Raw genomic sequence first — 71,772 nt, 5'->3', positions numbered from 1 at the left:
GCAACCGACCAAGGGCAGCAATCGGAATGTTTTTTGGGCCTGAGGTTTGCGTGTGTGTGTTTTTATGTCTGTGTTTTCGGAAGTGTAACCGTCGACGCCATTTGTCTTTGCGACTGCTTGGCACCTCTTGCGTGAACTGAGGGAAGACTTCGGGAGAGAGTGTAAATCGCAGATGTGAGTGTTTGCGGGCCCAACCACTCGCTGCTGAGTTCGTGCGTTGTGTGTGTTTTACTTGACATTCGTAAGAGAGGGGCACAATGATTGGCCAGCCCATTTTGAAACACTGCATGTTATTAACCACATAATGACTAGTCGTTGATTGACCAACCGACTAAACTCGAATTTGGTAACGCTAAGGAAGCGATGGTTGAGACGGTTGGGCTCGGAGGAGAGTTGGGCTCAGACGAGAGTCGAGGGCAGACGGGTTGTTCAAGGAGGGAGGATAGGATGACGGAGGTCTCAAGGGACTCCGGCCTAAAGTGTAGCAGAAGGCCAAGGCCTGATTCTGCTAGCCTCTGCCCTCTGGTCTTTCACCCATTTGCAGTTAGCCCTCCATGTTTTATGTCGCATCTGACGACGTTATTGTATATAAGTTGAAAAAGGGTGTAAATAAATGTGTAGTCTGAGAAGGGAAGTTCTCATCTCCGCACCGCAATGTGTCGCTGAGCCACGGACGCAGCGGTGGTCACCAACACCCCTCTGTACGAGCGAAGGCAGAAGGAGAAACGGCAAGAAATACCTGCTGTATAGGGAAGCTCATCCTTTCCCCACGCCTTCGTCACGTTTTGAAAATAACTGTGGGTACATATATTTTGGTGAGAAAGTGTAAACACAAAGAAAGATGACTGGTAACATTATTGGCAAAGTTGGATGAGCACTTGATGGCTGCGATGTAGTGAGGTAGGTCGTTCCAATCTGCTGCAGTACGGGAAACACCATTTTATATCAGCAGAAACATACCATCGTAGTCCTTTATGAGTATTAAAGCATGTGTTCATGCAGGATGTATATGTTGTAAGATGGCTGATGCCATGTCAGCAGGTTTGACCGCATTTTAATTAGCCATAAAAGACAAAGCCCTCTCACGAAAATGCCTTTCCGCACGCAGCGTCGTGCTTCCACTTGAGCGTGTCTCCGTGCGACTACGAATCCTTCCGGGAGCGGGCCTTTTATGTGGCCGAGTCTTCGTACGGCGGCTTCTTCTGCGCCGAGTGGGTGCAGCACACACACTGCCCAGTCAACCGGGACCGCTTCAGCGTCTACAGCCACTGCGACGCCAAGTGCAAGGGTAACGAACGTAGCTGGTGTCCTTGTAGCCTCGTAGCCTACTGCGCGCAAACACCGCTACAAGGAAGCTATTTCCGCGTGCCCCCTTGCCGCCTGAGCCCCCCTCGCCACTAATCCCTCTCCGTTAGTCTCATGTTCTGAGTGAATTAAAGCCCCACGTCGCGGAGTAAGGGGCATTCAACTGCTCAACGAAAGGACGCGAGTTGAATTCCATTACGCAGCTGAATATCGGCTTGTAGGAAAGGAAAGGCCCAGTAACTGTCCTTATCGGTGGACATCTGAACCGCACCGTACGGAAAAGGAGGAAAGTGGGATTGAAGAAATAGAAACCAGGCGGAAATCAATATGTCCGCGTACTGTGCGATGTCAGTTTGCACAGTAAAGAAACCCAGGTGATCAAATGATGTCCGGAGCCATTCACTACATCGTCCATCATAGCCTGGATATTTTCGGTACTTTACAACACCACAAACCAAACTAAACCAAGCCTAAACGAAATGAAGTCAATCCAATCACTGCAGTAAAGATGAATTGCTACTCAGCCTGCGAATACCTTAGCTATATCATAGCGACATGGAATAGTTCTGAACAGTATAGAGACATTGAGAGAGGCACGCAGTCTTGAAGCGACCTTTGGAAGATTCAAGACTTCCGGCGAAGGGGAGGGTTGGGAAGAAAGTGTAGGAAAATGCATAGGGGCGGCTTTTAATCATGCCTCCCCTCGTGTAAGTATTTCAGGAATGGTGAAGCGGCTCATTAGGTCGGTCATGCTCGCAAATGCAGACCCTTCTGGAGGCCAGTGCGACACGCCCACGTTCCGGCTGTGCACCACGGAGGACAAGGTGTACCAGTACTATTATAGCGAGGGTCAGTGCCAGCCGCTGGACGTCGACGAGCCTGGATGCCTAGTGGGCGGGAACCGCTTCGAGGACAAGAAGTCCTGCAATCAATCCTGCGGCGGTGAGTTCAGGCTTTGTGGATACGCGTGGACCAAGAAGCCCACCCGGTTTTCGCGCGCAGTTGCGCCGAAACAGCGAGGTAACAGAGCTGTTAACGTATACAATGACGCAGATGGTACTGCTCTGCTGGCCCTCCGCATCTGTTGGAAATATTGTGACTCTGCAAAAAAGCCTCCCTCCCACGCGCTGCATATTCTTGCCTACCGTGGCAACAGCCATAAGAGAATGGCTCTTACTATCAGGCTGGCATTTTGCGGACCTTATACGCATCTTACTAAACTGCTGCAGAATCTCCTATTAATTTTAACTAGCACAAAAATTTCTTTGCTAATATAATCTTACACAACTTGTTCCCTATGCAACATTCGCTGTACGAAATAGGGAGCACCTTTGTGTTGCCATAACCGTATTTTAACAAGTATTGAGACAGCCGCTATTGAAATTAAACTGACTCTTGTTGAGGGGATCCTAGCGCATTAAAGATCAAGTGTTTCAAAGTACACTACAGCGTTGTGTAAGCACACCTCCACGTTTGTAAAAACCATGAATCGCTAATTGGGTCTCTACTTTTGTGGAAGTACTTTGAGTTGTCCCCATAATCCTGCAGAATGCTGACACAGTCTCTTCTTGGTCTTGCACAATCTCTTTATTCACGGGACCAGTATTAGGTCGACAGTTTTGTACAGGACACATTTGAGTTGAAATGAGCTTAGGGTATTTGCTCCCAGTCAACAGGGCTGGGCTTTGAGGATGCTATCCTGGTGCGGGGAAGAGCTCGACAATGCGCCCTGTGCACCTACAATGCGCAATGCTCATTGTACTAGCTCATCAATAAGTGCGCCCCGTGTAGGCAAGGGCGACTGTTGGCCATTTTCCCTTCCCTTCTCTCGTCTTTTTACGATTGTCTTAAGCCCAGCAATGGCGAAAGCACAGCACCTTTAAAGGGCAACTCTGGCGATTTTTCGATCGTACTGAGCTAATGAATGATTTATACTGCTAAAAGGCTTGATCATCACAGTACGCGATTCCATTTTTTAAAATACGCGAGCAATAATTTTAAATAAGCAAAAAACTTGAATTAAAATGGAAACTCCAGTGCGGGGCCCGGAGAGAACTACCTTGCGTGACGTCACATGATGACGACACAGGTGTGCAGCCGCACCGCACACACCTGTTGCCGTTCAGCCGAGATGTGCGCACGTCAATGGCTGTCGCGTACGGCACCATGTGAAACATACTTGTGATGTCGGTAAGTCGCCCTCGATGCCATCGGACAGGGACAGCTAAAGACTATAGTCATTCAAATGCAATTAAAAAAAAACATAAGCATTATTTGGCATGCATGGCCAATGAGGGCATAACGAGCGAGCGATCTTCAATGCGGCTAAACTATGAAGCCGCATGATTCCCTTGAATATTTAAGCCATTTATGCACTCACAAAGCTCGCAAGAGGCCGGCATATATGAGGGCCACTGATCTTTACTACAAATTCAATTTTCTTTTCTCTCCATACCGACACTAAATCAGCCTTGCTGCGAATGAGATCATTGTCCACACAGCAATACCCCTTCCACAGGAAAAATTTAATGTCATTCCCACCCATTGGAATTTTTTTATTATCTTTTCTACGCGCTGCTACACGACCAAAACTAATGCCTTTTTCAAACGAAGGCAATTGCGATTAATAAAAATTGGAGCGTACACAAAATTTTACAGGTCTTCGGTATGTCACGAAAATGATTGCGCTCTGAGCGAAATCAGCTTTCAAATTATTGTTGACTCCTTTGCCTTACATGCCATACGTAACCTGCTCATCCCGACTATCCATTACGAAGCTCAGTGGCGGTATCGGCGTTTGTTTACGAAAGGTGCACCGAGCCCGGTGCAAAATTTTAAAGCGCACGGGCTGACCATGTAGTTTCAGCTACATGCGCTTCGCACAACAAAACAAGTTTCAAAAGCAACAAGTCATATGGGTAATGCCTATAGTGTGGCGACCGACGAATACAACCTTCGAGCGTACGAACCCGACACAGAGCGTTTGCTCGGCGTAATAAATGTTAAGCGTTACATTAAAATATGACCGACTCCAGTTGCATGAAGAAAGTAGACGACGAATTCACAACACCGCAGCACTTACCCACTGAATGCAGCGAGTTTACCGCAAAGATGCTGCCCGCGAGAGCGGCGGACGACGGAACTCTGGCCATGCGCTGCCCCCCTAGTCGTCGTTAGGCCTAAACTGTTTCACGACAAAGCCGCAGCGGACGGCGCTCGGAATTTCGGAATTGACCAGCGCTAATGTAAATGGAATGTTCGTGGGTCAACTTTACAGGCAACCTAACTGTCTCAGAGTAAATCTCGGCGACGCTTTAGCAGCGGAGCGACTACGAGATCGGAATTCGCTTGTATCGCAGTTATCCCTAGAATCTCGTTGCAAACCAGCGATCCTCAATAAGGTTTTTTTTTTTACATTAATTTGTCCGATTGCGTATTAATTAGGAGATCAACGAATTTTAGTGTGCTTCTTTTTCTTATGGTGGCATCGGAAACAATTCGCCGTGCCGGCACCGGCGGACTGCAGCAGGCGGTTTAGGCCTATGTCATGTACGGAATTAAAGATCGTCGACACAGCATCCGATTTCAATCGTCGCCAGTACTCGCGAGGCCAAACTCTTCTTTGAGATTCGTCTTGTGTTGGTAGCAGGCCAGCGTAAAATGTTCCGAGCATGTGTTCTCAGGTGCAAAGGGGGCTCCGGATCGAACGATTCAATTTGACCCGAAGCTTTTTCTCGAGAAATAGGTGGTAAATCCCAGTGCTGCTTTTCGTAGAACAACTAGCTGCCGCCTATTGCTGCAAAGGAAAGTGAAACAGAGGGAGTGATTCCAATATCTGTGCTGTTTGCAAGCAAGCAGGTGGCCGTGCCTGCGTCGTTAGCGTCTCCGGCCCCATGCCAGCAGCACCTCATAGGATCGTACAGGCGACGCTACATCGTACAAGCCGCGCCCAGTAGGGCTGTTGCATTGTCGCCCTCGTCTGTTCATCTGCACCACTGTGACATCATCGAGAACAGTGTTGGCCGTAAACATTTCCCGTCTGGCACGCGAGTAGCGGGTCCCGGAGCGCTATCTTTAAAATTTGCGGGAAAACTAAAGTGTCCTCAAGTGTGCTTTTTGGAACACGTAATCTTGACGTTGATAAGAACGTCTGATGCAAATTTCGTTGATATCTGTGAGCATCGAAAAATCACTGGATTAAGCATTATCACTAAGCCGTAATAAAGAGAGGAGGAATGCTAGTTCTTGCTTCCTTTGCATGCGTATAAGAGCTCTACTTATACACATACCGGCTATTTTACGGTGGATATGGGGTGTCGGATCAGTACGTACTGACCGATATTTTTTCTACCCTGAGCTTGACCTGCATGGTAGACTCCAAGGGACGTAAGTGGGCCACTGTCCTGCTGGATATACTGGGCACCCTCATAGATGATAAGGGGCTACGGGAGCACAGTACGATACAGTCAAGTATGAATACAAGAGTGACACATAAGGTCTCAGTTTTGATTGCGATGTCTTTTAACCATCCTTTATGCTTGATTCACTTGCGCAGACCAGGACACGCTGGACAGCCGCTGCCGCGACGACTGGGAAGTAGCCACGTGCGCGTTCGACCACTTGCGCTATCTCTACTACTACAATCCGGAATCGCGCGTTTGCGAGATGTACAACTTCTGTGCTCGCAGCGCCTTCCGCACCGTGCACGACTGCGAGCGGGCGTGCCTACAGCGGCCACCGCAGCCGCACGACTCTCCCTTTTCGGCCAGAGCAGCCGGCGGCCCCCGTGGCGACCGCCATGTGCACGCACCGCACCACCTGCGCTGAAAGAGGGTGTCGTAGGGCGCCCTATACTACCACGGCACCGTATTTTTTACCTCGCTTGGACTGTATATGCTTCCATGCGTGCACTTACGGCTGCATAATTTTTTTTTTGCATAAATCTTTGTTTTGTACCTTTAGTGTCTGGTTATAATTGGTTAGAAATAGCCCAGGAAGTTCTGCTGCGCCATCTTCAGTGCAGGTTAACTTTCGAGTCGAATGGTAACCGCGACTCGAAAGATAACGGCACGCTTTTAAAGCAATTTTACAACGCAGATTTTCAAAAACTGCGATGCATTTCGTTTACTTATCAAATCATATTATGCCAAGTGCAGAGTGTAACATCCAAGGCGGATGGCATAGTCATTTGCGAGGGAAAGCCGGCGGACCATATGCGAGTGGCAATTTGTAACCAGCTCTCTTGAGCTAGCACTTTGGCATGAAGAGCAGAGCTTCATTGTACGATGCGAAGGTGGTGTTATTTGGAGTGTCAACGAATGTAAATCCTGTCGTGACGTGGTAGCTGTGCTACGCTTACTCATGAAGTACAGGGTCATCCATTAGTAGCTATACCACAGCCCATCTTTATTTCTTGAACAAATTACACGTTTACTTGCGCAGTGAAAATCTTGTATTTGTATAACTTACTTACACATATATGTTATCAATTCTGTTTTTCATTTCTGTGCGCCCCACCAATTATGTAATACCCTCTAATGAGGGTCTTTAAGGTATTGAAGTGAAGTGAAGTGAAGTGGAGTGTCCGACAAATGCTCATGACGAAGCAAAGCAATACAAGCACAGAGGGAGCCGGAGGCGGTGCTTCGCAAATAGTCAGTCACTTAGCTTCCTTTCTTGGCTGTGCCGGATGCAATGGAGTCTTGATAGCCGTCACAGTGTTATAATTAGAAGTGGACCACCCTGCTCGTGAAGGCGTTGCGGATATATGATATACCTCCGGCGTCTTTTCGCCGACACGGTCCTGTTTGCTTTAATTACCCGTGTGTTTAATTATCTGAGACCTTCCCGTTTTCAGTGGGTTGCGGCAGAAAGGAATTATATTAGTTAGGATACATTTATTTCATGGCATCCCAGCTTTATGTAATCAGGTTTTCAAAAGGGCTGATAGCTGTAGCCTCAACGAAACTAACCTAGAACTTTGAGGCTCGCCTAGCTGTAGTATGCAGCTTTATTCCGCTTTAAAAGCTTGGGATCAGTGAGTAAACACTAATTATCTAAATCCACCCTATTTTCACGATTTTAAGCCCTATGATTTTGAAAAAAGTTTCAGAAGCGTTTGCACGCGATTCTGTGTATCCCCTTTTTTGCGAGCAAGAGCTCGTAGACTATAGGCTTCCAGCGTGCTTGTTCACTCAATCATCGAGCTGGAGCCGTCGGAAGCCCGAGGTGGTGGTGACAAACATTTATTGCCATATGTACAAATAGTGGAGTCGAAGCCCTCTGCATGGCACTTGGGTGCCCCCTTACAACACGGGAGACAAACTTACGAGGCAAAAGGAGCGCAATCCTCCTCACAGCACTGCAGATTATATTGCGTTGGATTTAAGTGCTGGTCATAATTGAGACTCCCACTAAGACTACGACGTTCGGTGATGGGGATGAGGAACGGTGGGCATGTAAGAAGGATGTGTAGGAAGTCTCCTGGTTTGCCGCAAATTCTACATGAGAAGTAGTCTGGATATCGGGTATGTAGAAGTGTAGGGTATGGAGCAGTCCGAGTCAGCAAGCTTCGCAAGAGTGCGGCCTGCGCTATGGTGAGGGATGGGGCTGGTGATGTATATTCCCTTCATTTCTCCTGGTTGTACGAGAGAATATCATGGAAATAGAGCAGGCGCTCCCCGACCTGTTGGGGGGGGGGGGGGGGGGGGGAGGTTCCATTCCTCTAGCCCGGAATGCAAGACCTCGGTCTAGGGAAAATAACCTCCTCGTTGCCAGGGAGGCCGGCATGCCCTGGCGTCCAGATGAGGCTTATGATTCGCCGGGGCTGTCATGAGCCTAATAAGCGAACAGCGGTGCGTGATATATAGCTGTTGGTGCAATTTAAATTGGCAGATTTTGAGTCGGAGATAATTTTTGTAGCAGATGCAGAGATGAGAGCTAGCGCGATGGCTGCCCCTTCTGCCTCTGTTGTGGAATTGGCGATTATCGAGCTCGATGTAAGCAGCTTTGCTTGATTGTCGCGACTACAGCCAGGACCATACGGGAGCCTGAGGTATATTCCGCTGCGTCCACGTAAACCACCCCCTGGTCCTTGCTATACTGTCTGTGAAGGGCGTGAGCCCTGGCTACTCTGCGGCCTTTGTCTCGCTCAGGGTGCATGTTTTTAGAGATGGGAGGTATGCTGACGTTATAAGGCGCAGGTATAGGCGAAAGGGGGACACCGTCAGTAGGATGTGTAACTGGTCTTAGGCTTAGCTGGCTTAATAAAGTGCGGCCTGCCGCGGAGTTCGCTAGACGGGAAATTTGTGTCGTTAATGTAGCTTCTCTAAGTTCCTTAGAAGTGTTGTGTATACCGAGTTTGAGGAGTCAGGTGTGCTGAAGGGAAGTCGTTTTCGTGCAGCTTTGTGGGAGCGCGTTCACCCGGTCTCTCTCCTTTTGTTTGAGGGGAGGTATGGGAGGGAATATGTGGCGCGGCTTATAATAGGGAGTTTTAGAATAGGGGGACCCAAGGCTTGGGGCCCCCAAGGAAATAGCGTGCGGCGGCGCAACGTGCTAGCCGATCGGCGAGTTTTAGAATAGGGGTTTTCCCGACGCAGCGGAGACGGGCTTGCGTTCGTCGATTGCAGCGCCACAAAGGTAAACCAAGAAAAAGCATTTAAATATATAAGAGCCAACCACGCTATTTTGTTAATCAAAAAGTGCTACTATTGCACAAAAATATATTAAAACTACCAGTTATACAAGCTGTTTTTGTCATACAAGACGAAATCGGCCAATTGTCAATCCAGGCCGAGGCCGGGAAAACTCATTTGAACCTTCCGCGCTTTCCGCCGTCTGGTCCCCATGGCAACCGAACGAGGCGAACTCGTTAGGCCTAGCAGCTCGGTAAATCCGGAAGCAATCAGAAAATATAGGGCGTGTTATTGCTAAAATTTGGTGGTGCGGGCATCATGAGACATAGCATAAGCTTCGTTGGCCTTTTGTTTGCCATGAACGCGTGACACCATGGAGCGGTGATGACGAATGTGTGCCGAGGCGAGCGGCCGCCGCTTGGCCGGTCGCCGCCATGTTGCCGTAACCCAAGCGACCCAACGGCGGCTTGGGGCGAACGCTATTTCCGAAAAATAGGGGCCGCCCCTAGCGTTATCCCAAGACCCCAAGCGCGCCTTACGTTCTGCGCATGCGCATTTCGACGCCCCAAGCTCCTTGGGGGCCCCAAAGTTTGGGGCCCCCTATTCTAAAACTCTCTAATGTCAGCCTGGGTGAGACGAGGTGTGTTTCGCTCGCGTAAGCCAGTCCGGCGGTTGGCTATGCGGCGAATCAGTCGGGTGCACGTCTGTTGACTTTCTTTATGGATAGTCTTTATGACTTCTCCGTACACGCCATGGAAGTGAATAACTAGACCCAGCACACGGATTTTTGATACTAGTGGGATTGGATGGGTATCTAGCTAGAAAGAAATCGGCGGACTGCCTGGATTGTATTGCTTGGGGAGGCACAAAAAGAGAAAAAGCGAAAAATATTTTGAAGGGGGACAAGTTAGGCCACGTTCTCGTATATATGGTTAGTGCCAATTGGTGTCCTTCAATTTAGGCATCCCTGCCGCAGTTAGCCCAGATAGCGATGTCGTCTGCGTAGAAGTTGAAATGAATGTCGGTGATTATAGCTAGCCTTTCGGGTGCTATGTTGAACAGTATGCGGGGAGGACGGCTTCCTTTGGCGTTTCTCGTGCACCTAGTGTAATCCCTGAATGGCGGTGGTCACCAAAGGTAAGTGTGGCTGTGAGCTGGCTGGGGAAGTCTCGGATGTAATTACACAACCTGGCGCCGACTCCCAGGGTTTTAAGTTTTTTAAGAATTGCTGAGTGTGTAACATTATCAAATACGTTAGTAAGATACACACCTAGGACAGCTTTGGTGTCAAGTTTGACAGTCGAGAATGTTATGTTTTAGCTGTAAGAAGACGCCTTGTGTAGAAAGGCCTGGACGAAATCCGAACATGCAGGTGGGCATGAAATTTTTGCTTTCTAGGTATTGACAAAGTTTGGTTTCGAGTACATGTTCCATTAGTTTGCCGACCGAAGAGGGGAAAGAGATGGGCCTGAAGCATGAAATGAGAGGAGGTTTCTCAGGTCTCTCTACATGGGGCGGGAGGGCATCCCTTTGACATCACTCGATAAAGTATTCGGTAAGGACGGCAATAGATTGGGCGTCGAGATTCAGGAAGGGCTTGAAGATATGTTAAGCCTCTGGAGCTGAGCCTAGGTTGGGTTGGTCGATGAAGTCGTTAGGAGGTCCTGCATAGTCGGAGTGTATTAAAGAAGGGTATGTGGGGAAGTGCTGATTTCGTAGTTCTGGGAGAAGTTCCAGTGAGGTGTCTCTTTGGGTAGTTTTAAGGAGTATCTATTAAGTGCCTAAAAAGGTTCCAAGTCTAAGATAGACTCGTATTTCTGTCAAAAGTTTGCATAGCGATTTCCAGTTCTGTCGTGAAAGAGCCGCTGTATGCGTCTCTATCTCCCTGTTACGACGGGCGAGGCGGCTTCTATAGGCGTTCGGTTCCAACGCTGCGGTTGCCAGCGTCGTTCTAGGCCGCCTTAGCATCCAATAAATGTTGGAGGCGGGAGTCAACTGTGTCGCTTGGCCAGTCATCTGGTATGGGACAAATTACTGATTTGACACCGCTTTGTAGTTGTTTGGACCATCCGGTGATGGTCCAAACATCGGAAGAAATCTCGCTTCATAAAAGTTGAACCTCTGAGAGGCAGCTGAATTCTTAGAATTTCGATGACGAAATGATAATCCCAGAATCTCTTGTGTATCGCACCAAGACTCGCGAGGGAAACGATGTGTGAAAGCAAGGTCTGGTGTGGTGACTCTACAGACACAGGTTCCTGTGCGGGTAGGAAAAGTAGGGTCGGTGTGGAAGGAGAGCCCGGCTTGTTGCGTGGCCAACCCCACCTGACGTCATATCGGTGTATCGTGTGGGAAACCCCAAGCTGTATGTGGGGCGTTAAAATCTCCAACGACGAGTAATTAAGGGACACTTGTTAGATACGCGCTTCGAAAGTGTAAATAGCCGCTCATAGTTATTTTATGGCACATAGAGGTGACTGTATACATTTAAGATGAAAACACTTTTTGCTCTAGCGTTTTGCGGCACAAGTTCAGTTAGAAGGTTATCAATGTCTGGAATTTCTAGGGGATGGGAGATGGTGGTGAGAGAGCGGCTAACTAAAAAAAATCGTCTATGGCTTAGCTTGTGGTTAAACCTAGAATTACGCGAGAGATCTGCAAAGCTATGCTTAGTTTCGGCTTGAAAGTAAAGACAAGTCTTTTGCACATTGTAGTTTACTCTATGGATTCAGCTTTATTTGAATTGAATTTTATTTTTGTATCTATTTCCAAATTGAGGTTGAAAGGTCTCTAGGTGAAAAAAGCTTGAAAAATGCCTAGAGGCCCATACAAGGCAGCAGTTGTCACAGTATAAGTTTCAGCGTATATTACAGTGTAAAGAAGTAATTTTAATGTTCACAATTTCGAACGAAATCATAAGCAATGGCCCGGACACAACATACCAACAAAACATTCATCATACATCAGACTTACATAATACATTTATGCTATAGGGGACACTTTTTACCACTAAAGTGTGATGAGGCGAAAGCCTCTATCGCGCGGTGGTCCGAAGCCCTCCATTACGGATCACCTTCGCGATGACGCGACAGCGTAAGCTACCAGCCAACATATGAAGCCCCGCTTTAACCGAGCCGTATGAAGGCGCCTGCGTGGCCTAGGGATAACGTGAATGCAAGGATTTTGGCAGGCTGATTGTGATATCACCCACCCATATGAAAGGAGAGGCCCGAGTGGCAGGTCCTGCTGAACGTAATGTCAGGAAGCCCTACGTCCAGTTAGTGCTCGACCATGTCAGCTACCACGTTCCGCGACTTCTTCTTTTCTTCTTCTCCTTCTCCTCTTTCTTCTCCTCGTCCTCCTCCTCCTTCTTCTTCTCCTCTTCCTCCTCCATCTTCTTCTGCTCCTCCTTCTTTTCCTCCTCCTCCTTATTCTCCTCCTCGTCCTCCCCATTTTCCTCCTTTTTCTTCGCTCTTCGAGTAGGCACCGGACAGGCACGAACAGGCACGATGAGATGTCGAGAATGTGGCCAATGTAGGTCTCGCTACAAAACACTACTCGAAAAGGAGATGTGGGAAAAATATAGGTGCATAGGCTGGGAGTGGGTCGGAGGGTTCCTGTAGGACGAGGATGTCCGTAGCGAGGACAGCAGTTAGTGGACCACCTTCTGGCCAAAGCCCCGGCAGTTCTTGAGCAAAATGGAGTTATGGGCTGGTAAGACATGATTTACAGGGAGGCTTAGCGCGAGACAGACGAGGACAAGAAAGGCACAAAGGGCGAGCGCTAACTTACAACTGAAATTGGAAGCAAAAGAAATTGTATGAGCTCGAGGAAATATGTATGCATTTTTTTTTACGCAAGCTTGCCATAAGGCATGCTCAGCTATGCACATTGAATTTGAATGAAGAGGATGCATAAGCCAAACTGGGCCAAGAAAATCAGGGCCACCCGAAGACAGATAAAACATGGAAAAATAACGGAAGCAAAGAAAGGAATTACAGGGCATTTAGAAACGAAGCTTCTTTTATTGCGTAAGCAATACTACGCCAGGTTACAGCCCGTCGCGTAAACCTGGCCGGTAGCCACGTTTGGCCTTTAGAGCGACCGCAGATGGGGTCCCTCTTCAAGCCGTCGGGTAAACCCGGTGGGTAGCCACGCCGCGTCGCAGCTACAGCTGCGCCGATGCCGAGTAGAGGCGCTGGCGTCGCTGAGGAGGAAGCGCTGTGCTGCCGCCAGATGTTTCGAAATGTGGAGAAAAGGTCGAAACTGAGTATAAAAAATGCGTGTTCGCTCGCCTTGCCCGACCATTCGACATGCTGTCTGATAAAAAGAAAGAGACGCTACGTCGGCTTTGCTTACGCAAGGTTTAACTAAAGCTAAACCGCAGCTAATTTTTTATAAGAGAACAACAGCCGAAAGGATTCCGTTGCTAGTTGTGCTTTAGAACGACCAAGAACTTTTGTGTTTCCGAAAAGGGGATGGCATTCGGAGCTCAAGCAATGTTTAGGAAGGTTTAAAGATGCAGCACGTTCCCTTAAGCGCTCATTAAGATATCGGCCAGTCTAGCCTATATAGACGCGGCCACAGATTAGAGGGACTTCGTATACAACTTTGCAAGCAATGAACGTAGTTACATGTCTAACGCCACAAGCCGGTTCCTTATGGCTCACCCTTGCACTGAGACAGTTTTCGAGGTGGCATGGAAACGACGTCTACACCAAATTGCTATCCTCTTTATGTTACGCAGTGAACGTAAGGCACCACCAAATATTTCTTTTTCTGTTTAGTGCATTTTTTAAAGTTCAGCTGCACACCGGCGTTCGTGAGGCATATCAAAACGTGCTTCAGGCGACATAGATGCGTTTCGAAATCGGGCGAAAATATTACGATATCGTCCTAATAGCACAGCCACGTTTTCCACCTGAGGCCACACAAAACTGTGTTCATAATTCGCTTAAATGTGGCCGGAGCATTGCATGGGCCGAAAGGCATGGCGGTAAACTCACAAGGGCCGTCTGGGGTTACAAATGCGGCTTTGTCCCGATCTTCAACTGCCATCGGGACCTGCCAATAAACAGAGCGAGTTGAGTGACGAAAGGAGCTCTGCACCTTGGACAGTCCACAGCGGTGTCGATACGGGGCAGAGGGTCTTTTCTCGTGATTTGTAAATGTGGCGGTAATTGACGCAAAACCTGATGGAGCCACTTTCTCACAAGTACTACCGGTGATGCCAATGGGCTATTGGCTGTGTAAATAAACCCGTGAAAATGCAATTGCATATTGTCTCAAATCAAAAAGTTAATTATCAAAATCAAGATGGAGAAATGCCGCCCCACCATTTGGATATGTGTGATGGTTTACCCTCGCGACGCTTTAAGCAGAGTGGCGTATTTTGCCTAAGTAAACAAGAGTCATAAAGGCACGAAGAGAAGAATAACGGGCAATATACCTTGGACGTCCAGCTTCTCAAAGCGCCGTTTAGGCTATTCTTTCGCAAACTGGAAGATTGCGAGCAGTGTGATGTTACCTGTGCGCGCACTTGACAGGGCAAAAATTCACAGAGGCTCGTGTGATCGATCACATTATCTGTTGGTATTGCTGTTGATAAAATGCTATAATGCATTTGCATCGCGTTTTTTTTTGTGCTTTCTTTGTTGGGTTTGCAGATCCCTACAAGCCTGCCTGCGCTGACAGACACCTGCTAGGGTAAGTTAACTGATGGTTAGATGTTTTCCCGAAGGTGTAGCAACGTGGCGATCCGGACATAGAAACGTATGGTTCTTGCTTTCTGTCTGACGATGTCACTTCCTTTCAACTATAATGACTGAACGTTATGATCAACGCGCAACATTTTGCCGTAGTGAGTCTTACAATTCTACCTCATTAAAAAAGGACAGACAGGATGAAAGCCATTACAAGGCGAAGCGCGACGCACGTTTGTCTCAGGGGGAAATACTCTAATAAACACAAATGCAATGGAAGGACTACAACGTGATATAAAGAGGTCGAAGCATAAATGCCTGCAGGAAAAGCGCTCGAAACGGCATTGCACGATAAGCGAGTCCCCAGTAGTGCACAAAATGCTCTGGACAGGTGGGTTGTGTGCAAGACTCTGCAAAAGTGTACCCGTTTGAGGTAACGCTCAAAATTTCAGATAAGCTTGATACGGATTGGGCATATGGGTGAGAAGTACAATGTCATTTTACTGCAGCACGCTAATAGTTAGCATGGTTACTATCAACTGACCGCCTGCTGGCACGAATCTCTCCACCACTAGAGCATTCCGCAGAAAATCAAATTTTAATACGATAGCTTTATAATTATAGTAGAGTTAAACTGTGGTTTGTGAGCTAAAACAGCCGATGAGACATTGAAATGTAGTTTATCAGAATTCTAGCACTATCTTGAACATAGTCAATGTTTCAAGTTGAGTCAAGTATGCGACGTGCCACAAAGAAGGCCTCTAGGACAAGCTTCTTTTTTATAAAGTTCATTAGGGTGCAAAGTGTTGCCGCTGCACACCACCCATTACCATAACTGCCGGTGTTCGTATGCATAACGGTGGCGCATAGTTTATCCAACCAGCCGTTATAGACTGGTCGTGCAATCAAACCTTTGCATAGCACACCCCTATGTCCATCTCCTACAGACGTAGCACAAAAGTCTGCTGCGGCGGCCACAAATCGCAGAATGGGAGCCTGTCCACCTCTGCAGTGACCCCGACACACGTAGTTGCAGGCGTCAAATGTATTTATTATACACACACCGGCGCCGAAGCGGCGCAGGTGGTGATGATGGCGTGAACACGTGCGTTCTCTCCTCGTCATTCAGTGCCAAGACACCTGCAAGCCGGGCTTTTACATTGACCGACCGATTCGACAAGCTGCGAAGTGATGGCGCCTTTGTTCACACCTCAGCGAGCCCGAAGGACGAGTGCTTCACTAAACAGCTCGGCCATTCAAGGGCTGAATTTTGAAGTTGGCGCCTCTTCTCGCGTTTCGTAAAACCATTCATGCCGTCACTTTCTTTTATCTCGGATGGGATCACGGGAAGTAGTTGCTGCCAGGAGGGGGATACTGGAGCGACCGTGCTGTGCTTTCAGGCGAACTCAGCGCTGTGAAAGAAAGCTCTACGAAGTAAAAAAAAAAAAAAGAATAACAGTTCGAGACTAAATGAATTAGCTACAAAACTTCCGAACAGCGGAGTGGCAACCCATAATGTTAGTGAGACAATCTGATTTTTTGTTGTTCTTGTTGAAGTTTAGAATTCGTGTTTCACAGGACATCATGATATTGGCCTGAAGGGAGAGCCCTAATTATGAAAAAAATATGTTTACTGAGATGAAACTGGGGCAGAAAAAAGGGGGGTGGGACAAGAGGAAGGGTTCAGCGGTCATGTCCTTGTTTTCTAGAACAGGCGCACTAAATAATATCTTCGATATTAGGCTTTCCACATTTAGGCCAAGTAATCACTTTCTGACTTTGGCCCTGATCTTTCAAATTCAGCACAAATTTGATGCGATTAAAAGTAAATAACATTTCTTAAATAACACGACGCACCTAAGTATGAGCTTCGAAGCGACGTATTTCTCTAAAAAATTGAGATTACATCTATCGAAACATTCTTTTTTTCTTTTTTGCAGTCAACCGTTGTTGCAGTAGCAGTTTGAACTATCATAGTCTGGCGTTTCCGTCTGTGATTCTGAAAAACATTTGCTGTGGATGGGAAACATTGTGTTAACCTCTCAAGGCAACCACATCAATTTTTCCGAGCACGAACAGCACGCCCAAAAGCATCGGCAAGGAGGAGGTCAATCGTGAACATGAAAGCTTAAACACGTTTTGGGAACATGCCTTATAGTCGGTATAAGCATGAGTCGTCATAGCCATCTGTATGTCAAGTACTACATCAGCAAGGTGTCGAGGCAACTAAAAAGTGAAAAGCGGGTGCCTTCTGCCCCTATCTAACTCACTGCACCTCCAGTTTAATCACTCCTTCATGCCCCGCCTCTGAAACGGTGCCAGAGAGGAGCTCGTTGGAGACGTTCCTGGTTCCGCGTCGACGCTGGCGGGCGCGTCCGTCCAAGTTAAACTCTCAATGACTCAATTTCTCAGCTCGTTCCTCATACAGCGGCTCGCCACTGCCTTCTCTCTACCAACCCCTTTAAATGACTGCGCCTCTAATAAACGCTCTCTAATCAGAAGAGGATCTTACCCTTTCAGCTACGAGAGAGAATGAATCTGTGCCGCGCGCACCATGATTAAGGATAATAATAACGAAGAGAAGAAAACCCGTGCTTTCCGGCTCCGTTGAAAAACGATTAATCAAGCCGCGGCGATGGTGGCCTTGTGAGACGCTGGGCTGGTCGCTAGATGAGTTCGAGCGTTTCTTTTGTCCGGAGTATCGTGGCGCAATAGTTATCATACACGACTTCACGCTCAATATGATAATACGATACGCTTGCCTTCGTGCTCGCTTCTGTGTTGCGCGCACCGAGGACGACTTATAAGCGTGCCCGATTTCTACGAATCTATGGCGCAGTAGCTCGGATAATTATTGGAGAAATACGATAAAAAGAGTACGAAAAGCAATAACGCGGAAGAGGGTGCAAGTTAAAGAAGGAAAATGCTCAGGCGTGAAACGCTTTGCTCACCGGATAGGTGTTTGATGGACGTTCGAAGATATTTACAGGAATGGACTAAGGAAGTTTCATACGAGGTGGAGACCCGATGAACGCGCGATACTTGTTCCGAACGTATTCTTTGTCATTTGCTGAATAGAGCTTCGTGCGTCATAATGTGAAGTGATTTCCTCATTAGCGGCTCGTGTACTATAGTTGCGAGAGGAGTACGTATAATTGCAGTCGTCCGCATATCATCGAACGTATCATTTTCGCCGGGCTGAATATACGAAGCGAACAAGAAATGCAATTTAAAAACAAGTAATGAAATGAACGCACGGATGCATTTAGTCAAAGGGCGAGGTTTGGCCTGGTGGCCAAATTCCCCCTTCCTTCCGCTTACGACGTATCGAGTTTTGTTTGACCCGAGAGAGGCTACTCTCTACGTTGAGCCTCTACTCGGTCAACACCAGCCACAGGTGCCAGGCCACACCGTGTGGTCGCCAGTCCTTCTACCAGGGGGGTCTGGTCACACATCGATCGGCCAACGCCGCCGGCGCAGTTTCGAAAGCGCTCGTGTATAACTGCGCCATTGTTCTTTCGTCCTCCGTCGCGCAAGCGTTAATCCTGGCCAGCGCTCAGAAGAACCATCGTGAAGTTGCTTGTAATTATGCTCTTATTCATTATTTCGTGTGCCGTCAAGGTTATGGTTGTCGCAGCTCGCACGTGCGTGTAGTACAGTTGCCGATGATGCGACGAGGAGATATCGCTTAACAGTCGCCTTCTTTCCTCCCGTCTTCCACTACGTCCCGAGAATTCTTCATGTAAGTTATGTAGCGAAGATGGCATTTAAATTATAAACGTAATGGTGTCGTTTGAGATGGCGAACATCTCGCTACTATCTTAGCAACTATCTGCACGAGCCACAGAAGTCTGGCGCTCGCATTGGGAAAACAAGACCACCGGGCTAGTAATGAGTGAGGATAATTCGAGGACGCCGTCACAATTGTACTGATCGATTACGAGAGCACTGTTCACTGGTGGATTCATTGGCTGGGGGCGGCCATTTGGCCAATCATTGTAAGCGTTGCGGGTGCGTTCCGGCGTTTGATGTCACGTGTGTGCTTGATAGGGGAGGTACAATGTTAGGGCGGGAGATATGTGAAACATATCACATTAGCAGGGAACGCGATAAGTTTGTCAGTGCGCCTTCAATCACCCTTTCAGAAAAAGAAAAAGTGTACCTAAGGAACAGTTTGCCCCCTTTTGATTAGTTTTTGATTGCTGGTTTTGACTAGAGTGCGCATGTGCCACCAAGTGCTTTTATGTTCCCTTTATTGCAAGTAAATCCTCGGTTGATGTTTAGCGTTCATCCTGTCTTCTGTATAATTTCATTTATGATGGTGTCATATTTTTACTTTCACGCGAAAATGCCTTAGGAACAAACTGCGCACGAAAGGAAGTTTATACAGGCGTCGTAGCACAGCACGACAAAGTGGTTTATTAACACGAGCAGACTGGGATGATGACTTATGCAACCGTGGGTTCAAATTAGAGCACTGCACGGGCTCAGGCCGGCCCTAAAACCCCGGGCAGGCCCCGAAATTACTTTTGCGGACCCAGACCGGGCTCAGGCTTAAAGTGGCGGACCTGGGCCGGTGTCGCGGGCTTCAGTTGGCGGGCCCAAGGCGCTTTACGGCTAGCTGTGTATGGCTTGTTTTGGAAATAAAGAAATCCGGGCACTAAAGCCATTAGAGTGGATTATGAATAAACCACTAATAGTACATAGTGGCTAGCATAGTTCGGACATAGTGGCTAGCGCACGTGGAAGTCGGCATACAGAACGACGATGCTCTCGCTTCCATGTTGAGTAAGTTCAGATACATATTAGTCTTTTAGCCTTTGAGATTTGCCACGCTAACGGTAATGGTTCGTTTTCTTGAAGATTTGTTACGGCAGGCCTCAGATTTTGCATGGGTTAAGGCAGCGACCAGACTGTCCCACGTAGCATCTACCTCAGGAGAGAGGTATGCGGTAAACGACGCCGGCATTGCAGGATACAAACTTGCGCTCGTGTTTTTTGGTGCACATCGGCTTCCTCTCCTCATAACGGCTTTGCACATGCGCACCAGCTTTTCGGGGGCGGTGAACAAAACGTTCAACACCACTTCTTTCCAACCTTTTTCAGCCGGTGCGATAACTGGCGCATGTAAGGAATGGCTGCACGCCTCAGCGTTTTGAGTCTTTTGTCGCCTGCCATGACAGGGCGACCACCTGCCCTGACTTCTTTCAGGAGGCATTCCGCCACAGCCATCACTGTTTACTCAGGAAAACCAGCCTTCTGCAACCGGCGCACTTGCATCTGTAAACTGCCCTCAATGCTATGCTCACATGACCTTTCAAGAGCAACACGCAGGCAACTTTTTGCAATGCCGCGTTTAACCAATTTGGAATGTGCAGAATTATACGCCAAAATTTCCTTTTTTGTGCGTGGCTGGTACGACCAGCAGATGTGCCCCGTGCCAAAATACAAACATAGTTCGAGGAACTGGAGACACCCATTCATCGGAATTTCATGTGTGAACCTAAGTTTGTCTGAACATCCATCGAAAATATCTAAAACCCGTTTTACATCTTGTGGCTTTTCGCACTCATTGCCAATGTTCACAAAAATCATCAACATACCTAAAAAACCTGAAAACAAGTGATAACCCACCACCAAATGGTGTTATGTTCCCTTTATTGCAAGTTAATCCTCAGTTGATGTTTAGCGCTCGTCCTGTCTTCTCCTATGTCTGTGTCTGTGTTATTTGCGCTAGTCTTTTTATGTATGATGACACGCCAACTAACCAGCTTTCTGCTTTGGCGACACCGTGGCCGCATACGTTCGGACAAGCGTGAAGCACTGTAGGCGCTAACCTTTTAGAGCGCAGCTCTTTGGCGCCCGTTCCTGGGTTTCGCGTCGGCGTAGGCGTCGTCGGCCTCGTAACCAGCTCCGCCCCCCTTTCATCCCCCCAGTCCGAGCCGGCGCTTCGGCAACGAGCATCGTAAAGAAGGGGGGGGGGGGGTACACTCCGCCGCGAACGATGAGGGCAGAAGCGCGCGCAGCAACCGGAGAACACGAGGGAAGAGGGGGGGAAGGTCGCCGGAGGAAGCGCTAGCAGCGACTGACTGATGCCGCTGCCGCCGCTAGCAAGTCAAGACAACGTGACTGCGTAGATTGATAAGGGAAAGGCGCGGTAACTGTCTCACCTGTTTTTTTTTTGTGGACAGCTCAACCGCACCGTAAGGGAAGGGAGGAAGGTGGGAGTGAAAGTGGAGAGAAAGAAGAGCCGTAGTGGAGGGCTACGGAGTAATTTCGACCACCTGGGCATCTATAACGTGCGCTGACATCGCACATCACACGGCTGCGTACACCGTCGCCGCCGTGCAGAAAGAGGAGGAGGGGGTACCCCCTTCTACCTGCGTGGCGGCGAGGGTGCTCTCCGGTTGCGTGCATCCCGTTCCCACTCGCTTTACTCGCTAGCGGCGTCAGCTCAGCGGCATTAGTCAGTCGCTGCTATCTGTTCGCCGCGTAACGTTCCTATGGGCCCACGCGCTGCTTCCCGCCACCTCCCGATACCTCAATTGCTCTCTTCATTTCTCCGACCACAAAGCTTCCTTCACGACAGCCAAGAACTGTTAGTGGAGTGTTTCTTGAAGTAATACGTGTGAAAAATTAAAAAAAGTTGTCTGTAATATTACATACGTGTCTTGCTCGAAATCTTTGCCTCAATCTACCGAAAAGGTGAAACAGCTGATGAGCTGCGCTCAAATTTCGCATTAGGAAGTAACTTAATCGTGGGCAATTTTTCTGTAACGTCGCCCGGTTTTAGGTTTCGTTCAGTTATTTATTCGAGCCGCGATTGCAGACAAGTGTGGATGCAAGAACTGGACATTGATGCACTATACGATGGCGCATGTACAGAACAGAAAGCAAGACAGTGCAATAATTTGCAAGTTCAGACAGCAAATTTACCATTCTGTGCTATGCCGTCTCAATCAATTTTCATTCGCGCGCAATTCAGTGCTGTTGGTGAGCAAGTAAAATTTTTGAACACAAGCATTTGGGCAGCGGTAGTGCTGCACATGCAGCAGCTATTTTTTACTGCGAGCTACATTGGCCACAAAGTCGCAGTTTCCCTGTGGCGGTGTCCGCGCCGTCGCGGTGGCCGAGTAATCGTCGCACCGCTCCTACATCACATCTGGAGAGCTACGTCAGTGGTGTAGTACTAATTACTACTGGCTAACTAGTCACTAAACAGTGTTAATTCATGGCAAACTAGTCACTAACCAGTACTAAATGATGACTAACTAGTACTAATTAGTCATCAGTCATGACTAGTCATGAGTAATGACAATGATTGACTATGGCGTCATCACAAGGGGACGTCAACGACTGTGACGTCATTACGACGTTACATCCTGTCATGTCTAATAACCAGAGATGACGTCATAATGACGTCACACTTGGTCATGCGCCGTGACTGGTGATGACGTCACCAGGCGATTCACGCATACACGAAGTTCACCCCACCGGGCTTTCGATGCGGGTATCCGTTCCGCGCCATTCATTTGGCGTTGCCTCGAACGCCGCACCAGACAGCATTCGGTTTCTCAAATGTTAGTTTCACCAACTCGTATTACATGTTATGCATCTTCGACTCTTGACCTTTTGGTAACTAACATAGACACAACCATTTACAGTGCAGGTACAATCGCCTCTGGTGTCAGTGATCATTGTCCGGTTTTTATGACACACTGCAGTAATCCTGTGGAAACTACTCAACCAAGCATACTTTTTGCTGCACAACACATCACCGAAAACAGTTTGGAACTGTTCAAACAAGCGATCATGTCCCAAAACTGGGCTTCTGTAAAATTCAAAGGTGACCCAAACGAAGCATATAATGAATTCATCAAGGTCTTTGTAGCTGTTAAATAAGTTAAATTGGTTCACAGGAAGGGAAAGGCGCAGTAACTGTCACACTTGGTTTGTGGACACCCGAACCGCGCCGTAAGGGAAGGGAGGATGGTGGGAATGAAAGTGGAAAGAGAGAAAGAGGAGCCGTAGTGGAGGGCTACGGAGTAATTTCGACCACCTGGGGATCTTTAACGTGCGCTGACATCGCACAGCACACGACGCGTAGCTGTCCATGGTAAACATTTTCCTTTTAAAAATATAAAATGCTGTAAGAAGGCCAGGAAGCCATGGATAACAAAAGAGCATCTAAGGATGATTAGGTTAAAAAAAAAGACTATCTATCTTTCTTACGGACAAGATTAGAATCGACCCTTAGAGAGTTTAAACATTTTCGCAATACCCTTAATGCTAAACTGAAAACTGCAAAATTGGCATAGTATGAACAAATGTTTGCTACTGTTACACAGCAGCGCCCTGAGGCTGCGTGGAAAGTAATTAACAGTGTCTTAGGTCGTCGGAAAGTTAATTCTATTCCTGATTCAATGTTGGTGGATGGCCGAGAACGTAGTGGAAAAGAACTTACTGAGTATTTGAATCATTACTTTGTTAACGTTGCTGTCCCCGCCCCCGGAGACAATCCCTCGGAAGAATTAATATACGACAATAGCGTCAGTGATAGTATTTTCCTTAAGCCAACAGATGACTCTGAAATTTTTAATATAGTGATGGCCTTGCAAACAGCAAAGCTTTTTATGCAGATAACCTCCAAATTAAGCCCATAAAGTACGTCTTAAGTATAATTGCGCCTGCACTTGTCCATATATTTAACTTAGTAATGGAATCGGGAATTTTTCCTGATGCAATGAAGATTGCTAAAGTCTCAGTAATTTTTAAGGGAGGCAATAGAAACTTGCCAACTAATTACCGACCAATATCCATCCCTCCAGTTTTTAGCAAAGCACTAGAAAAAAATCTATCTCTCAGAGTAACCAACTTTTTCGAAATCCATAAAGTTATAACTACCGCGCAAATTGGGTTTATGAAAGGCAAATCCACGGAGAAGGCCCTGTTAACGTTAAAGGAACACATTTTGCAAAATATAGACGATAGCAAGTTCAAGTAGCTCTTTTCGCGGACTTCAGTAAAGCTTTTGACTGCCTCGACCACCAAATTCTAATCTAAAGGCTTGAAACATATGGAATTCGTGGGCGATGCTCAGACCTAATAAAACCTTACCTTAAAAGCAGAGCTCAGTTTGTAAACATACACCAATATAACTCATCCCTTCTCCCAGTGAAATATGGCGTCCCGCAGGGCAGCGTACTAGGCCCACTTTTATTTAATGCCTTCATTAAGGACATTGAAAGTATAGTCAAGACAATAGAATTTATTATATATGCCGATAATAGCACTTTGTTAATTTCTGGTTCTAAAATCAATGATTTAGTACTGAAGTCCAACTAGGTTTTGCGAAAATTGTCAAGATGGTCAAGACAAAATCGACTTAAAATTAATGCTGGCAAAACAAAAGCCAATATTTTTTGCGCAAGGAATAAGAAAGTGCCAGCTAAGATTTCCTTTCAGCTCGATCACCAAGAAATAGAAATTATTCACGACCGTAAAATCCTTGGAGTATATTTTTCCTCCAACTTAAGCTGGGACACTCACATTGGTTACTTAAGCAAGAACTTATCTTCGATAACTGGAGTTTTTTCACGCTATCGCAGCGTACTACCTGTGAAAACAAAAATCTTAATCTATCAAGCTTTGTTTGCTTCCTATTTATCTTACGGCACCTTAGTTTGGTGTAAAACCACAACAGGTAATTTAAACGGGCTTTTCATGATACAAAAACGAATAATACGCCACATTGAAAATATGGAATATATTTCCAGTACAAGAAATGCCTTTCGGTTATATGAAATTGTATCTGTAGAACGCATTTATGAATTCCGATTGCTAAAAACATACTATTTTTCCTCTCCTGATAATACAAACTACATGGCATCACTGACAAGCTTACTACGCCGAAATACTAATATACCCACCAGAAATCTGGATGTATGGGAAATTCCACGATTCCGTACATTTTACAAGCTCCAATCTTTGGCTCACAATCTACCAGCAATACTGAACAAATTTCTGCACATAGTAATCCCCAAACGAAAAGAGCTCAGGTCTTTGTTTTTAGAGCAATAAAATTCCGTTTTGCTGTTTTTATTTCTTTTATGTATTTTTTTTTAGATCAAACAACTCATTTTTTAAGTTGAGCTACTGAATTTGTTTCAGTACTTTCTTTTTCTTTTGTCATCTCAGATGTGAATTTCGTGTTTTGAACTGTATTTGTGTTTTACGTTTTAGGATGTAATTAGTAAATTGTTTGATTTCTGTCTTTTTTTTTTTTTAATGTCCTGCTGTGTTTTCTTTTTGTATGCTACTGCCACGTAGTGGTCTCTTAGGCCTTAGTCAAGCTTCTTGAGGAGCTTTTAGCCCAGGAGACCATCCAGCTTGTTTTCTGGAAAAAATAAAATGCATTGATTGATTGATTGATTGATATAGAAGCAAACAGTGCAGCAGGCGTCAGCGGCGTTTAATAATAATAATAATAATAATAATAATAATAATAATAATTGGTTTACAGGAAGGGAAACGCGCAGTAACTGTCTCACTTGTTTGCTGTGGACACCTGAACCGCGCCGTAAGGGAAGGGAGGAAGGTGGGAGTGAAAGTGGAAAGCGAGAAAGAGGAGCCGTAGTGGAGGGCTACGGAGTAATTTCGACCACCTGGGGATCTTTAACGTGCGCTGACATCGCACAGCACACGGACACCTCATCGTTTCGCCTCCATCGAAACGCAGCCGCCGAGGTCGGGTTCGAACCCGGGCACTCCGGCACAGTGGTCGGGCGTCTTACCACTGCACCACCCCGGCGGGGTTCAAATTGGTTTACAGAAAAGGAAAGGTGCAGTATTTCTCACAATTCTCCGCGGACACCTTAACCGAGTTGCAAGGAAAAGGAGGGAGGTGGGATTGAAAATAGAAAGGCGTGCCGTAGTGGAAGGCTTCAGAACACTGCGCAACAGACGCTTTCGCCTCATTGCAGTTTAGTGGTCAAAAGTGCCCCCTATGACATAAATAAAGCTGTCTCTCATTGATAATCATGAATGCCCATAACAAGCTCAGCCAGGAAAACGTGCCTCTCGCTACGCATATCCTGGCATAGCTGAGCTAAGCAACTGCAGTTTTGAAGCGAAAAGCTTCACTAGGCTCGTCAATCCATCCAAAATCGTGCAGCAAGATTCATTCACTCAGACTACTCATATCACTCAAGTGTTACTGATTTGAAGACAAAATATAATTTCCTTTCCCTCCAATCATGCCGCAAAATAGCCCGACTGTGCCTTTTTCATAAATTTTACCATTCATCACTAGGAAACTGTGCCATCATGCCTTGTCACCGCGTATCCCATCGACTTAATAACAATAAAGTAGCATACCCGCCATCCGCAAATACCACTGCATATCTAAATGCTTTTTTCGTCCAGACAGCAAAGGACTGGAACCGCCTTCCTGCCCACGCAGCTCATTACGCTCATCCAGCACACTTCAAAGCATTCATTGAAAGACGCCAATGAACTGTAACAGCCCACCCCTCGTGTAATACCCCATAGGGGCATTTGAAGTGTAAATAAATAAATAAATAAATAAATAAATAAACACCGCGCTTCGCGTGAGCCGGAACCCCAATTTGCCACTTCCGCGCATGCGCGAAACCGAGTTACCTCATGAACGGCGCAGGTGGTCGCCGTCGATGCTGCCGCTGCTGACCGTCGCCTGACCATTCATCGCCGCCGCGCGCTACTGCGCATGTGCACCGCCGCTTCTCCTCTTCGATAAGGCGCGCTTGCTCATAGAACAGGCGCAGACACTTGCCATGGAAGGAGAAGAAGCAACCGTCGGACGGCGCAGAAACGCCGATCCAAAAGTGGTAGCAGGGGAGTTGGAAGACGGCACAACTACGAAAGAACAGGAAGTAGTAGTAGTAAAAAAAATATTTATTTTAACAGAGGAGTTCGGGGCGCACAGGCCCCTGGGCCCCCGCACGGCCCCACTACACTCAAACGTTCATGTTCCTACGGTTTATGACGTCGGCAGCTCGGTCTGTGGGACTCTTTTGCCGGACCGGGTCCTTAGTAGACTCGCCGCTATACGACTACATGTTGAAACTCAGTGAAAGTGCGACCAAGGTCTTCACGGTAGACTTTCTGAACAATCCGTTCGGTTACGTTTGTGACGTTTGTGAAAGACTATGCCATTTGCGGGATCATAAGTATTTCGCTTCGAGATATCCTTAGCTAAGCCACAGCTAATTTTTTTATTGCGTAAGCAATACTGCGCCAGGTTTCGAACCGTCGCGTATACCCGGCGGACTTTGAGCCGCGGCTGCGTCGACATCAGAACCGCGCCGTAAAGGAAGGGGGGAGCGTTAACGAAAGCTGACGCACCGCTCTCTCCTGTCCTCTCGCACTCTCTCACCGCATGCGATGCAAGCAAGGTCCGATGTTGCATGCGCGCGTCGAAATCCAGGCATGTGCGCAAAGCGATGGTCGGAACGCACCACTCAGGGTCCAAGGGGCGGACGGCCGCCGCCCAGGGTAAGGAACTGTGCAGTAATAAAATACGTAATAAAAGACTATCGCTAACAGAAGTGAAGGTGGAAAGAGAGAAATAGGAGTTCGCGTCGGAGTAAATAGTTTGCTATGCAGTCTTACAAGGAGAAGTATCGGCGATGCTACACTAAATGCCGAACCTTAAGCGCAGTATTGCAGTATTGCTTGCGCAACTTACCAGATTTAACCAGAGCTAAACTAATGCCAATTTTTTTTTGGAAGGCTTTACATCGCTACCGTGGTAGAGGGCAGGGACAGAGGCCAAAGCCTGGCGTCTGCGCTCACGGCCTACATCAGGGGGCTTCACTACTTCTCGCATTTAGGCGAACAAAACAAAACAAATCAGCTCCCGTTGATTCATGCGCTAAGCCGCTGAGATTAGCCTCGCCGATATCTTCGTAGTTTTGCTTCACTTAATCGAAACTGAACTTCAAGTGTGTGTGCAACATCTCTTTAATAACACGACCGGTTATTAATAGCGACAGTAGTATCTGAAACTTAACATGAGTCAGGAGTGTTTCTCATATCCACCTTAGCCTGCCAAATGACATCAGCGAACACGCATCCCCTCTTAGAACATGACCACTCGACGGGGTAAAACAGCAGCGTCCGGTCAGGTGGAGAGCAGGAAATAAATGCTAATACTATAGAACGAAGTTAATGTGGCTGCGAAGAGAATAAATAGCCTTATCATATTTAAAGGCAAGGTCGGCGATGTCGAGGGCTATCGCCTGGGGCATCAGTGCCTCGAGCCTGAACGGAAGCCAAAAGTCAAGTCAAGAAGCAATGAAGGGCACTCACATCAGTCGGGCTGGTGGCTCCCGACCCGTCGCCTCGAGCCACTTGCAAGCAAGCCCTCACAAAGAAGTCGCGACCGGTTTGTTTATATTTCACTAATTGACTTCACGCTTTGAGCCGGGCCTTGAATTAAACCGCGGGGAAGGTCTGATATGGAGCCGCGGCGTATTCACTCGCTTCATACAAACCTGCATCTTTCTTTCTTCTTCGTGCATGCAGGAAGCTTCCAATCCACCAGCGACGCTAGCGCCTTCCCTTTCGCGGCGTAAGTGAGACGAGCGTTTTGTATAATCGAATTTATACTTGCGCGAGCACGTCTGACTTGTTTTTATCCGGGGTCTCCTTTTGGCACGTCCGTGATGCGACTCTTGATGCGTGCTGGCCGCTAGAAGTCTAAAGATCTCCGTGAGAAAACGTCCTAAGAGGTGCCTAACGTAGATATGTAGTGAGTGACCCGTACTGCTTGCGGAGATTTGTGCAGAAACAGGTGTCCTCGCAAGCGCCACTTATCGTCCTCCTAACCGACGGAACGTGCTTGAATTGCATGCGAATGAGCAGAATAAAATTAGAAGTAAGCCTTTACCACTTTCGAAAGAGGGGAATTATGAAGGGAAGTATGAAAACAACGGCAAGCTTGCTGATTATCTGTGCAAGTTAGAGTTGAGCCTCGCCCAGATTACGAATCAGTGTTTTATATCGGGCTCGGCTTGAAATCAGCCACGTGCATAGCTTTCTTACAGGACTCAATTATCCAGAGGCTCTGTTCTGGATGCTAGGTTTCTGTATATATAATAGTGATTACGGTAGCTGCTTATTTATGATCGCGGACAGTGCTCTCACGCCGCGACAAAAGTACATATCGAGGAAATCAAGAATAACCGAAATTAATCGAAGTTCACCAGTATATATAACACAATTTTTCACTGACTCTATAGCGCGGCTTTTGGCCTTTCGGACTGTAAGATACACCAATAATATTAAATGGCATACTAGTGGTCGAATATACACGTGCGAACAACTACATGGCGAGGGAGAGAGATCTTCTAGTGCACCCTTCCAGATGCCAACAAGTACTTTTTGAAGTAGAAAATAAAATGCACGCACACCGTTTCCCATTGATTAGCCGTATCTGCCACCCGGCCGTATGCTATCAGTCGAAGCCATATGCAACGATTTCAACTGCATATTACTTTACTAACCTCACTTCTAGGGGAAAAAATGCGGGAGGGGAAAGTTGCACATCTTGCCGCTTCAAGCTTGCCATCTAAGGGTCTTTGCCCAGTGTTGCCAGATCACTTTTATGGCTCTGCTGAAACGTCGTTACCCCGACTAAGTAATGCCAATGAATAATGATTTACCGTCCCATTATACGCTACTGAAGGCAATAGCTGCATGAAAACGGCAGCACAAAAAAAAAAAACAGACTCGGAGGAACGAAGGACCGTCACAAACGTGGGTCAACATGTCGCGCAAGTGCTTTTCCTACGACCGTGTTGTTTGTGTTGCTATCCCAGAGATGGGGTTTGTTATCTCCTTCAAGGTGATGCCCGGCGCTTTCTGTGTGATATCGTTACGTGTGTTACCAGGAAGAGTCTTGGGGCCCTCTTCCCATCATCTTCTGCCCCTCGGCTGGGGGGCAGCCTTCCCCGTCAGTACCGCACAGTTCTGGGTGTGGCCGGGGGCGCCTTCCTGTTCCTCTGCCTCTCCGTCCGTTTCATGGCGTTCGATGACGACAGCGGCGGGCCTCATTGTAAGTGCCTCCTTGGCCTTTATTTGAACCATTGCACGAGTCCAGTAGGTTAGGCGCCCAGAATACAGGTGTAGCCACATGTGGGATGTAACAAACTCTGTGCTTTAAATTTATAGCTGCATTCATGCCAAGGGAAATGGATGTCAAGAGATTTTAAAACGTAGCCAGATAGGCAGAGAGAGTTGGGGATATCAGATTCGAAGCATTCCTGGTACAACGTTGCCACGTCTGCCAAACCGTCGCGGTTGTTGTACATATTACTTTGTAGCCGTATGGCATGCTCTTGGGTGGACGCCAATGAGTAATTACTCCCTTATTACAAATTTACTTCACCTTGGGGGATTCTCCTAAAATATTCGATCAACATAAACTCATGTATTAAGACTTTGTTTATTCTATGCCGTTAAGTGTAAAAAGGAGGCGAGGGTAGGGTATGCCAGAAATTCTATGATCATCTTCATCATCTGTAATACATACGCCCACGGCAAAACAAAGGCCTCTCCCATGGCCTTCGGATTTAGCCCTGTACGGTGCAAGCCGGAGCTATCTTCGCAAACTTCCTAATCCCAAAGTTAAGCCATCTTTTCTTTTTCTTCAAGTCATTTTACCCTCGTGGTCCGGATCTGCGGTCACTATACCTCCTCTATATAGGTAGATATGTAAATTCGTAACGCTACGATCGTTTCGCTAAATGGCTTTCTCCTTTGAAAACTGTTGAACATTGCTTTCTTCTTTCTTTATTTCAAAGTAGACAAGGGATTACATCAGACACTGAAGGATCCTTAGCCAGAGGCTGGTCGTGGATTTCAAAATTGATACAGGTATGTCTGATCACGACTCAGGAAGAAAACACGGCGGCTGCGTTTCGATGGAGGCGAAACGAAGAGGCGTTCGTGTGCTGTGCGATGTCAGCGCACGTTAAAGATACCCAGGTGGTCGAAATTACTCCGTAGCCCTCCACTACGGCTCCTCTTTCTCTCTTTCCACTTTCACTCCCACCTTCCTCCCTTCCTTACAGCGCGGTTGAGGTGTTCACAGCAAACAAGTGAGACAGTTACTGCGCCTTTCCCTTCCTATAAATCAATCAATTAGGAAGACAACAAAATACATATTTACCAACGCAATAGAGCAAAGTGCTCCGTCTCAGTATTTTTCGGATATGGCCTTTCTCCGCTTTGATTCTGCTGTTAACTGCATCCGCATCACTGTCAGGGACGCTGAGCATTTCAAGAAGCTGTGTACATTGACCCGCTTAGTCGCGCGAACGCGGGATTCTGTCCAAGCGTTCGATGTGGACACTTCCCCACTGAAGCAGCCGACGGTTGGCAGCACGCGAGGTGTGATCAGAGTTAGAGAAGGCCTCACGATGGACTATATCATGGCACATCTGCGCTGAGACAGCTGAAATCAGACATAAGCATGCTCGGCAAGACAAATTCGCTACTTCTGACCTTCGCATCAGACACATTACCTTCTCGGCTAGTATTCGACTACCAGGTTACACGAGTCCGCGAATACCGTCCGCACCCAGTCGCATGTTATGTCACCGCATCGGCCATGTAGCCAAATACTGCTCGTTTCCCACCGTTTGTCGGGATTGCGGTAAGTATCCGCACCCTGAGGACCCCGGCTGCAATCAGTTTTCTCATTGCGTAGCCTGCGGCGCTTCCACGCATATCGCCCTGAGTGCCCAGTGCCCGGCTCGAGCTTATGCAAAGCCTGTCGACAAATCGGCACCTAAGGAGTCAGATGATCCGATTACGCATCAGGTGACATCCTCACATACTGTCTCCAAACATGTATCATATGCTGAAAAGACCTCTTCTCCAGGTTTAGCCGAGGTCATTGAGAGCCTCAGAGCAGAAATATCTGAACTACGCCGCGAAAATCAGCGTCTCCGGGAGATGATAACTAAGGGCAAGATAACAATGGACACCCGAACTCGTTCCCAGACTCCCCAACGCAGCCGCTCACAGAAGGGCCGCAAAAGCCATTCGCCTACCCGCCGGCTGCAACCGGTCACAGCGTCTGATCCCGCCTATACCCACATGCTGGGGCTAATCCGACAGGAACGCGCTCAAGAGACACAGAAGCTGGAAGAAACTCCGCGAAAGGAAGTTAATGCAACTCTTACTGCTGCCCTCACTTCCATGCAGAGCCATCTGCAGACTATGTTTGAGGAGTTCCAACATACCGCACTCACAGACGATAGTAAGTGCTGTAAATCTGTGCCCCTTTCATGAGTGCTATGGCTCATGGGATTCAATGGAACTGCAGAAGCTTCAATCAGAACGGTCCTACCCTTCGTACATTTGTGCCTCAGTGCCGTCCTCTTTTCATACTTCAAGAAACGCGCGGTCCATGTAAAATTCCTGGTTACTGCACTTACCAGACACCTACTATCCAACATAAAAACGGCCGTTCAGAGGGACGGGCGGCCGTCTTAATCCGAAACGATTGTCCTTCCACTCAGCTCTCGCTTCAGTGCCTTTGCTCTCCCACTCGTGACATTGTTGCAGTAAAAATCTTCTCCCCTGGCCAAAAACCTTTCGTCGTAGCATCGGCCTATTTCCGGCCAGGTAACGTCATGGCAGAACCCTGTACCTGGCTCTCAGACCTTGAAAACGCAGCACACTTATCCTATTCTTATTGGCGGAGATTTCAACGCACATCACGCAGCCTGGAGCTCATCTCAGCCTAATCAACGTGGTAAACACCTATTTGACGCCCTTGATCAAACTCTTCTTACCCTGTGCAACGAACCTAACGCGCCGACCTGTATCGGTCTCCATCCCTCTCAAGCAGACACTACACTGGACCTTACATTCTCATCACCGTGTCTTCTTCGGCGCTGGGAAGTCCTTTCTAATTCTTGGGGTAGTGATCACTTGCCCATATTGCTCACTCTCAATCGTAAATGTCTTATCGTTCGGACAACACGTTCGTTTTTCAACTGGGATAAGTTTCGTGCTAATACTACGACCCCCTTCTCGGATATTGACTGCTTCCTGTCTGTACTCCGAGATGCCCGCACTCAAGCTCTCGAATATATCCCCTGTGACGATTCCACAGTTGGCATGGATGCTCACCCGGCTAACCTTTGGCGTCGCGCAGATCACCTCACGCAACGTTTTCGGACACGCGGAAAACTTCACAAAGATCTCGTGCTTCTTCGACGACAATTCAAGCTTATCCGGGCATACCAGCTTCACCTGCAAAGTGAGGCTTGGTACTCTACATGCGACCGTCTTGGACAAGTACCGGGCCTATCACAACTTTGGCGCATCTTTCGTGGCCTAAATGGCAAGGCACGCGGGGCCCCATCTCTCGCCGATCTCCGTCTCAATGGCAATCCGGTTGATGTTGAAGATGAAGTTATACGCACCTTTTTCCCAGACGCCAGCCTAACGCCTCCACCAGCAGTTTCCATTTTCCCAGTCAGAAGCCCTGATCCAGACCTGCAGCGCCCATTCTCAAAGAGAGAACAGCAAGCAGCCCTCGGAAGAGGCCGAGCTCGCGCCACACCCGTGCATGACCGAGTCACTTGGTAGGAGCTTCGCAATCTCGACTCGGCAGCCCAGGATGCCCTTCTCGACATCATTAATGCTTACTGGGAGACCGGAATGGTACCGGATAACCTCAAGCTTTCTCTTATTCTTCCTATCCTTAAACCTGGCAAAAACCCTCGACTTCCTAGTAATTTGCGTCCAATAGCCCTGACTTTACATCTCTGTAAACTCATCGAGCGCCTGCTGCATACCCGAATTATTCACTACATTGAATACGTCACTCCTGGATTTCATCCAGCTCAAGCCGGCTTCAGCCCTAACCTCGGAACGCATGACTGCCTTCGGCTTTTGCGAAGAGTTCTTAATAGAGCTCATCGTAAAGCGCTACCTATCTCCTGGCTGTCGATATACACAAAGCCTTTGACAATGTTCGTCATGAGGTTATCCTGGAGGAACTCTCCAAACGCTTTCCTAGTACTCATGTCCAAATCTGGATCCGCAATTTTTTGACATCTAGACCCATTCAGCTACATGGCAAAGCTCCGGGATGGGTGCCCAAAACCTATTACTTGGATAGGGGTGTACCTCAGGGCTCCATTCTCGGACCCATATTGTTCAACTTGGCCCTGACACGCGTCGCCGAGAATCTGGAAATCAGTACAAGCGCAAGATTCGCTATATATGCCGATGATATTACCGTCTGGACTGAGGCAGCGGATTACGTAGACAAATATTCTGTGGAGACTGAACATCAGGCGGCCCTTCTTTGTCTAGAAGATACACTGACCAAAATTGGCCTCGAACTCGCACCACATAAAACAGAATTGATTAGTATCGACGGAAAACATAAAACCAACCCCAGTATGCAGATCCATCTTTACATCGGAGGCAACATCATCCCCTCCTTAAATGGGCAAATCCGCATTCTTGGCCTGCCCATCTCAAGCTGCAACAGTCCCCAGAAATGGGTTCATCAGCTACAACGCCTTTGGCCAGCACTGCTACACACTATTCGTCGCCTGTCCAACCGGCACTGCGGTGCGCGGCAACATTCCTGCCATGCGATGGCCAGAGCAGCGGCGGTCGGAAAAATCCTCTATGGCACACCCGTCCTCCAACTGTGGAAGACTGACTTCGCTAAGGTCGAACGCCTTCATCGCGCAACACTACGCACTATTACCGGTCTACCTAAGCACACTCCTATAGCCGAACTTGAGCGTTTGGCCGCTCTTCCACCGCTCACTACCATCGTTACCGAGTCACAGACGCGTCTTCGAATACGTCTAGAGAACACTGTCCAAGGGCGTCGCCTGCTGGCCTGGGATGAACAGCGTAACGACAAAACACCAGCCCTATATACATCTTTTCCCCCCTTGGGAGATGCCAGTAGTCACACGCCTCCATCGCCGACCTATAAACCGCGATTTTGTCATTCCCCGGGAGCTCCTCGCTGCCCATCACCGACAAGAGCGAATCCCTGATACGACTGACATATATACCGACGCATCGATTACAAGCGAATTTGCATCTATGGGCTGGGTATGCGATGACAACCCTTCCCTTTCAGGTGCTTATGCCTGCCACCTACCTCAAGGTACCCCCCTGCATGCAGAACTCGTCGCGATTTGGGGAGCTTTGTCAGGGGTGCCTTGCACTGGAACTGGTTCAATACGTATTCTTACTGATTCCTATGTAGCTTACAAGGAAATCACTACTCCGGATTCACAAGATGCAACAGCTACGGCCATACAGCGCCTCCTTAAATGCCATCAACTCGCGACCAGAACTCTCGCTATTCACTGGACCCCAGGTCACTCGGACGAATCAGGGGCAATGCGGCAGCACACGCCGCGGCTGCCTTGGCAGGTGGGATGTCCACATTTACTTCCCCACCCCCCTTGCTTCATCCTTATTCGACCTTGGGCGGACAACTCACACCTTCTCTTGCCCTTATGCACTATACTCGGACCAGTCTTCGTAGCCTCAGTCAGCATCGCACGCAGGTGGCCACACCAGACCCACCTTTTACGAGAAAAACACACCTCACCCGAAGTCAAGAAGTCGTTTTGAATAAGCTCATCGCCCATGCGGCTCACACGCCACGTATTATGGCCCGCTGGCGTCAGTATACGGAGAAAATGATTACGTGCCCCCACTATACGACTCTAACTCGCGGCGGCATATCTCATCTACTCTGGGATTGCCCTGCTTTTTCTACTGGACGCTCCGAGATCACACCCTACCGCCTGAACTACCGTTCCCTTCTAGAAACTGATGCTAGCACACAGATGATATTTGCCAAGTATGGCTCGCTTAGTGGCCTGGTTAGAGCTATGTGATTCGAGTGACGACCTAAACAATGAAGATTCTGTCTACTCCCTTTCATCCCCATCCATGGCCATGAGCCTTCCCATTCAATAAAGGATAGTCAATCAATCAATATTTTCCTGCGCGAAATGAAACAACTATAATACAAAACAACATGATACAAACAAAATCTATTGCATGACAAAAATAACGAAACGAGGAAAAAAAAAGGTGATTTCATATTCAGAATACTAGGCCACAGGTACAGTATGCAAATAGCCACTTTATTGAGACACTTCTGTATAGAGAAAATACCTCTTAAGTGCTCTAAATGTATTAGGTGAGGATATGACAGCATGGGATAGCATTCCAAATTTTAACACCACAGAAACAGAGACATCTATGGCCATAATGATAGATAAGTACTTTCCATGTGCGGCTGAACGAGAACTGGACGGAGGGGACTTGAATGAAACTAAAGGAAAGATGATAGGGTTGCAAACCACACGGTTTACAAAAATTGCTAAGCGATAGCCTCTTAGGTTAGTTAGTGGCATGATATTATTTTGTTTAAATAAAGGCCGCGATGGAGTTCTAGGTGCAACGAAGTTGATTCTAAAAGCCCTTTTTTTGCAATTTTACCAGAGGATCAATATAAAATGGGTGTGTAAGGCCCCAGGCCTCGATACAGTATGCAAGCTGTGATTGAAACAAACTGAAATATAATGTTTTTAGAGTATTAGTCTGAAAATATTTAGATGCTTTCGCTAATGTATAGCAAGGATATGACAACTTTTTACACAGGGAATCAATGTGATGATGCCAATTAAAATATTTATCTATGATCATTCCTAAGTATGATATTGTGTCAACCTGCTTTAACTCATCTCCAATATGCAAGCTGCAGGGTGATATGCACGCGGGCTTATGCGGCGATTTGAAAGTAATATATTTTATTTTTTCAGTGTTCAGCGATAGACGGTTAGATTGGAACCAGGTTTTAATGCATTGAAGCTCCTTATTAAGCACGATTGCTGCATCTTCTATCGATTTGGCGGTAACTACCATAGCCGTGTCTTCCGCATATATAATGACATGTGAGGTTTATACATATAAAGGAAGGTCATTCACATAAAGGGAAAAAAGAATAGGTCCCAGAACTGAGCCTTGCGGAATGCCCATGGACACCGTTAGCACATTCGAGATATTGTAATCAATTTGGACTCTTTGGGAACGGTCGCATAAATAACCTCAAAACCTGCAACACCGAACCTCTAAAGCCAAGCCTTTCAAGCTTTTTGGAGAGAATTTCGTGGTACACAGTGTCAAAAGCTTTTTTTATGTCCAAGAACACGCCTATTGCTATAAAGTTGCTGTTAAGTGCATCATTAACGATTTCGGATAGAGACAAGATTGCAGTAGTAGTAGATCTTGGCTCCTGAAATCCATGTTGATCAGTGCTTAGAATGGCATATTTCTTCAAAAAGTTGTTAATGCGTTTGGCAAGCAGCTTCTCGAAAAGTGTGTTAAAGCAGCTTAAGGCAGAAATTGGTCTGTAATTGCTTAGATTATCTGGATCTCCATTTTTGTATACTGGGACGACTTTTGCTAGCTTCAATACAATCGGGTATGTGGCACCATAAAATAAAGAAACCAAAGTAGGCGCTCGAATTTGGATATTGTTTTTCAATAATGACACAAGAATTCCATCTAATCCGCGCGCTTTTCCCGTCTCCAGTTGGCTACTAACTGATATAAGTTCATATCAGTTCATATCTGCTTTACCTACCTCGGATGTTAACCATGGTTTGCAATTCCCTCCCTACATTACTTAACAAGGCGACGCTATGAGCGACCCATGCACGATTAAGGAAATCTATTCTAATTTCATCCTCCATTCGTCACAATTAAGTTTTCTTAGTATCTCCTGTGAATACGCGCTGCACAGCACTGTGAACAGTTGGTCTTCTTGGTTCACAGCCTTCACGATTGGTTTTTCCTCGCTATGCAGTTGCCAGACTCTTACACACGGCTGTTCATTCATTGATTCATTCATTCATTCATTCATTCATTGATTCATTCATTCATTCATTCATTCATTCATTCATTCATTCATTCATTCATTCATTCATTCATTCATTCATTCATTCAGAATGAAGTGTAGAAGTGTAGAATACAGGTTGCGAGAAGCATAGAGAAAAAAACTCTCATGAAGACAGCTAGGCGAGGCCGTAGAGCCTTACATCAGTTATTTCACAGCGTCGAAGAAGGAAAACGTAAAATAGTTGTTTCACACATGCATGACGTCCAGCGGTTGATTAAGCAGCATTTGATGGCATAAATGGTCAAAATCCGCTTAGTGCAAGTGATTAATGGTATGTGAAATTATTCGCTATACAGGATTAAGATTATTTAATTTAGGATTCAAAGCAATGTGCGAACTAATACATAAACAAACCTTTGGGAGAAGGCGATAGAAGAGGGAAAAAAAGTTCTCCTAAGTTTCGCCTTCAAGGGAATGAAGCGCGAACATTAATGAGTCGAGTCTGCGGCTCTCTTTTGAAGATCCTCGTTCCTGTCGGCGCACATTGATATTCCTCTATTACCTCGCACATATTCATTGGCATATGTTTGTGACCTACCACACTATGTGAAATACCGCTCAACATAAGGCTCCACTGTGATTAAGCTGTATAAATGTGTCTGCGTCGCCTAGGGACAGTGTGTCTGACCCATTATCAAAGAGGTGGATTCCGATCTCACTCTCCCATTACAGAGGAGCTGCCCAAGTTGGCAGTTCCTTGCAACTCGGATGTGGTTTAAACCTTTAATGGCTCATGCTGTCGTGGACAAAATGTGTCCATCTTTTGCGGCGGCTCTGATTGACCGAGGCGGGATGAATCCATAGAGGTCTCGACCAATCACAGAGCACCACCACAGTATGCGCTAATGCGTGCCTTATATGACCATATGTAAATAAATGATGAATGAGTAATATAATTACTAATACCTAAATAATAACTAATTAAGCAGTGCAATATTTAACTAATAAATAATTGAGTATTTATTACCTACATAATGCTTAATTAATTACTAAATACTAATTTGTGCAGTTGCGTAGCAGAATGCGGCACTCAGGCTTTCGCCTTTCACTACTTTAGTCGCTAAAGTCCCTCGTAATTTTTGTGACGTCACACAACCCGGCGACCAATCTGTGCCTGGCCTTGCAAAAGCCGCCAGATTCTTCGCGCACAACGCTGACGCCGGCGCATTTTCTTGGGACCTCAACCCATAACACCTTGCGTTAAATTTTAACTTCTGCGAAATTCAAGTAAACAAAGCAAATCTAGAAAATAGCCATCGCTTCACGAAATGCTCTTAACTCTTGAAGGAAATATTTCCAAGGAATATTTGGTCACCATGTAATAGTTCAACTCCTATGGTAGTCGATTTCGCAGTGACTGTATTTCGTCCATTTGCCCATGTTTTTACTTACCACTAATCCTTATGACATTTCTTGCCGTTATTTTTGGGACCAGCTAAGTGTCCCATGAAAGTACTTTCCTTTCTGAATTTTCTTTTACAGGTTCTGTACAGTCTAATCTCATGCCTTTAGCACTGGCATGACGTCGTGTTTAATGAACAGTTCATGTCAGGAATAGCGTCTGTGCACATTTTCCCGCCGTTTCATGCATGACCACTGAGATTACGACTGGGGGAAATGCTTCCTCGTAATCTACGAGTAGAATGGTTATAATCTCTCCATTTTTCTATCATTTCATGATGGTGTGAATATAGCGCATTGTTGAGGAGCCTTCACAAAAGACAGCCTTGTCCTTTGGTCGATTGAAATGCAAGGTGTACCTGATTCTATTTGAGATTGCCTTTACAAACACCTTGTAGGGCGATCGGACTGTAGCTTTTCAAACCCTTTACCGACATAGGATTTGGAAGATTATGATGCAACTTGGCAGATGCCATCTCTGCTTGAATTATTACACAATTACATTCAGGGAGCAATACTTACGTAAAAAGAAAAGACTTTTGTAGGAGGCGTGACTACGCTAGATATGATAATCAGATTTGTGCGTTTGCCATTTTTTTTAAGTTTGCGATCAGTTTCAAATATGGGGGACTTTACAGCTGATGGGCCTTTTTTTTTCTCTTTCTTTCCTTCTTTGCGTACTTCACTACTCGGTGCTGTGTCCTACGCAATATTTTTTTATGACTCAAGGCGGCGATAGAATCATCTGTCCGGGAAACGGCGATAACTTCCTACAAGAAACGAGTGAGTATTCCGCTCCCTCTTCATGCTGCCCGCATATTCACAAGTGCTAACGAATTCGGGTCAACTTAGGAGATCATCAACATAGATCACGTGTGAAGAATTGACCTTAAATGCGCTGAGATTGTTGTGGCATCCTATGGGTTGTAACAAGGCATTATGCTTTTATCTAGACCTTAAGCATCAGCAAAACACCGGCAGCAGCCCTGCGAGAGCTATCCCCCGTCTAGCGCCTTACGCTGCGGCAATTCATTTCATGATTTGATCACATCGGCTGTGGGTGAAGCCGCAGTAAAAGTTCCCATAAATTCTGATCACATGTGGTTATTTAACATGCACTGATATCGCGGAGTACGCAAACGCTTTGCGTTTTATTTACATCGAAATGTCGGTGCCTCATCCAGGATCGAACCCGCGTCCTCGGGATCAGCAGTTGAGTGCCCTAACTAAACACTGATCCACCTCGGAAGGAGATTTGATGTCGTACTGATTACGTTTTACATTTCCTGTTTTGATCTGCAGCAGCAAGCATTTCCAACCAAACACTTGGTAGCCGGAAGGGTGACACACCTTTGTCTTACCCTGCGGATCCTGATACCACTGAAGGTAAGCGGAAGTAATGAGAGGATATATGCTGTAGGATAGCATCAAATATGTGCACATTTCTTAATCTTATCAGCGACGTATTTCTCTAGACGCGTTCACAACGTTTTACATGAGATGAGAAGTATAACCTAGGAAAAGCGCGCCGCTCTGAGTTATGCGTCTCGGTATCTTAATCGCTTTGGAGATTACTCTGGCGATCACAGCCAGAGCTAGGCAGTAAACGTAAACGCAAATGGCCATGCATTCCGACGATGGCATGTTTTAATGCAGGTATGAGGTGAAGGCACAAGTAGTTGTGCTGCGGTTTGAGGGAACGCATACATTTATAATAGCGGAAAAAGCTTGGGGGACACTTTAGGTCCTTTTTAAAGGGCATGGCAGCGGTAATTGCTTTCCTTTGCCGGCTCTGTTGCGGATTTAATTTCGCGTACATCTTCTTTACGACTGGCTTAATCGGTAATCTTCTAGTTCGTGCCTTCATTATCCCAAACAGGCTCATTGGCGTATAATAAGTTACCACATAGGTACCACTCGCTGTACCCAAATCTAGTGACAGCGCATCTAATTGGGCATCCAAGATACACGGAAGGTTCGACTCAGATGTCACCCTCCCATATGGCTTCGAGACGTTCCGCAACCCGAGTGCAAGACCGTGCCAGCTACAAACACCTGCCAGAGTCGTGTCTTCGCTCACAACACTGACAACGCCAAGAGCGCCGACGCCGGATGTTCCGGAAAACGGGGGACTTAAACGCTGTCGCTCTGAAACCTATTCCGCTAAAAACGGGCCCTCATTAAAGTGGAATCATTTAAATTGAGCCAGCCGTATGCAACGTGATTGCGCAGGAGAAATACGAGACACTCGGTGCGTGTTGTCCCGGCTACGTCCCTGCTCGCGCCGTGACATGATCTTCACGGTGTACTTCGCCCGGCAGCATCGCAGTGCGGCAATGAGGGGAGGTTCCTGCGTGCAGCTAGCACCTGAGACGAACCGCTGCCTGGCAGGACCGAACCGCTTCCGGACGATGCATGAATGCAACGATGCCTGCTCTCGTACGTATTCCGTTCATGAGGTTAGCCTCGCGAGTGCGCTTTGCAGTGCCAGGGAAAGTTACCCCTGAGTACAAAACCTGCTCGAAGCACGAATATGGATCGAGTCAATGAACGAGATGAATTGATATGGCGATTGTGCAGCCTTGGCAGGAAGATGCCTGGAGGCTAAATCGATACCGGATCTGCAGTGAAGCTGTTATGGCACCGTTGGAATTCCCAGACTGCAGCTGAAACAGGATGAAAGTTGTTCGTCCACAGGCTCGGTGTACTGAAAAACAGGCCTCATTGCACGCTTCGCAAAAGTAGCAGCTCTGTTGTGTATTTTTGACGAAGGTTGTAATTAATAGGAGTTTCGTACTTAATCGAGTGTTATTTCAGTGTTTTTTCGATGCGTTACCTTGTTTCGTGCAGATTCGGCACTGTCGCCGATGGCGTCATCTGGCACTCTAAGCAAAAGAGCAGCAACTGGCGCTACCCATCCCGGCTCCTGGCGACAAAATCGTCGATGCGACGCCGGCCCGTCCTTCAGACCTTGCTCGCTCGGCCACCGGCGCTCGCCGAATTTCATCGTTGAGAACGGACGCTGCGTTGCGCTACACGGCAGCTGCACAGAAACTGGCTTCTCCACGCTCCGAAAATGTCGATCTGCGTGCCCAGAGCAGTCGACGCCTACAGTAGATGCCGAAACGGCAGCGTGACCAGATGGCGGCGTCTGTTACCTCGCTGGAAATCTTGTTGTGTGCCCAGACTGCGTGTTTTGCGCGCCATCTATAACGCCGCCAGTGAAAGTTGCGCCGCAGTGACCGTGGTGAACAGGGTGCTACGAGGATTGTACGCCGAATATGTTTATTTCTCAGGCTCTGCTGATCTGCGCAGTTTTGTTGTGTTCATCTTGACGGAAAACTATTGGGTTTGCTTCCCTTTATGTGATTCCCTCGGAACTTTAACAGAATAATGAATGAGATGAAATGAATAAGGAGGAAACGTTCATGTAACTTTTCAGAGTTTCAAGTATAAATCTCTACCTAGGTATCCCCGAAGACCCGCTAGAATGTGTTGCAACATGTCCATACAAAACGATGTGCACAACGGTAGCCACGGACACGGTTTCGACAAGGGGACCTGATTTCGTCCGGCAGAAGGGTCTGTTATTTCAAACTTTAAAAAGAGCGAGAAGGGTGGTGATAAGATGCGGAAAGGAAGCTTGAAAGAAGAACGTAAGCTTTGAAAGCGCTACAGAACATGCGAAAACAGGACGGTTCGATGCTACATTCTTCATTAAAACATTATGCAGAACCAGCCCGCCCCTCTTTATACTGGTGCAGGTTGGGGTGTATTTTTAAGACGAAAGACTTCGGCTCATGAGTGGCGTCCGCAGAATGAGTGCGCGAGATGTGTCCGCGAGATCCAGCAGGGATAAGCGGGATATCGTAGGGGTTCTGGTATATAGTGACCGATAGTTATAGTTCGTTATAATAGTCAGTGATGACAGAGAGAGAGCCTGTCTACTCTCTCTCTTTGGAGAGGCCATCTCTCTCAGGGCAAGAGAGGTAGAGGGTCTCTCTAAAGAGAGAAACTAACTCGCTCTCTCTCGCTCTCTCCTTTCTTTCCCTTCTCTCCCGCTCTCTCTCTCTATTTCCCACCTCTTTTCTCTATCCCTCCCCTCTTCCTCTACCCCTCCCTTCCTCTCCACGTCCTTCCCTATTCCTCCTTCTAGAGTTAGATAGTACAAACTCTTTCCCTCCCTCTATCCCTTTCTCTCTCTCTATCTCTGTCTCTCTCTAGGAATAAGGGGCGTTCCAAGGATCGCAGAAGGGCGGCCAAGTACTCGCACTTGGCCGACCAAGGTGAGTTAAGGTCAAAGCAACCATGAAAGATTCGTTATTAGGATTCAAGTATCCGATGTTGCTATTGCTCTTTCATTTGAAACTATGGTAATTGTGCGTATCTCGGAAGGAGATGATACCGATGTCGTCATTTCTGATGTTTTTAATGCGGCGCGTGAAACTTGGAAGGAAAAGAAAACAAGAAAGGACCTGTTGCCGTCATTCAAAGTACATCCCCGGCTTTGATAACTACTCAAAGTTCATCCATCTCATCTATGATGACTTGCAAATACACGAATTAGAAATCGATTCCGGAGCACAGCTAGATTTGTTGCAGCTGACCCCAGCAGCCAGTCAGCGTTCTTTGTCATAGCGTTGCATACTTGATGATGCAAGCCCTGGTGCACTCGGCCATGGTGGCGTACGACTTGAACACGCACACGTCGGTCCAATTTCGGCACGCGTGATGCACGGGGTCGTAGAACCACCAGTGGCGAGGAGACACCGTCGCGCCACGGCGGGTTTCGTTGTTCTTGGCGTGTGCTCTCAGAACGTTCGTGTCTGCCTGGTCCGAGTGCGGACAGTCGTATACGGCCCTCAGGTCGAGAGGGCGTGTGCAGCTGCTTCGAGGAACTCCTGTGGTGTGGAAGTGAAAGAGACGAGGACAAGGCGGTGGTTTGCTCTTCGGATATTTCATTAACTCATAATCAATTATTAATTAATTCATTTGTAAACTTGGACATAGAAAGTAAAAGAATTAAGCTTTTATCGCCATTTAGATATAGCCAACAACGCATGAGAGAATTATTTTGATTACATAGAGATATATTGGTCATATACCGTAAACTATAGTATCGCGTCAGCGTCTCTGCCTTTGGTTATACATTTACGTGTTTCTAATTCGTATTTATTTATAAATTGCAACTTCAAGGGAGCATGCGCTTTACAATCGAATAAAAACCTCAACGACCCTACGAACAGCCATCATGTCCGTTACAATATGGCTGCTATAGCATTTCTGCATGAAGGAAGGGCTAATTGAAAGAAATGTCCTGCCATCACTGTTCATGAATTCAACCCGCACAAGAAAAATGCGGTGGCCGTATCATTTACGTAAGGGAGCTTCACACCCCGTCTTTCTTCGTGTGTCCGTTGCAACGCTTGCAATAGCCCGTGTATGCCACCCGCCACGCTGCCTCTTAGCGAACAGTGATGCCGCTATGTTTGCGCCATAAACAGTGCTTAGAAATGACACGTGATTTTTGCAACGCCTATTCGTTTGGGATATACGAGTATCTTAATGTATTATCCGTCATAGTTGCTGTCCCGCTTTGGCATCGGTGGCATTTTGTAGCGGCGTTCAACTGCTTGGATATCTGCGAGATCGGCCTTTTCTATAACAGTCACCATCGGAAATTAGAGCAGGCTATCTGCGGGCCGTATGAACCCAGCGCCGGTGCCCACACCAAGCAGGATGCATAATGCTCCATGTGAGCAGGAAGTCAAATTTGTGTGAAGATCGGTTCCACTAACAAAAATGTCAAACCCGGGCCGTTTACTCAGCTAGCGCTTGTAGTCGCTTTCTCAGACAAACGGTATTTAGTGCCAGAAAAACCTAACGGTCCGTCGGTGCGCGTAATACTAGTAATCTCCCTCTGGAGCGGGAATTGCGTTTTATTCCGAAACTTGTAGGGCTCGTGGCGCGCCGCGCATTCGAAGGCCGCGCCACTTCCCAATGCTCCCTGCGCGCGTGCCTGTTTCCCTCTCCCCGCTCGCGCGGGGATAACCGGTCCCGCGCGAGGGGGCTATAAAAGAAGGCACGCGCCGCCGTCGCGCTCTCTTCTTGGTCCCTGGCGCTTCCTGGTCCCTGGCTCGTCGCTCCCGCTTCCCTCCCGGCTCTCCACGGAAACGACCCGCAGCCACCCGGACGACAAGATCCCTGTGAGATTAAATATGTTTGTTATACGGCCCACTGTGTGTTTGTCGTGCGCATCCCTCGGGCAGAGGAATCGCCCACAACTGGCGCCCAACGTGGGGCGTATAACAAACAGTTTAGGGCTATCGTGTGTACAGATGACACGGAGTGTAGTATAGTAGTGTTTGTACAGTGTTTCATTTTGTTTTGGGTTATGTGCGTGTTTGTTAGTGTCGGGCGGTTTGTGTTTTAATTTTTTTTGTGCATATGTTAGTTTTATGAAGTGTTTAGCCTTTGTGACTAGCCTCTTGATGCGGGCTAGGTGGTAGTCGTGCGCGTTTAGGCTCCCGACCGGCCTTAGTTGTTGAGTGAAATGCCTCCGAGAAAAGACGTGCCAGATAGGGCCGCCGCTTCGGACGCTAGTGCGTCCGGAAGTGAGGTAAAGGACGCGGTAGAGTCTGCGCAGGTTACCGATGCGGTCGCCCTGATGAGGCAGATGAACGAAGTGTTGTCGGTGTTCACCCGTCAGCTCGGTTCGGTGGCTAGCGCCAACCAAGCCACAGCTGCGGCGACAGTCTCGCGTCCGCGGATAAATGTAGAGGTTCCCTCCTTTTCCGGCTACACTGACGTGAAGTCAGTCCACGAGTTCTTGCAAGAACTCGAGGATTATCAGACGGCACTGGGTTCCCCAGACGACGTGGTGCTAGCGCAGGTAATCCCCGTGGCACTTGTTGAGAGCGCGGCGCGGTGGAGACGCTGCCAGCCGGCCTTCCAGTCGATGGCAGACTTCACAGATCGCTTCCGCGCCGAGTTCTTGCCGCCCGATTACGAACGCCGGATGCTTGAGGAGCTAGCGTTGCGCACACAGCACCCAGAGGAGAGCCTCCTCGAGTATGTACGCGCAATGCAGGAGCTCTACAAGAGGGCAGATCCCACGGCAACCGATCTTGAACAGGTCGCGCGCGTGATGAGGCAATGCCATCCGCGCTTCAAGCCGTATTTGCGGGGACGTGGTTTTGCAAACCTCGAGGCCCTAGCACAGGAAGCGAAGGTAGTACAGGCGGATTTACTCGCTGAATTGCGCTACCAGCCACCCCCCAGGCCAGCCGAATCGCTAGAGCCGCGATGCGCCTGGGCCGGAGGCCAAGACTCCGCGCCGCGCGCCAGAGGCGCAGACGTAATGACGGTAGGGCAGGAAAGGCCAGCGGAAGGCTCCGATATTCCTCGCGCTCTTGACCCGTACGCGTTCGAGCAGCGGCGTCGAGCTGGGCTCGCCAGCGACGTACGCACAGGCGCGGAGAGTGGGGAAAGACGTCCCCAACCGCTTCGTGGAACGCGGCATCCCCCGTCCGCGCGGCAGGTGAACGACCGGCTTTGCTGGAATTGCAACCAGCCGGGCCACGTGGCACGAGAGTGTCAAGCAAGGCGTATGCAGGGAAACGCGGACCGCCGGCGGCCATAATTGGTAACACCAGCCTGTCGCCGTCGGCGGGAGAATTTCGTGGTAGCCACGGCGGAAAATGGGAAATGTACTCCCACGCCGCGTCACCGGGCGCTGAGGCTTTTGTCCCCCTCGCCTGTAGAGCGCAAGGAATGTTGTCGCGCTCGAGCCCTTTTATGCTAGTGCGGTTAGCTGGTCAAAGCTACTCGGCACTCATTGACACGGGCTCAACTCTGTCACTGGTCGGTGATGATGTGTTCGAGGCCTGCCGTAGATGTAACATCTGTGTCAGGCCAGCAGAAACCCCTTTGAGCTTAGCAGCAGGGACGACAAAAGCGGAAGGAGCGGTGCGTCTGGTCCTGCGTTTTGACGGCAGGAAGCGGAGGCATCGCTTCGTCTATCTGCCCGGCTTAACCATACCAGTTATTCTGGGAAGAGATTTTCTTTCGAGCGAAGGCATTGTGCTTGACATGGGAGAGAATGGCTATCGCTACAGCCCCTTCACCCCCCTCATTCCCTTTGTTAGCGCACCCAAGCAGGAATGCGTCGCTGAGCGAGCGAGCGTTCACGCTTTTGTCGCAGAGGGCTCCCCCGCGACACTGAATGGTAGCCCATTAGAAGCAATTATCGCGTCCTTCTCGGGAACCGGTAGTCAGCGCCGAAGGCTCGTAGAAACTTTACTCCCGTTTTCGGATTGTTTCACAGAGAAACCAGGCAGGACCGACTTGCTTCAGCACGAGATCGAAACGGGTGATGCGCGCCCTTTCAGATGTAACCCGCGGCCGTTAAGCGCGCATAAGAGACAACTTCTCGACAGCGCCCTTGACGAGATGATAGATACCGGCGCGGTGAGACCCTCACAAAGTCCCTGGGCGTCCCCAGTGGTTCTAGCGCCAAAGAAAGATGGTTCGGTCAGGCTGTGTGTTGATTATCGAAAGCTCAACTCACTGACGCCTACGGTTGCGTACCCTTTCCAGTCGATCGAGGCTGTGATGTACGCGTTAGGGAACGCAAGGTTCTTCACAGTCCTGGATGCAAGCAGAGGGTACCTGCAGATTGAGGTGGCGGAAGGTGACATTCAGAAAACCGCATTCACCTGTCACCGCGGGCTCTTCGAATTTACTCGACTCCCGTTTGGCTTGTCTAATGCACCGAGCACGTTCATGCGATTGATGGACATCGTGCTGGGCGATGCAAGGTTCAACTACGCGATGGCGTACCTCGACGACGTCGTGATATTCTCACAGTCGTTCGAAGAGCATCTCATTCACTTGAATTCCGTTCTTGAAAGAATGAGACGTGCGGGTATAACGATCAACCCAAAGACAGTGCAGTTGGCATCGAAGAGAGTTAACCTCTTGGGATTTGTGGTTGATGATGGCACTTTGAGACCGAACGATGACAAACTGCAGGCAATTCTGAACTACCCCTGCCCGACGGACGTGAAAAGCTTGCAGAGGTTTTTGGGAATGGTTGCCTTCTACAGACAATTCATCCCTAGTTGTTCAGAGCTCGCTAGGCCGTTGAACCAGCTGTTGCGGAAAGGCTCGAAGTGGGTCTGGGGCAAGGAACAGAACGACGCTTTTGTTGCCTTGGCTCGCGCGATAGCGAACACCGCTAGTTTGCGCCTCCCCGACCTGAACAAGCCGTTTGTCTTGCAGACAGATGCTAGTGATGCCGGTGTAGGAGCTGTTTTGTTGCAGGAACACGAGGGCAAACTGCGCCCTGTCGCGTTCGCTAGCCGCACGCTCACATCGGCGGAGCGGAATTACTCCGTGACCGAAAAGGAATGCCTGGCGATAATGTTCGCATTGTCAAAGTTCGACATGTACCTAGACGGAGCGGTTTTCACCGTGCAGACAGATCACCAGGCACTTTCGTGGTTAAAGAGGCTGAAAAACCCCGCAGGCAGACTCGCGAGATGGGCGCTGACGTTGCAACGTTACGCGTACGCCATTGAGTACCGCCGGGGCAGCATGAATAAGGTGGCCGATGCTTTATCGCGCGCACCGTTGAAGGCAGGCAGATGCGCAGAAGAGGCGCAGACCAGCATTGCTGAAAGCGGCGTCGCCGCCAGTGGAGAGGAGGAGAGGGCGGACGCGAGTGTCGCGCCCTGCGTAGGTAAAAAGAGAAAGGAGGCGGACAGAGTTGCCGCGCGGTGCTGCGAGAGAGAGAAGGCGCAGCAGCTGGTGGCGGCGACTACTCGCCTGCCAAGAAGTGAGGCAGAGAGAAATCTGTCTTGGGGAGTAGCGGTCAGTAGGGAAGAGCTAATTGAGGCCCAGAAAGCAGATGGTCTATGCCAGCGGGTGCTGACAGAGCTTGCGAGTAGTGCAGCTTGCACCGGGAACGCTGAGGGCAAGTACGACGCGTATCTGCTGGGCGAGGATGGCTTACTGCTCCGCTACATCCCCCAACTTGACGAGGAAGAGGCGATTGCATCCCCCTTCCGAGTCGTGGTCCCGAGGAAGTTGCGGAAACGATTCCTCCAGTACTTCCATGACTCAGCGCTGGCAGGCCATGGCAGCGGCAGTAAGACTTACGATAAGTTATGCCGTGTCGCGACCTGGCCAGGTATGAGAAAGGATGTGCTGGGTTACGCCCGTACATGTCCTGTTTGCCAGGTAGCCAAGCCTCGGGCGGGGAAACCCGCTGGCATGATGAAGCCGGTAGTTAGCAACTATCCGTGGCAAGTGGTCGCGTGCGATATCATGGGACCCCTCCCTCGCTCCGCGCGCGGACACCAATATATCCTGGTAATAACGGACCACTATTCCAAGTGGGTTGAGGTTTTCCCCCTTAGGAAGCTTGTGTCAGAACGGATTTGGGAGAAACTGTTGGAGACATTCACTCGTTTCGGTTTCCCTTCCGACCTCATTACAGACAATGCTTCGTATTTCACAAGCAAAGTCTTTGCTGATTCCTGTCGGGCGCTTCAAATCCGCCACAGGAAAACGAGTCCCTACCACGCTCAGAGCAACATAACCGAGAGAGTGAATCGGAATGTTAAGAGTATGCTGGTCGCGACGACCGAGCAGCACAGAGATTGGGACGCACGGCTGTCCGAACTGGCTTTCGCCACTAGAACAACCGTGAACAGGTCGGTAGGTATGACACCTGCTTACTTGAATTTTGGGAAAGAGATCGCTTTTCCGCTAGAGAACGCCCTACTTGACGCGGCGGGGCCCGCGCCCCCTCCGCTTACACAGTACGCGGCAAAGCTCCGCGAGCGCCTTGAGGCAGCGCAGCGCGCGGCTCGTGAAAACCTCGATGTCGCGCGCATGGAGCAAGCGGATCAGTACAACAAAGGTCGTCGTCACGTCGTTTTCAACACGGGCGACTTGGTACTGAAAAGAACGCACCCGCTTAGTAACGCAGCGCGTGGTTTCGCCGCGTCGCTAGCGCACAAGTGGGTTGGACCGTTCGAAGTTACGGCACGGACTACGCCACTCACCTACCAGCTGCGGTTGTTGGCGAGCGGTGAACCCGCTGGTCCGGTGCACGTCGCAGACTTGAAAGCTTACCACCTTCGCAAGGACGATAACTGCGAAGCGGAGGAAGCTCAAAACGATGCAGGTAGCAACCCGGTTCGCAACCGACGCTATAACCTAAGGCCAAGGTAGTGCACTACTTTGTCTAACGTCTTTGCTTCTTTCAGAATGCATTCTGATAAGATTTTGCAGCAGCCAGATGAACCACCGTCGCTGGGGCGGGAAACCGCACCCAGCGCTTGGTTCAAGGAGGGGCCACTTAAACAGGGGGTACCCCCCTAGTTTGTGGCCCATTATTGTGACCAGCGCGGCCATCCTGGCCGTCTTCAACGCGTCTGGAGTGGAGCCCGCTGCCCAGGCCTGGAGTACGGGCCTCAGGAAGCCAGGTGTGCCCGGGGCGAAAACGCCTGCTGCAATGTACATCCAGCACGGCGCCACGTGGAAAGGGGTCAACGATGTAGAGCAGCAGCTCAGGGCCGCTGCCAGGCGTATCCAGGGCCAAGCCCAGCTGCGCTGTGACCCCGAGGATGTGGCCGCTGCTGGAGAGGGACCAGCCGGAACAGCCCCGCCATGCCTGCTGCTTCTCCCGTCCCACGGACCAGCTGAGATGGCATCCCGCCAGAGCCAGGCGACAAGCTTTCATATTTTACGCTGACCCGGGCTCGGACATGGACATGGCCCGGCTGTTGGCGGAGCCCGGGTCGGACGCTGAGGGGGGGGAAGATGTAGGGCTCGTGGCGCGCCGCGCATTCGAAGGCCGCGCCACTTCCCAATGCTCCCTGCGCGCGTGCCTGTTTCCCTCTCCCCGCTCGCGCGGGGATAACCGGTCCCGCGCGAGGGGGCTATAAAAGAAGGCACGCGCCGCCGTCGCGCTCTCTTCTTGGTCCCTGGCGCTTCCTGGTCCCTGGCTCGTCGCTCCCGCTTCCCTCCCGGCTCTCCACGGAAACGACCCGCAGCCACCCGGACGACAAGATCCCTGTGAGATTAAATATGTTTGTTATACGGCCCACTGTGTGTTTGTTGTGCAGCCGGGCCGCAAAACAGTAAGTGCAAAGAGGGCTGGGGTATCGTCTTTGATTTCTATTTGCTTCCGAGTGCAGTCCGTCCTTGGAATTACGCTTTACTGAGAGATGCGCGCGCTGCGATGGCAGTCAAGTACCGCCCAGAAAGAAATAAACAGCGAAAATATAAATGCAGGTTAAGGCTCGTACATCAAAATGTGTATTTTTCCTCTCCCCGAACATGGAGAACGGGCGCGCATTGTAACATGCGTACGGTTACGGTAAATTTCTTCTTTTTATTGACATGTACCTCTGCAAGTGTCGCGCAACGCTGCCATGTTTTGCTCCGTTTCACACTATATCGCGGCCGTTCCAGCTGACTGCGCTTCGAAAAACACAGTGCCTGACAAATAAAAACATCACACAAGCTGGTAAAAAAAAAAAAAAAAATATGAGGATGCTTAAGGCACCCTAAGAGTAGAATGCAATAGCATCAGAAGCGGCTACTGTAAGTTTCTTTAAATGCAGTCCGACTTGGTCATTGTTACTTTACAGTACGCAAACATGCCTTCACATGGTCAAACCCAAACTGAAATGTTCTGGCTTGCATCTGCCGAGCTCAGGCGAAAAGAAAAAGAAACAGCCGGAGTGGATTCGCGAGCCAATTAATTTCTTTTGAGCCGACGGCACCTTGTAGCTATAACACCGCAGTTGATTCCTCTGCACGTTAAGCACAGTTTCGCGCTGTCATCGTCTCCATCAACTTCCATGTCTGCGCAAAAGGTTTCGCCCATCTTACTTGCTTTAATTGCGTCAAAGCTTTACCGTCATTTATAAGCCGTTATAGAAGGTTATGGATTCAACATCCACTTGTGAACTTGAAAATGTCGTATGGTCTCCTAACGTCACACACACTGTCACCATATCCCCTGCCAACTGTCTGGTGGCGTCGCAACGTCACACATCCCATCACTTAAAACAGCGCTTAGCGACCAGGTCACGTGACCTGCTCATATGATCGCTGTGAACTGGTTGATATAGAAGTTGGTGACGTCACAAAGCAACGGGAGCTGTCCCAACCAATAAGAAAATTTATTCGCAAAAAACCCGAGGTTTCTGGTGTGGCAGCTCTTACGTTGTTGCATTATTAACTGGTGTACATATAGCGTATAAACCAGCACAGTCTTTACAGACAAAGTAGGAGCTCATGGCGCCGCAGCAGACTGAGCGTGAAAAGTAGGCTTAGCGCCCATAGAAATACGTGGAAGCGAAAGTTTTCAAATCAGTTTTCTAATTTCACGAGGTACCTACGTTGTTGTCGTTATTCAGTGCAGAGCAACAATGGACATCCTAGAATAGATTGTGAAAGTGTGAAAAGCCATTTCAAAGACGCAGTATTTTTTAAACACCGCGAAACGAATGGGTGTGTGAGTTGGGAGAACGATTCATAGAAACACATGTGCACACAACTTACCCCCCCAACATTTTCTTCTTTTTGCAGAGCACCAGCATATGTGGCCGGTAGTTAAAGGTTGACAAGAAATTTGAAGAAATGTGCTACAAATTATGATAGGTCATTACGGAGGCAATCTATTTTAGAAACACCACAAGTTGTGAAATCATACATACCGCAGACAGGCTTGCTATGCGCTGGGTGTTTCTCCAAATTGCGCAAGCTTCTCTTTTAGTGTGATGTGCTGTCATATGACGAAATTTGATAACAGTCGTAGAAGGTGTGCAACCTATAGGAAAAACTAGATTCAAAATGTCCTTCTTAAACGTCATGACAACGGAATGAAACAGAATGGCCCACGGTAACAGACGGGGGCGCAAACGACGCTCTATTCATTCGATCGCGGAAGACGCCGGCGTCCGCTAACGCTACTTGTGTGAGCAGACGGGGCATTTTGGTGATCTGCTGCGGCACGCGGTTCATTTATCGTGCTATGTGAGGGCTGACTTAAGCCTAAATGTTTGCATCATTGCAGTGGCAGTATTCAAGAGGGAATGTAGCCTGAACGACATCACGTCGGACGACACGAGAAGCTTTCGCAATTGTGAGAAGCACCCAGCGTATAGATAGCTTTTCAGGGTTATGTCGGTCTTTATAATAAACATTTATCGAGGCACTTTAAATTAAAAATTGATGGACATACAAATGACGTAACATACATTGTCACACTTATTCTCCAAGACATTCGCCAACTTTTAAGCACCTGCCGTATTTATTGGAGCTCTCCTAAACCGGAAAATTATTTCGTAAGTTGCCTGCTTGCATGACGTTGCTGTTTTCTTTTTCTTTGCGGGGGGGGGGGGGGGGGGGGTGCTCTGACTTGCATTTCTTGCATTTCGCGGGATTTTAATTATACTCCGCCTCTGTAATGAAGTTTCATAGTTTCAGAATGTGTTCTACGATGTTCATAGTTACTCTGCGCCAAATGACGACATCATATACAGGAGCAGTTTGAAATAAAAGAAAGCGCCATGAAATATCTTTGTTCCATGTATTTCTATGGGCGCTAAGCCTTGTTTTCAGCCCCCAGTCGGCCCAGTCTGGCGACAGCTGTGCCACCGCATCTTGCTCACGTCACAGATCGGCCTATAGGACGATCGAGCTCTAGCGACGGTACAAAGCTCATAATGTTGTTTGCTTGCAAAAGTCAGTAACCGTAACTTTGCCAACAATGATTAAACTTTAATGGACAAGATCAGTTGGGTTCATATGGTAATGCTCTATTGGGCACAAGGTCGAGTAAAAGCCAACTCTCTCCACGCATTTAATCCAGGAGAATCACAGCAGGGGTAAAGTTGGTCGAAAACAGATACTCGGAGAGATCGAATTACTCGCTGGACGCACGGATTCGAGCCACGTACAGCTGGAGTGTGATGTTGCTAACACGTTTGAAACACTTGCGTGTTTGCCGTACGTGCACACACAAGTGAAGCGAGCAGGGGATGATGAGGCCCCCATGCTTTGTTTTCTTTGCTGATTTGACAACTGTGTCTCAACGCGGCTGAGATAATGTTAGAGTATGAAGTATCGAGCCCACGGAGAGGTGGTGTGGTGGACAAAGACGACACTGAAGCTAGGCTGGGCTCTGGCGGCGTGTCACTGACGGTGGTTTGTTGCGGTTACCGCCGTGTACTTCCCCTTAACATTTTTTGGAGGCTTGCTGGGACTGCTTCAATAGCCAAACCTAGATCAACGTGATGGCCGCCAGCTTGGTGCTAGCACTGCCATCTGATGCGACATCTTATACAGCGGCAGAATCAGCTCCCACCATCATTATGGCGAACCCCTTTTGTGGCACCGAACACGTCGAAGACTGGCTCACTATGTACGAACGCGTCATCAAGCATAACCGTTGGGAAGCGGCACTCATGCTTGCGAATGTCATTTTCTATACTGGTTTGAGACGTACAAAGATGGTCTCATATCCTAGGATAGGTGCAACGAGAAGCTCCGGGATCTCTTTGTAAGGCCAGTCGTACGCAAGCTCGGTGCTAAAAAATAACTAGCACTCCGAGCCCTGCCGTCGACCGAATCACGCATATTCTTTTTTTTTTTTTTTTACGCAAGCTTGCCATAAGGCATATATAGAAACTCATGTAAATTATTTTCCGTAAGGAACCGGAGCAGGCTCCCGCTCTTATCGTTGTCAGTGAGCCATTTAGAGAAGTCTTCCCTTGTTGTGTTTAGTCCCACTTCCCGCAGAATCTGTGGCCCTTGTCCCTGCACAAGTCCACAGCAGGTGGCGAACACTCACTTCTTCAGCTGGTGTGGAACACTTCGGGCATGTGGTTGGTCCGATTTCTGCTTGGATTCCCATCGGCATGTTACCGATGGGCTAAGGGCCGCCCCAGCTCTTATCCTTCTAAGGGAAACCTCCCCCAATCTCGTTAAGTTATGAGGGAGAGGGAAAGTACACGGGGGAATGAGGGCACGAGTACTTTTCCTTAAAGAGGATGCTAAGATGGGAACAGCGGAGCGGGCATCAAAAGGGAGCCTGGTGAGGGGCGCATTAGTGTTTGGAACTTCGTGTGTGAGGTGGTCAACTTTTCTCTGCTCAGCGTTCTCAGTATCGTCTTGTGTCTAATGTATCTGGATGCGTATTTTTGTTTTTTTAGTGAGTGCGTGGATTTCTTGGGTTACATATAGCGTATTTGTTACTTTCTTCAGTTGTTTTATGGCGGCTAAGAGTCTGTATAGATGTGGGCTTCTGTTATGGAATCTATTTTATTTAATTTCTCCATAGCATCGCGGATTGCATAAAGTTTTATCACTAACGAGTCCGGGTATTCTGAAACATATTCTTTATGTACCTTTAGTTCACAGTGTGTTGGACCAGTAGCTGCTGTTCTACCGCCATTTTCTAAAATTGATGCATCCGTATATGCAATGCAGGTACCTGGAAGTACATCAACCAGAGGTCGAGATGCCAGCTTTTCTTTGCGACGAAGCCTAGTGATCTTGTTTGTCGTAATAGTCGTGAATTGCCATGGAGGAGGGTCAGCCATTGGTGTTGTTTGAACTGTCACTTCGTTGTACAAGGATGCTATGGGCATAACGTACTTCCGCTTCATATTCCTTGTAGCCTCTCGTTGTTCAATTAATTTTGTCAACGTATTTATTTGTGCAAATTCTTGGAGAATAGGGATAGGGGTAAGTTTTGGTAAGGCCATGTTAGTGCGCATTGCGTTTCTATTTATTGTTTCTAGTTTCGCCCACTGCCGCCTCGTGAGTCTTTGGAATTGGGCCTGCTATAGTATTCTCGGCTGTAACACCGATTGTACAAGACGTTTTGCATGTCCGCTCGAGCTCCTCCTCCCTAGGCGAAATGTGTTTTATTAAGTTTAAGGAAGTCACAGCTACTTTTTTCACCTTATGAAGTCATTGTGTTCCTTTGCCGGATTTGTGAATTTCTAGGCCAAGAACTCTCAACTCGTCCACCTCTTCCAATGTCTAATTTCCAATCTTTAGGGTGACTCCTTGCGTTGCCAATTGTTTTCTTCCATTCTTGTTTGCAACATGAATGTAACTGGACCTTTGAGGTGACGATTCGAGACCTGTATCTTGCACGTACTCATCTATGGTATTCGAGGTCTCTTGCAGATACCAATTCTGTCTCTCAGTTGTTTATGAGCAGACCAAATCGTGACATCATCTGAATATATCATGAACCGCACTTCTGGTATTTCAGCTAATTTCCACGCCAATGGGATCAGTTCGATATTAAATAGCAAAGACGGTAACGCTGACCCTTGTGGCACGCCTCTGCTCGAGGTGTAATTGCCAATTTGATTTCCGTTTATCCGAATAGAAAACGTCCTGTCTTTAAGCAGATTATATACTGCTTTTATGACTTGCAAGCGAATGCCCATACATTCCATGTTGCTAAGAATCTTGGCATGTAACACGTTGTCGTATGCCTTCGCCACGTCGGTAGCCACTACAGTGCACACAAGGTGGCTATAAGGCGACACGTGTATGACCTCTTCAGTGAGCATAGCCAGTCCATTTTCTGTGCCAAGGTTTGTTTGGAACCCAATTTGTCGAGCATGGTATCTTTTTATCACTTTCCAACCACTATGACAGGCGAGTGGCTATCATCTTTTCGTAGATCTTGCATATTGTGGGTGTTAGCGGGATAGGCCGAAAAGATTCTAGGCTTGTGAGAGGTTTTCCAGCCTTTGGTATTGGGACCACCACCGAGTGTTTCCAGCCGAGTGGAATGTCTCCTCCTTGCCATACCTCATTTACCACATCCAACAAGCTGTCAACTGCGTCTCTCTCTAAATTCTTGAAGACTTCATAAGGAATATCGTCATGTCCAGGGGCAGTTTTAGCATTCGCTTCTTCTATAGTAGCCAATAACTCTAATTTCGTGAATGGTGATGTTATACCTGTATTATCAATCACATCCACTGTCGGTGAAGGCACCGGATAATGTGCACAGTTCGGGAAGAAAAGGGCAGCAGCCTGATCTGCAAACTCCTCTGGTGTAAGCTGTAATGCGAGTCTAATACTTTCGGCATGATCTTTAACCTGCCGCCTTTTTTCTATGCCATGAAAAGTCCTCCAGAGGGCCTTGTTGGTCGTTCCTGATCCCAAACGACTGCACCATTCATCCCATCTCCTATGAGCTAGCTGTTTTTTATATCGGCGTGCCTGTGCCGTCACTGTTTATAACCTCAATTTTTTTTTGCACGTCTTCAGGATGCCGACCAGCCTGTATATCTCGGCCCGTTTTCGGCGTGCCCAAAGTTTTAGTAGGTACAGGTCGGGAGTTGGCTGGTCTTCGTTCAGTGTAGTTGTTGTGATCCTTGAGTACCGTTTGAAGGGTGGTAACAAGAGTATTCGGGCTAACTATGAGTTCGAGTATCCTGCCGTACACCATCCCAATGTGTTACAGAAGCATTCTTTCGATTTTTCTTCATATGTCCCAAATTAAGACCAATACTTATGGGGACATGGTCACTACCCCACGCATCTAATTCCGCCTGCCATTGTGGTGCACCAGGGCCCTTCCACATTCAATACGTTCTAGCACTGTGCCGCAAGTGGGCAGCGCAGTGTCCGAGTCTGACAAGTTGGACCACGTAATAAAGACAATAACTGATGACGCTTTTATTCTCCTGCTTTGCAAAGACAGTACGACGGTGGACTCCGCCCTCCAAGTATCACCGTCGTATTGCTCCCTCATTCACAGCGCCAAACAGAGCTGCTTCGTTTTCGCGCGAAGATCTCTCAATACCGCCGTCTCATCTGTCGTACTTGACCGGGATTGTTTGCCGAGAGCTAGACACCCTTTGCGTTCACCTCTCGGTCGGCAGATGCTACAGTAGCCCTAATGATATCCCGTTGTATACCCTCTGGTTTCTATAACAGCAGTACTAAACTAGCCTCACTAGCTAGGGTTCTAGCATTAAACATTTCCAGGGTCAGTTTTCGAATAGCGGCCTGTCCTAGCTCAGAGCAAGAAAGTTTTAGCACCCCCCGCTTCGTCACAGGCTTGACCGCGCCGCCGTGGTCAGTTGCTCCGCAGCCGCTGGTGAATGAGGGCCGGAGGGCCGTTGGATTAATCAGGGGAGGTTGTGGCCAAATATTGCCCCAGGGTGGCCTACTCCTGTTTTGGTGAGTGAGTGCGTTCACCGGCGTCAGGTCGCACCCCAAACCTATTTTTATGCAGTTTCATCGACACGCGGTTCTTTAATTCGGTGGAGAATTGCGCTACACCGGGATTCGAACCACTGTCTTCTTGCATGCAAGGCAGATGCTCTACCTCTACGTCACAAAATATCTAATTGCCCACGGCGAACTCGCGAGCCTTGGATTAATAGCACGTCACTTTAACCGTTTAAAAGAAAGGGACAAACTGCAGAAGCATTTCTTACAGAAGAAATATCATGACGTGTTGAAAGCATTAAAATGGCTTAAAAATAAATTGACAGTGGAAGTTCGAGCGAAAAAAAAAAAGAAAATATGCAGTATGAGTATCTGTTTGCTTCATCGAACAATAGACCGGAGGTCACGTGGAGGAAATTGAAACAATTTAAAACAGAAGCTTGGGCACATTGGTAATCCAACCTCTGTCATTGGACAATACAAGAACCAATTATTAGATTTATCCTTGATGGTGTAGAAGTGAATTCGTTAACGCTTTCAACGGTTTTTTTTTCACTCCTTTCGTTTAAACATCGTCATCGTGCGAATACGTGCCCCGGAGTTGTTTTCGCAAAAACACAGCTGTACTATTACATCCGGTTTCAGAATGGGAGGTAGCGGCGGCTTTCAACAGTCTTAACATTATCGAATCTATGGATAGCGCGGGTGCCGGTATATTTCCAGTAGAATTTGTTATTCTTGACATATCGTAATCCTGGAGCACATATTCCACATACTTTTATCAAAAGGCGTATTCCCATGTAACATGCAATCGGCGAGGATCAGGGTAATTCATGAAGAAAAGGTGATAAATATTACCTTTCCAGTTATCACCCATTATGTATCCTACACACCCTGTGACAGAAAGTTAATAGTTAATTCTCACTTGTCTTACTTCTTTTATTACCCGTCACAATATCTTTAATCCCGTTCAATTCGTGTTTAGAAAAATAGGACTACTGAGTTTGACCTTCTCAAAAAGAGTATATAAAAATCTGAAAATCCGATCATTATATCTGGACCGGCGAAAAAAAAAAGAAAAATGAGAAAAAAAAAGGCCCTCCCACGTATTTTCCCATGCTGTAGGCTTGTCTACATACTAGCGATGAGTAATCAGGTTGAACAATGCTAATAATCGTAAAGAGCACTAAACACTTTGTTGCAATATACATCAGTAGCTATAAAGTAACTTAAGCACACTTAAAGAAGTCGAAAATTCGCGCTCGCTTGAACAGCATCTGAAGCTTGAGAATCGCTGTGAGCATCGCTTCCAGTAGCGTGTACGCTGCACGAAACCAATTAGCGGCTGGATGAACTGAAGGACATCCGCAGCCTTGATGATCGTAAAGTGCAAATGTCGGTATTTTTTTTTCACGAGGCTTCCAACCTTGAAACCCTGCCAAATATCCCGATGAATTTGCTGTTTCATCTCGTGAGCTATAGAGCCATCCTATGTGGTCGTCGCCATCTTCTACGGACGCGGAATCGGTGATGGCGATGACGATACGGCCGCAGCAGCACCCTTTGCGCGGCTACGATTCGATGATGATAGTGCTCATTTTATTCCGTTTTCGTCGCATATCAGCTCTGCCGGGGTGGTGCAGTGGTAAGACGCCCGACTACTGTGCCGGAGTACCCGGGTTTGAACCCTACCTCGGCGGCTGCGTTTCGATGGAGGCGAAACGAAATGGCGTTTGTGCGGTGTCAGCGCACATTAAAGATCCCCAGGTGGTCGAAATTACTCCGTAGCCCTCCACTAGGGCTCCCCTTTATCTCTTTCCGCTTTCACTCCCACCTTCCTTTATTCCCTTACGGTTCAGGTGTCCACAGAGCAAGTGTGACAGATACTGCGCCTTTCCCTTCCTGTGAACCAATTATTATTATTATTATTATTATTATTATTATTATTGTTATTATTATTCGTCGCATATCACCGTTTGCCGCATATATCGAGTTCTCATGTCATTGTCTTCTAAACATTTTACTCTTAGTGAATATTCAAACATTTTCATGGTACACACCTACCGGGCGTCGATAAATCTATCGTTGTATCCGGTGTACCGCCGATAATCGATCGTTATATCTGGTTTATGTTTACATAGGCGCAATGGAAAAAAATGATAAATCCCAAGAATTTGATCGCTATAAGCGATAACTGATTGATTTATAGGAAGGGAAAGGCGCGGTAACTGTCTTACTCGTTTTCTGTGGACACCGCAACCACGCCGTAAAGGAAGGGAGGAAGGTGGGAGTGAAAGTGGAAAGAGAGAGGGAGGAGCCGTAGTGGAGGGCTACGGAGTAATTTCGACCACCTGGGGATCTTTAACGTGCGCTGACATCGCACAGCACACGGACGCCTCTTCGTTTCGCCTCCATCGAATCGCAGCCGCCGAGGTCGGGTTCGAACCCGGGTACTCCGGCACAGTAGTCAGACGTCTTACCACTGTACCACACCGGCGGGGAGCTGTGCAGTCCACTTATAACGATACCAGATATAACGATATATCGCTATAAGGGATATATCGTTATATCTGGTATCGTTATAAGTGGACTGCACAGATAAATTGAAGAAAAGGAACTAGTCTTGGGCATATTCTTAGACTACTCGAAAGTCTTCGACGACATCCATCACAAAACGTTATTCAACAAGCTAGACAGGTATGGTATACGTGGCACAGCCTATAATTCAATATCTTCCTACGTCGCCAATAGAACCTATGTTTAAATGAATGGTCTATCCTCCGCAATCAAGACCGACATCTTCGCATTTCCACAAGGCAGTCTTTAAGGCCCCCTTTTTTTCATTCTTTACATCAATGATAATGTTACTATACGTTTATCAGAAAAATGCATAATTTGCTCTAACGATACCAGCCTGTTTTCCTCTGGTCCTTAATGTTTCGAAATATTCGGCTGTGCTAAAATAACCTTGGCCAACAATGAACATTGGGCGTGTAAAAACAGTCTAAAACACAGTAAAAGAATCGCTACTCTCTTCCATCCCTGAAACAAAGCATTCGAGCTGCCTCACCTGAACTCAGAAGTTGCCCATTCTATGAAAACGCTATTTCTCAAAGCACATGACGTGGGATATTTAGTCAACCAACTGACACGTACAGTTGGTTCCACGCCGGCATTGCTCAGTGTTTCGATTTCCACTGATATTCGACTTTATAATTCACAGCTTACTTCTGTTGTGAACTTTTCCTCGTTAGTATGGACCTCGCTAAAGCCGTCGCGCATATATAGGACCAATATGCAAGCATCTATAGATGTTTAAAATGACGTCTCTGTACAAGTACAGGCTTTTGCGACTATATAAACAAGGAATCATTACAAGGACGACACACAAACACTCATGCATAGCAGCGCTTCAAGACAACATTAATGCATATAACACCCGCAATCGTGCCGGACTAACTATATGGAAGGTAGATGCTCCGCTTCAGGGTCCTACCATAATGAATCAATACTCACAAGAGTTCGCACTTACTTTCTTTCAATTAATCCGTGAAATGTTTATATGAATGCACATTTCAAGCGAACAGTGTACTGTTTTGCTGTTTGTGTCTTTATTATGTTCATACATTTTCTTTGACTCATCTTAATAATTGATAATTGGTTCACAGGAAGGGAAAGGCGCAGTATCTGTCACACTTGCTATGTGGACACCTGAACCGCGCCGTAAGGGAAAGGTTGAAGGTGGGAATGAAAGTGGAAAGAGAGAAAGAGGAGCCGTAGTGGAGGGCTACGGAGTAATTTCGACCACCTGGGGATCTTTAACGTGCGCTGACATCGCACAGCACACGGACGCCACTTCGTTTCGCCTCCATCGAAACGCAGCCGCCGTGGTCGGACTCCGGACAGTAGTCGGGCGTCTTACCACTGCACCACCCCGGCGGGGCACTGACTCATCTTATGTTTATTGAACTCTAGCTATTTTTTCTTACATTATTCATTCATTTATGCAAGTCTGTCATGTCCGCAGTCAAAAGCCGTCATATACGAGAGCAGCAGCCCCTTCAGGATGATCTTCGAAGCAGATTTTCAGCGGCTCCTTGTACCAAATGAAATAAAGATTATTGTTATTATTACTACAATTATTATTATTTGTATATTACTATTATTATTATTCGTAGTGTCGATGAGAATGATTCAGTAGAGAAAGGATCTCCATCGTTTGAGAGTGCGAAAATATTACTCTTTGTGGTTGCATTTTGTCTGCAAATGTATTTTATTGGCATTAATTTTGTTTTTTCGCTGGTATTCAGCTTGCTTTTTGGCGTTCGCCCGGTTTGCTCCAGTTGAAGGATTCTTTTTCCTCAGCCTGCTTTTGGTCTCGGCCTCTACATTGAAGGTACTCCAAGCAGCGCTTCGCCTACACTAAACACCCTATTCGCTGCGTCGACAGTCTGCGTGAAGAGGCCACCATTTTCGGGCACGACGATGATGGATGAATTTACGTGCAATGGTGCCAACAAGCTTTCGCTTTAAAAAGAGCGGGAAAAACATTGGTGGGCGCTCACCGCTTTCGCATGCCTTGCGGCACTCGCTGCGGCTGTGGAAGCGGTTCTGCGAGTAGTCGTGGCACATGTGGCCCTGAATCCACTCCAGGCAGCTTCCGCCGCCCACCATGTGAACACTGGGCACGAAGAACCAGGCGTGGTGTCGCACCAGGCCACTGGTGAAGTTCTCGGAGCAGCCTACCAGCCGTGGGCCCAGGCAGCGATAGCGACGGTGGCGCTGAGTGGCGTACAGGGCAAGACCTGACGCAATGGTGGAATTAAATGTAGCTTCAGCACTCAACGTTTGATGATTCTGGCAAATACTTAGTGTTTTCTGCTTCTTTCTTTTTGTGAATGACTAACGTTAATGAACCATACAGCCTTTGCCGGCCGGCAGTTCTCCACTTCACTCAATCTTATAGCAACAAAAAGGTCTTCTCCAAGTTGTAGCCTCGGCGTTTGAGAGTGAAGAAATAAAGGCGTTACCCACAGGGCAGCAGCGAGGCAGCTGAGGACGACGTTTTGTTCAACGGGCGCCTTCTTTTCTTGCTGATTCAGATACAACCGGACACAGAACGATTGTTTGTTTTTCCACGTGCTCTCTACGGCTACCGCTGGCTGCATCGGATATCGAGGCCAAGAGCATCAGACTATCACCGCCGGACGAGGGGCGTGATCTACACGACAGCTACCACGTGGTCTCCTGAGGGCTACAAAAGCTGGGAACATCGGTGCCTCAAGTTACTAGGCAGCAGCGAGGCAGCTGAGGACGACGTTTTGTTCAACGGGCACCTTCTTTTCTTGCTGATTCAGATACAACCGGACACAGAACGATTGTTTGTTTTTCCACGTGCTCTCTACGGCTACCGCTGGCTGCATCGGATATCGAGGCCAAGAGCATCAGACTATCACCGCCGGACGAGGGGCGTGATCTACACGACAGCTACCACGTGGTCTCCTGAGGGCTACAAAAGCTGGGAACATCGGTGCCTCAAGTTACTAGGCAGCAGCGAGGCAGCTGAGTACGACGCTTTGTTCAACGGACATCTTCTTTTCTTGCTGATTCAGGTTGGACATTGAAGTTATCATATAGTCACATAGTTATACATAGTGCTGTCTTTCGCTGCTGCCAGTTTTTGTTTTTGTTGCTTATTTTTCTTGTCTATACAGAACATGGGTACTCGTTTTGTGGACTTGAGAGAAGAGTTAAAAAAATAAATGAAGGAATTTAAGAGCAAGGTTGAACGAGACCTCAGAAAAGAACTGAGGGAGATTAAAGACAGCCTTGAGTTCTACAACAAAGAATATGAAGACTATAAAGCGAAAAATGAGGCTCTAGAGAAGGAAAATGAAGCTCTGGGAAAAGCAAATGAAGCCTTGCGAACCGACTGTGATGGCATGAGAAAGCAAATAGAGGAGCACGATCTCAGTATCGTAGCAGGAGAACAATACTCTAGAAACTGCAATGTTGAATTTAAAGGTGTTTTTCAAGAGCAAAATGAGGATGTCACAAGCACCGTTTGCAAAGTCGCAGTATTACTAGACAAACTCCTGAAGACATTGATGTTTGCCATAGAGTAAAGGCTCGTAACAGCTCAACTTGTCCAAATATTGTTCTAAAACTAAAAAGCCGTTCACAACGCAACCCGTTGCTTCAGAAAGCGAAAAAAAAAAAAAAAAAACCCGACTCTCAATGGCTGACCTTGGACATTCATCGAGTGAGGACACCATTTTCATAAACGAGCACCTCTGCCCAGCACTAAAGTTGCTACTGGGTAAAACTTTGAAAAGAAAAAGGCTTGCAGCTGGAAGTATGTGTGGGTGAGGGATGGCAGAATCCTCGCTCGTAAAGAAGAGAAATCAAGCGTGCTTCATGTGCAGTGCGAGCGTGATATAGATAAGATTGCCTAAAGAAGGTATGCCTGACCCCCTGCTGTGTTTCTGCATCCTGAAATTGCGATAAAACCTGTAGACTTAAACTCTCTCCACTATGATCTGAACAGTCTTACGTGTTTTCTCTTGAATATACAGTCGGCACGAAATAAAGAAGATCAATTAAGTGCTCTACTAAACACTTTCAGATTTCAGTTTGCCGTCATAATGCTAACCGAAACATGGTTTACATCTGGTTGTGACATCATGAAGGATGCAGAATATAGCACATTCTTTTTAAACCGAGCGACCAAACGTGGTGGTGGGGTCCTTATGCATGTAAAACAGTCACTTCAATGCGAATTGCTTGAAGAATTTTCTTTTATAACACCAAGTACAGAGTGCCTTGCTGTGATATGTCAAAAGTATCTGTTTGTAGTGATGTATCGTCCTCCTGAGGGCAATGTGTCAAATGTTCTCCTTCTCATCGATAAGATACTAAATTATGTAAACGAAAATAAGCTCGTGCTTATCCTCAGAAGTGATCTTAATATTGACCTGTTAAATCCATCTACACTACAACATAATTTTGAAACACTCCTGGACTCGCATGGCTTCAACAACTTAAATATATCTGCTACACGTGTAACACCAAACAGTAGTACTTTGATAGACCTGTTTATAACCAACCAAGCCATACAAGATACTACCGCCGGCGTTCTCGCCTCACATATCAGTGATCACATGCCAATTTTTTTATTTAGTCGATCGACCCCTAGAAAAAGGGTAAAGAAACCGGACGTTTGAAAATGCAGAATATAAACGACAACACATTGGAAAAATTTGCCACTATTATCTCAGAAACAGACTGGGATGCAGTGTATTGCTCGCAAACGTCTGATGAAGCATATAATACTTTTTTGTCTCTATTTTTAAAGTCTTACCTATCACCATTCACTTTAGTCTCTAAGCAAAAGACTAGCAAATCAAAGAAACCTTGGATAACGAAAGAATGCCTTAAGATGATAACAAGGAAAGATAAACTGTTCAAAAAGTTCATAACCACACGAGACACAAATGACTGGAAGATTTTTAAACGCCATAGAAACGAAACCAATGCTGTGATATGGAATAAGAAGCGAGAATACCTTTTTAATCTTTTTCAGCCAGAGTACAACTCTAAACCGGATGCTTTGTGGAAAAACATAAAGATTTTAAACCGTTCTCTTACAGATTACAGAGTTTCCGAATTAACATTAAATGCCTCTTTGGTATCTGGTGTTGAGTTGGCAGAAGCTTTCAATCATCATTTTGTCAACATAGTTTCGAGTTCACATCATTCTGCGGCAATAAATGGAATTAACAAGAAACAGCGATAGTTTGTACTTAGTGCTGACAAATGAGAGTGAGATAAAAAATAAATTGGTTCACAGGAAGGGAAAGGCGCAGTAACTGTCACACTTGCTCTGTGGACACCCGAACCGCGCCGTAATGGAAGGGAGGAAGGTGGGAATGAAAGTGGAAAGAAAGAAAGAGGAGCCGTACTGGAGGGCTACGGAGTAATTTCGACCACCTGGGGATCTTTAACGTGCGCTGACATCGCACAGCACACGGACGCCACTTCGTTTCGCCTCCATCGAAACGCAGCCGCCGAGGTCGGGTTCGAACCCGGGAACTCCGGCACAATAGTCGGGCGTCTTACCACTGCACCACCCCGGCGGGGCAAGAGTGAGATTCATGCAGAATTCATTTATATGGAAAAGAGTACGGTTTGCGATATTGATGACATACAAATCAAGCCGGTTATATACGTTTTAGATTTGATCTTACAGCAGCTTTTGTTTATATATAATTTGGTCCTTTCAACAGGAACCTTTCCTCGGAAAATGCAGGCATCAAAGGTAATAGTGCTGTTTAAAGGAGGCGATAAAAATAACTTGTCAAACTACCGTCCAATATCTATTCTACCAGGTTTTTCTAAGCCTTTAGAAAAATTAATACAAACTAGAATCACTGCATTTGCTGATAAATGTTGTCTTATTAGTCCCGCACAATATGGTTTTCGTAAAGACAGATCTACTGAACTAGTTCTATTAACACAAAAAGAATTCATTCTACGAAGCTTTGAAAACAAAGAGTTAGTCGCTGGCATTTACATTGATTACTCCAAAGCATTTGATCGTTTATATCATAGGACATTGCTCAAAAAGTTAGAAGCATACGGAATCCGAGGTGTGCCCCTAGACTTAATACGTTCTTATCTAAAGCATCGTACATAAAGTGTTCAAATAGGCGAGAATCTCTCTTCCTCAAAGCTTGTTACTATGGGCGTGCCTCAAGGGAGCATCCTGGGGCCCCTCTTATTTAACTTTTATGTCAATGATATTGTAAACATTAGTGCAAGGCCAGAGTATATAATATATGCGGATGTCACAACATTCTTATTTCGAAGCAATGACTACAACGAGCTTGTAAAGGACATAAATGAATCGTTGAATCATTTGAGCACATGGAGCAAACTTAATTCATTAGAAATAAATGTAACCAAAACAAAAGCATGTCTTTTTCTGTAAGACAGTCATCGTTGCCAATAATGTCTCTAAATAATAGTATAATTTTTGGCCATGCTCCTATTGAAATCGATGATGAAGTAAAAACACTTGGTGTTTATTTTCACAAAAATATGTCCTGGGATAGGCACGTAAATGAAACAATTTCACGCCTGTCAAAAGTAGTGGGTATATTAGCAAAATTCCATTTCTTTCTACCGGCCAAAATTAAGCTTCATATATAAAATTCATTGTTCTTGTCTCAACTAAACTACTGTTTCCTTGTATGGGGTAAAACTACACAAACAAATTTAAATCGATTATTTGTACTTCAGAAAAAGGCGGTCCGCCATATAGCTGGAGCAGACTACTACACTCATACCATGCCGCTTCTCAAGAATTTTAGAATAATGCCAGTGGCCTATCTCTATTCATACAACTTAGCCGTTCGCTACAAACAGCACATTGCTACCTCTGAATCTACAGTACTTTCCATCGCCAATTTAAGAGCACTTACACGAACGTACCCTTCAAGTTCTACAGATACTTGGATTGTGCCTTTTACGAGAACATTTGGCCAGCAAATGCTCGCATATCTTCTGCCCACTCTCTTAAATTATCTTCGCCAAAATAAAGTTGATATTGAAAAGGTTAATAAGAAAACAATACATTTATTTTTTGTGTCACAGATGTAAATATGCTTTGCTGTTTTCTTTCATTTTTTTTTGTATTTTCTGGATTTCATGCTGCATTAATTTTGATGGTATTCACTGGCCCTGTTGATATTTCATGTTGTGCAGTTATATTAAGCTTTTCCGCAGACTGAATTATGTGGAAAAGGAAGATGTTTGTAACTCTTGTTTGAAACCACAATCTGAATTTTGGATGCACCGATATTGTAATTACTAACCCCTCGCGGTTGCCATGTATTGGGGCCCGAGCGCCGTCAAGTGAATTAACGTTCACTCTTTGTCTCGGGTCCCTCATTTCTTCTTGAAATGGAAATAAACTTCAAACTTCAAACCTCTACACACCCAACTGTACTTTTTAGGACTCCACCCAGTAGAACTAGATAAGAGGAGTGCGCAATCTACCCACTTCCACTCTTTGCCACTTCTACCCTGCAGAAAGTTTCTTTTATCCGCTACGTCAACTAAATTACCTGCACCCACCATGAACCCATTAAACAATGGAGCAGCACCTACTGCAAACCTCAAGAAAACTATCGGAGGAACTCAGCACATATGTGCTTTAACTCTCCGCCACCTCCACCCTTCCGAAGGCCTCTCCCGCATCTCTGCTTTCTAGGTGGCCTGCACCCACCAGGAACAGATTTATAAGGGGAGCGGAACTATAGCCCTCCGCCAGAAGCCCAGCACACGACAACCCACCCACCTCCACTCCTCGCTTGTTCCACCTTTCTGACGCATCCAGCCAACAAAGTCCCCTAGTGTCGCAACAGTTCCTATTATTGTCCGTCATTTTTCTTTTCATTACTTCAACTTTACGGGAACACTTCGACGCATGGTTTTGGAGCTCGCGCAGCACCAACTGCGGGAGCAGCTACTCAATCGTCACAGTTTCGTGGTTCTGCCAAGCTGCATGTTCGCGTTGTATATGAAGCGGCCAAAGGATTGTAGGGCAGCCACATTAGGCAGCGCTGAAATTAAGTTCTTTATCGAGCAGATATTGGCATTATCCAAAAATGAAAGTAAATCGTACCATGTGATGAAAAAACAAGCATGGGCAGTATTAGTTGCACATTTGACTTTTGCATTGATCCTCATTCCGTTCAATGTTTTGAGTTTAATTTCGGGGTCGCTTTATCGTTCCGATCCTGCGTAAGCTTCTGGCAGGTAGATACCTTCTGAAGAGTGGAAGGGAAGTAGGGCGGTGGGTGGAGGTGCGTAAGATCGTAGGAGAGATATTTTGAATATTACCGGAGGATACCCGTGAAGTATGGAAACATAGGCGCGTGAACAGCAGTCTTCAGTGGACGAGGACAATAGTGTTGAGCCAGTTTAATAGAACAGAGAAATGCTTACTCCTACTCGGATGTGTGCTTGGATGAGCATCCCCAACAAAGGGCGTGTCGGATTCGACGTCAAACGTCGCCGCCGTCGCCGTCTTGAGCAGCATTCTGGGGACGGGCCGCCTGGTTACTGGAGACGTCCTTGGCGATCGAACGGTTGGCACTGATTTTGGTTAAAAAAAATGACAAATGTTAGAGCGAGATGTTGTTTAAAGATACCTTCCTTACAGCTGTAGAATCTAGAATGGCTATTACAGTAACGGCTTTCGGAGCTCATCTTTGAAACGACCCAGAGCAACAGGGGCACCACATCGCTTAGGAGGGCTCTTGCAAGCACAGCCCTTTTCAAAAGCCTACAGACCACGTGATTTGCTTTAGAGGCGTATAGTCCAGCACTTGCGATCCTCATAAAGACCAAAGGTCCTCTCAGGTGAGGAACTCGACGTCTCCTCACGATCTAGTTCCGATGGATAAGGAAACAACGCAGCGATGAGCGACAGATGGAGAACCTAAGTCAAGCACAAACTTGTAGTTCCACCTTCGCAGTTGATGGCTGCCCTATTTTGTTTTAACAGATGCATCAACACAGCGACAACGCCTGGGCTATCTTCTTTCTTCGTCCTTCGCTGTTGCACTGTTTTCCTTAAGGTATGGCACACCTTTTTGAAATCTATTTTAATGCAACATGAGAGATGACTATAAGTGGCCCATTCTTCAACTGAAATCGAACACTTCTCCCGAATACTTTACGAATATGCAGTGCATGCATGGCCAGAAATGGGAAAGCGGTATCTGGATGCACTTAATTAAAGCTAGTGGGGAAGACAAAGTTCACCAGCGGCTCGAAATCTAATTTCAACGGCTTTCGAGAACAGTCATATTCACAGACGATCGTTGCGGTTCCTTCAGGATCGCGAGAATTAGAATTACTGCTCCCCTCGGATAGGACAGCGAGTGCCGCTAACGAGTGGAGACCACTCGAGAAGGTGGGGCAATCCTGTCAGTCATTATGTCAGTCATTATGTTACAGGCCTAGCCCGGGTCTTCTCTACCCTCCAAATACTCCTGTTTGGTTACCGGGGTTTCCTGCGGCCCGCCGCACCCCCCACCCTTTCTTCTCTACCCACTCCATTCACATCCGATGCTCTCTCTTGAAAGTGTAGATGAATCCTCTCCATTTTGCCTAATCTCCAACCAGGCTTCACAGGCCGACACTGAACACCTTTTCCTGTTATGCTGTTGCGCCCAAAACAATCTCAGTCGATCTCGCTTTTGTAGTGTTAAAAGACGCAGAACAAAGTTAGCTCACAGTGATCTATCTCGTTTCCACTAATACAGTGTCTGATTATGACGTGCCGGCTGGCTCAGTTTGCCGCCGATCTTCAATGGAAAGTTAGTGCCCTCTGTAGGGCCGCGTCAGAGTCCTATTCACCATTTTTTGAGAAAGAAGTTGCAAAATAAATTTAATACACTCACCAAATATAGCGGGTGCTTGCGTGCTAGTTGTCATTTCTTTTTGTACAAGGTAATCAAAAGGTAACAGAAAAAGTGAAAATAAAGTAATTCTACATATACAGACAATAGCACCAATTCCTAATATACAATGAAAATTTTCATGGTAAGAATCTTTGAGTTTGCTATCAAAACGTGGCACTTTAGTGTTATCGATAGTTTGTACAGCCGCTGCATCTGTGGGTTTTAAATGGGGCCAGAAATATGAATTGCGCTGTTCACTTATCGGAATATTGAATTTTTACTTTTCCGACCACTTTCGGATCAACCTTCATGTTGTCGAAGGACTGCTATAGCTGGGCATAACCTTGAAGTATAGGCGTCGCTGCGCCAATTTGACCCTGCTTGAGCCCGTGCTTCGTTGGGTAACTCTGTCCGCGTACCAGAGCGTTGTCTGCGGTTCAGTACTGACTCCTACTGGTTTGTTGTGACTTCATATTAAAGACCGCCTTCGAAATCTGTACCGTCATTTTGCGCTGTCATTTCATAGTCCATATCAACTGCTAGTTTGACAGTATCTTTAGCTACCTGTGGCTATATTTTATAACATTTTGTCTTTGTTCTTTTGAGTTGTTCCGTGTCGCGTTCGATGATGGATGCGTTTGACGCCATTTTCATGAAGGTCCCGGGTCGCAGGAAATCTGGCACTGTCGGCGTCGTTAGCGTATGCGACGTTCGTTATCAAGTGATCCCGAGAGGCATCAGTTCGAACGAACGTAGCTAAGGGCGGTGCGCGGCGCGACGTCACACGCCACGTGACCTGCGTAGGCTGGCGGCGAATGGCGAGGCGGCAGTCGGCAACTGGGGTCGGCTGTGACTGGCCGTGGCAATCTTCCCGTTGTCCTGAGGCAAGAAGTACATACATCCGTCGTGCGCTACAGAAAGCGTCTGCCCAGTGTAGGCGGTATACGTGTGGTCCTTCGTATAATGATTGCGGAAGACGTGTCTTGTGGGCAAGTTGTGTTGTG

General features: G+C 47.3%; 3 protein-coding genes across 3 annotated transcripts in view; 2 read left to right on the top strand and 1 right to left on the bottom strand.

Moving 5' to 3' along the window:
* Window positions 1-6,132, top strand: part of LOC146175359 (uncharacterized) — a 23,195-nt gene extending 17,063 nt beyond the window's left edge. The window contains exons 5-7 of the mRNA XM_084580796.1: window positions 1,109-1,288; window positions 2,071-2,247; window positions 5,861-6,132. Coding sequence (XP_084436922.1) covers window positions 1,109-1,288; window positions 2,071-2,247; window positions 5,861-6,132 — 629 coding nt within the window. The remainder of the gene's footprint in view (window positions 1-1,108; window positions 1,289-2,070; window positions 2,248-5,860) is intronic.
* Window positions 6,133-29,450: 23,318 nt separating this feature from the next.
* LOC146175358 (uncharacterized) lies at window positions 29,451-42,196 on the top strand. Its single transcript, XM_084580795.1, has 5 exons — window positions 29,451-29,509; window positions 29,575-29,738; window positions 40,362-40,445; window positions 41,292-41,498; window positions 41,910-42,196. Exons 1-5 carry the CDS (start codon window positions 29,451-29,453, stop codon window positions 42,194-42,196), a joined length of 801 nt encoding a protein of 266 aa, XP_084436921.1.
* Window positions 42,197-43,691: 1,495 nt separating this feature from the next.
* LOC146175357 (uncharacterized) lies at window positions 43,692-69,402 on the bottom strand. Its single transcript, XM_084580794.1, has 3 exons — window positions 69,306-69,402; window positions 62,861-63,100; window positions 43,692-43,960 (listed from the first exon to the last, which is right to left on the bottom strand). The coding sequence occupies exons 1-3, from the start codon at window positions 69,397-69,399 to the stop codon at window positions 43,692-43,694; spliced, it is 603 nt and encodes a 200-aa protein (XP_084436920.1). The 5' UTR covers window positions 69,400-69,402.
* Window positions 69,403-71,772: the final 2,370 nt, after the last annotated feature.

This window comes from Amblyomma maculatum, chromosome 10 (genome assembly GCF_055883805.1).
Source record: "Amblyomma maculatum isolate TAMU_Amacu chromosome 10, ASM5588380v1, whole genome shotgun sequence".
NCBI lineage: Eukaryota > Metazoa > Arthropoda > Arachnida > Ixodida > Ixodidae > Amblyomma > Amblyomma maculatum.
Note: the sequence above shows the minus strand (reverse complement) of the source record. Positions and strands in the feature narration are given on the sequence as shown.

Excerpts from the sequence above, each read along its gene's own strand:
- LOC146175357 (XM_084580794.1), bottom strand. The coding sequence starts at position 69,399 with ATGCTGCTCAAGACGGCGACGGCGGCGACGTTTGACGTCGAATCCGAC. Across the intron at positions 63,101-69,305 it reads AAGCACACATCCGAGTAGGA|GTCTTGCCCTGTACGCCACT; the intron begins GTAAGCATTTCT and ends CCATTGCGTCAG. Across the intron at positions 43,961-62,860 it reads CCGCAAGGCATGCGAAAGCG|GAGTTCCTCGAAGCAGCTGC; the intron begins GTGAGCGCCCAC and ends TCCACACCACAG.
- LOC146175358 (XM_084580795.1), top strand. The coding sequence starts at position 29,451 with ATGTCGCGCAAGTGCTTTTCCTACGACCGTGTTGTTTGTGTTGCTATC. Across the intron at positions 29,510-29,574 it reads GTTGCTATCCCAGAGATGGG|GAAGAGTCTTGGGGCCCTCT; the intron begins GTTTGTTATCTC and ends GTGTGTTACCAG. Across the intron at positions 41,499-41,909 it reads ATGCAACGATGCCTGCTCTC|ATTCGGCACTGTCGCCGATG; the intron begins GTACGTATTCCG and ends TGTTTCGTGCAG.